Source organism: Mesoplodon densirostris, chromosome 2, assembly GCF_025265405.1.
Source record: "Mesoplodon densirostris isolate mMesDen1 chromosome 2, mMesDen1 primary haplotype, whole genome shotgun sequence".
Lineage (NCBI taxonomy): Eukaryota > Metazoa > Chordata > Mammalia > Artiodactyla > Ziphiidae > Mesoplodon > Mesoplodon densirostris.
The window spans coordinates 191,364,479-191,431,712 of NC_082662.1; the positions used below are offsets into that span (position 1 = coordinate 191,364,479).

The following is a 67,234-nucleotide window of genomic DNA, read 5'->3' on the forward strand; positions in this document are numbered from 1 at the left end:
GCACATCCCCGACTTCCCTCTACCTTCAGCATCTCTCTCATATGAAAAAGAAATTTTTTAAAGATGCCCCCAGCCCTCCTCTTGGAGGCCTCTGGCTGCGGTTCTATCTCTTCACGTCTAGGTTACCTAACGGGGGGTTGAGTAGGTGTTGGGCAGGGGGGATCCGCACATTGGGTTCATGTGATGGAGACCGCATTGGTCAGGGCTGCCACGAGCTTCAACACTGAACAGGGCTCTGCTCTGCAAAATAAGTGCAGACACATCATCACCAAGGTCACCAGCCTCACTGGCACCTCTAATAAAAGTCAACCTGCAGAGCACGTGCAACTTGAGCTCTGTGCAGTATTTAGATGACTGGTCACTGCTCCCCTTTAAACCACTCTTCTGCTGTTTTCTGAACTCTCTCTCCTCAGCTTCAGAGTCTCCTGCACCTCCCTCTCAGCCTCATTGCACTGCTCTTTCCTCTAGTGAAATGGGAAGCTAAAGAACAAAACAGAAGAACTGGTTTGGGGGTAGGAATCAGCGTATTTTCTGGGAAAGTTGAGATGAAGTGCCAATGTAGATGTCCAATTGGATAAATGCAAGTGATGGCTGGAGCTCTGGCAGCTATTTTGGACCACGAGGACAAAGGCCACACCCTAGGGATGGAGTAGGACTTTTTGGAAGGAGCCTGGATCCCTGATGACAGGGAGCTCTATGTCAAACCCTGGACTGCCTACTTCCTGACTTCTTTTACACAGACAGAAATAACCCTTTTGTTTTGAAAGCTACTTATTTGGGCTTCCTGTTTTTGCAGCCTCATCCTAACTAATGCAACTCCCATTACCTACAAAATAAAATTCAAACATAACTTTAAAAGCCCAATGATTTGGTCCCTGCTTAACCTTCTACTTCATCTCTTACCATCGCCCTTCACCCCTAATCACTTGTACTTTATTCTCAGCCATTCAAACCACACATCATTCTCTGAATACGACTCTGTGTCTTTGCATGAGCTTCTTAGTGTCGGGGAGCAGGTGCCCTCCCCGAATCTGAGCCTCTGCAGAGATTCCCATCCAGGAAAGATAGTTTTCTAGAGGTTCCACAACATGAACCAGGCTGACAACAGACAAACTCTTTTTTTTTTTTTCAGACAAACTCTTAACTTGAGCAAAACCTGTTCCAAAAAATCTATGGTTATTCTGAAAATGAAAGGAAGTATTTTTTAATCCACCAGAGGGAGACAAACCAAAAGAAAACATGTAGAAAGTGTTCAGAAGTAAAGCAAGCACATCTGAAACCTTCTATTATGTTAAGATTTAAAGAAAAATGATTAACTCATGCTAATTAATGGTCTCTTAGGATACAAATCTACTACAATTTACCCAATTTCATAATTTTTAAATTATTAAAATGAGGATTATTTTCTGGGTGTGTAGGTGTTTGTTGTATCTGGCTGCATTTTGGGGTCCATAACCAAACAGGACTATGGGGATTAATTCCAAAGCCCAGATGGGAAGTGGAGGAGAAGTGATCAGAGCTGAGATCCGTCGAGGCTCAGTGGGGGGAACTGAGGCGGGGTCTCCGTGTGTAGTTTCCTCACCTGTGAAACTCAATGACTGGATTAAATTATCCAATAAACCAGCAATTCCTGAGTCTCTTCTTTATGTAAGATGCATACCTTATCTCATTTAATATCCATAACCCTGTAAGGCAGGTACTATTACTGTGATTATTGCTGTTTTACAGATGAGGTAAACTGAGTTTCCAAGTTGTTACATAACTTGCCTGATCTTATTAGCCTATTAAGTCACAGAGCCAAGTTCAGAACTCAGGAAATGGGGCACCATTGCTGGTGTCCTGCATCACTACCCTGACCTGTTGTTTTTACTAAGATTGTTTCCAATTCTCACATTTCTGTGGCACTGTGATAAGCACAAGAGTTAAACAAACATAAGGGTAGTTTTAAATCTGTCATATTTTCTATTTTCTTTCTAAATTCTAGTGCATGTTAGACCAACAGTCTTGGAAGCAGGCATATAGCAGGCTTGTATGTTTTGATGAGGCTGATGAAAACCTTTATGATCAGTTTCATAAGCTAAATACATTTAGCAACACTGCCAGGAATTTTAAAAGAAACAATGACATTAAGTGAGTAATCCTTTTTTTTTTTTTTTTTTAATACAAAAAGAACTCAGGGATTAGTCCAGCCGCTCTTTTCTCTTTGAATCCTGCTGGTTTCATTCCAGAGAAGATTAGTAAGATTTAGAACCGTTGTCAACCCCAAAGTCTACCAGGTAACCTATTTCTACATAAAGGGAGCTCTGGGGCTCACTTAGGAGGAACATTTTTTTTTTTAAACAGGCCAAGTTTGACCTTCGATCAGGTGTCTTCTCCCCTCTGTGCTTTGCCAACATGGCCCAAGGTCATTTTTGACATCCTGTTAAAAATGGTGCTGACTCTTCCAAGTAGAATTGGAGCTATTTTTCCAAAGTGGAGAATGAAAGATTTTGTGTCACTTAACTTTCAACAAGTTTAAAAAGATGGCCTCAGGAAGGATGTTGAATGTGTATAAATCACTCAGTGGTCCATCTTAAGCCCCAAATAGTTTAGAATCACATAGCTTTTATTGTTAAATTGTAATCCTAGGAGTATCTAGAATTATCTAAACTGATACAAATTTAGCTGTTTTTATAACCCCTTTTCAGTGTGTGTTCATATAAATGAGTTTTCTCATTTAAAAAACAGCATAAAAAAGGTTGTGCTGAGTGACTGTTCCTCTTATCTGTGGTTTTCAAAGGGCAGCTGTCAAATAAGGGGCCACCTGGATGGCTAGAATTATACATCATGCCAGGCTTTTCAGTGGGAGAAAAGGCGGGCTTGTCAGTCTCACAGCTTCATGAATCATTCCATGCCCGTCCACATGCCTTTACCCGTTTGCAGAAGGCTTCATTTTTTTTTTTCTGGTTTTTTTTTTTTTTTTTTTTGGTTTAAACCACAGTCTGTTCTCTGACTCACTCAGGAAAAAAAGAGATCCGCCATCAGAAAGAGTTCTGCATTTTTTTCTTTTTTTCAGATCTAATGGTCTGGGGCTCCACAGAGACTGTAGTGTTCTGTTTGGATTAATGTCTCTCAGTTTCCTGCAGGACAGAGATGAATAATGATGGTATTTTCCATCCTCTGTGATAACAGTGTTTCCCCCAAGCCATGGTGAAGGTTTGTGTGTACTTTATGGGTTTCATTCCTATGAAATGATATGAAATAATGCTCACAGAATTAGTCTTCTCCACTGCGTCCTTTATTTCTCCCAGCTGCATGTCTTCAATATTATTAATTAAATTTCTGTACTGCAACTGTTCATTGGCCCCAAACGTCCACTCCAATTGACAACGGTCAGGCCTGAGCAGTTTGAGATCATTTTCCTGAAAAAATAAAGTGAAAACAAACGATCAGTTTGCACCCAGTCTCCTGAATTTAACAAGGGGGAGTGCAAACTGCCGCCCTAGGAATCTGTTCCACTATTTGAAAGTCTAAAGGAGGGCTGTCCAATATGTCAGCCACGTGAGAACTTTAAATCCTGTAGTAGCCATATTAAGAAAAGGAAAGGAAAAGGTTTATTCATTTTAATAATATATTTTATGTAACCCAACATATCAGAAATATCATTTCAATACATAATCAACATAAATTTATTAAACTGAGGTAGAGGTGGTTTACAATATTATATACATTTCAGGTGCACAACATAGTGATTCACAGTTTTTAAAGATCACTCTCCATTTATTGTTGCTATAAAATATTGGCTACATCCCCTGTGCTGTCCAATACATCCTGTAGCTTATTTATTTTATACATAGTAGTTTGACCTCTTAATCCCCTACCTCTATCTTGCCCCTGACCCTTCCCTCTTTCCACTGGTAATCACTCGTTTGTTCTCTATATCTGTGGGGTCTGTTTCTTTTTTGTTATATTCAGTAGTTTGTTGTATTTTTTAGATTCCACATATAAGTGATATTATACACTATTTGTCTTTCTCTGTCTGACTTAGCATAATGCCCTCCAAGTCCATCCATGTTGCTGCAAATGGCAAAATTTCATTCTTTTTTATGGTTGAGTAATATTCCATTGTGTATATATATGTGTATGTCCCACATCTTCCTTATCCATTCATCTGTCGATGGACAACATAAAAATTATTAATAAGAGATTTTATGTTCTTTATTCAGAACCCAAGTGTGTACCTTACACTTCCAGGACCAACCGCATTTTAAGTGCCTAAGAGCCATAATATTGGACAGTGCAGGTGTAGGGGATCTCCTTCCCTCCCTCCCTCCCTCTCTCTCTCTCTCTCTCTCTCTCTCTCTATCTCATTGCATATAGGAATAACAGAGCAGGGTCTTAGGATGTGGGTTCAAAATGTATTTCGTCAATCACAGGGTAATGGCATTCTAGCTGGACGAAGCGGACAGAGTTCCACAGCTCCGATCTCCGGCTGCACACTCCATGGTCTCTCACCTCATCTGTCTGGGCTTTTGTTGGTCCTGCTCCCGGCAGGTCTGTAGTTTGAGGCTGTTTCAGATTTCATGAATTTGTATCAATAACTTGCTCACAGCTCAAAGGTACCTGACTCTGCTCAATTAATGCTAATTTCAAAATCATTCCATTTCCTTTTTCTTGGTTCAAATCCCCAGCTCTCTCCCTGCAATTGATTTAGAAGCTCTGCTGCAAAAACACACAACAGAGAGAAGAACCAAGTCAGCAAAAGACTGAGGATAAAATCATGAAAAGAATTGGGGGAAACCCTCTCAGAAACTCGCGACACCTGAGCTAAGGGGTAAAGGTTCTGTGCTCAGCTCGGGAAGAGGGTGAAAATGCAGGTTCCTGAGCTGCAGGCCAGCCTTCCCTCTCATTTCTCCTGTTCCCCTTTGAACACAAGACTCCGCCTTGTGTTAAGCCCTTTTCTGAGTAGCTGCAAGCGCAGGGTTGCCCCCCAGATTCTAAATGAGGCGTGAGAGGTGCCTTTATGGAGAGCCCCCAGTGCTTTGGCTGCTCTGGAAGGAAATCCCGTTGGCAACTAGACTCTGGATGATATTATTATTATTATTATTATTTTTGCGGTACGTGGGCCTCTCACTGTTGTGGCCTCTCCCGATGCGGAGCACAGGCTCCGGACGCGCAGGCTCAGCGGCCATGGCTCACGGGTCCAGCCGCTCCGCGGCATGTGGGATCTTCCCGGACCGGGGCACGAACCCGTGTCCCCTGCATCGGCAGGCGGACTCTCAACCACTGCGCCACCAGGGAAGCCCCTGGATGATATTATTTTGCCCTCGGGCTCTTCCCTCATTATTTTCAGCAGTTCTCCCCGTTAAGGCTCCATTTAAATGTATTATGGATTCTGCTTGAATGGCTGACCTTCCAGCTTTGCGAGACTGAATTTCATTAGCCTCGTTTCTGCCCGTTTCCCTAAACTGTTTGAATCTTTAGTAATCTGGCCCATTCCTGGAATGTGGCAACTGATACTCCTTCCTCGCTGGCTCAGCTCTAAACTCACCTTCTTACCTGAGGACACCATGAACTCAATTCTCCCTTTGTGTGACAGGTACCCAGCACGGGGCCATCAGGATGGCACAGGGCCCTGCCTTGCCAGGGTGGTGGGCGCCAGTCTGAGTGTGGGCGCCTGGTCTGGACCCTCCGGGCTGTGCTTCTCTCTCTCCCCGCCCTGCACCTTGGAGGTGGAAGGAGGGGAGACGGATTCCACATTCATTCCACTCGGCTCCAGCTAAAGTTTCATTTCTGCTTCCATTTCCAGGAGGGGAGAGGTTTTTCCTTGAGAAATAAACTAGGCAGTGGAGGGGGGTTCCCCTTCTCTGCACTGTCCCCCCTAACTCCCTGCAGGTGCCTCCCTCTACCCTACCCCGGCTTTAATGATCCGTCAGCACAGATTCTGACCCAGTGGGGCTGCCTGCTGGTCTGGGGGCCCTGGGCTGATGCTCGGCCCCACTCAGTGCCCTGCACTCAGCTTTAACCAACTCCCGTCCCCCCCAAACCTGTTCCGTGTTTAACCACAGCAGCCAGGTCTGCTACTTACAAACACACAAACTCCACACTTCCGCTCCACCTCCAAATCTGAAAGAATTAAAAGGAAATTTAGTAACCATTTACCCATAAATAAATATGAAATCTGTGCATGATTTTATTTATTTTTTTGAACACTATTTTTTTTAATTCAAGTATAGTTAACTTACAACATCATATTATCAATAGTTTCAGGTGTACAACATAGTGATTCGATATTTTATAGATTATACTCCATATAAAGTTACTAGAGGGCTTCCCTGGTGGTGCAGTGGTTGAGAATCTGCCTGCCAATGCAGGGGACACGGGTTTGAGCCCTGGTCTGGGAAGATCCCACATGCCGCGGAGCAACTAGGCCCATGAGCCACAACTACTGAGTCTGCGTGTCTGGAGCTTGTGCTCCGCAACAAGAGAGGCCACGACAGTGAGAGGCCCCGACAGTGAGAGGCCCGTGCACCACGATGAAGACTGGCCCCTGCTTGCTGCAACTAGAGAAAGCCCACGCGCAGAAACAAAGACCCAAAACGGCCAAAAATAAATAAATAAAATAAATAAATAAATAAATAAATTTTAAAAGTTACTATAAAATATTGGTTATATTCCATTTGCTGTACATTACTTCCTTGTAACTTATTTTATAGTTTGTTTTCTTTTTAAAAAAATTTTTATTGGAGTATAGTTGATTTACAATGTTGTGTTACTTTCTGCTGTACAGCAAAGTGAAGCAGTTATACATATACATATATCCACTCTTTTTCAGATTCCTTTCCCATATTGTGCTTTTTTTTTTTTTTTTTTTTTTTTTTTTTTTTTTTTTTTGGCTGCACAGCGTGGCATGTGGGATCTTAGTTCCCCCACCAGGGACTGAACCAGCGCCCCCTGCAGTAGAATTGTGGAGTCTTAACCACCGGACCGCCAGGGAAGCCCTGCGCATTATATTAAAAGGACATATAGTGAAAATCTCCCAGCGCTCTCCTCATAGGCTACACATTTCCCTTCTTACTATTCTTCCAAAGGTACTTTCCGTGTGTGTGTGTGCGCGTGTGCATGCACACACACACGTATGTAAGATGCTACTTTCAATTACAAATTTTCTGCATCTTTTATATTTTTGCGTTCATAAAAGTCATAAACTACTCTAATTGTGCAAAACATCTCAGAAATCATAACAATTGTTTACAAACGTCTTAATTTCCTCCCCACAAAGCACCACATTCAATTAAATGCACTCAGTTGCCTAACTCAAATCATAGCAGCTTTGTCAGTTCTAAAATGCTGCCCTGGTTTCAGAATTCACTTTCTTATTATTTCCTGATTCCAAGCATTTACAGTTGTCTGTAATCCCAATGAAAATATCACCAGGATTCAAGGGAAAAAATGTGAAAACATTCCCTCCCTCATTAAGTTGCCCTTCCGTAGCAGATTCTTGGCTTTCCTTTGCTTGTGCTGGTAGACAGAGCAACGCCAGTGACACATCAGTTCCTGGCGGCCAGCGGCTAATTGTAGCTCCTGGGATGTGTCCCCGTTTCATCTCCAGGCTGTGATGTTCGGTGCTGTCCCAGTGCAGAACAGCTGATTTGGGCTGGGAGCAGTGGGGAGAATGCTGTACCGTGCCCTCAGGTGGAGGAGCGATCCGGACTCCGGCCAGAAGGACTCAGGTTCGCTGTCACTGTCAAAAGCGTGCCGAAGTTTTCTGAGCAAGGAAACATCAGAGAAGTAGTGAAATTATCCTCTAAAAATATTCTCCTGCTCTGGATTGGAGAGATCCTGAGTGACAGGGGTCCTAGAATTAACAAGCCAGTTTGGAAGCAGCTAGTAGAATTTGAGTTCAGGTGATGGAGTCCCGGGCTTCCGTAGCAGCGTAAGAATCTGGACATTTTGAACGAAAACCAGAAGGACTTGGTAACTAAGCTGATAACGTAGGCTAGGGAGAGAAATGGGCTGATAATGACTCCCTGATCTTTCTTTTTAATTGAAGTAGCATTGATTTACAATGTTGTGTTAATTTCTGCTGTACAGAAAAGTGACTCAGTTTTATATATATATATATATATATATATATATATATATATATATATATATATATATTCTTTTTTATATTCTTTTCCAATATGGTTTATCCCAGGATATTGAATATAGTTCCATATGCTATACAGTAGGACCTGTTGTCCATCCATTCTATACGTAATAGTTTGCATCTGCTAACCCCAAACTCCCAGTCCATCCCTCCCCCACCCCTGCCCCCTTGGCAACCACAAGTCTGTTCTCTGTGGATGGCTCCCTGTTCTTGAGCATAGGAAGCAGCTGCACCACAGGCAACAGGGAAATTGGAAAGGGGGAAACTGGCTTTTTGCAAGGAAGGTGGTCAGTTTGGCTCTAGACGGGTCCAATTTGAGCCAAAGGCTCAGTGGAGAATTGAAGATCTATACCTAGGGCACAAATAAAAGGATAGGATTGCAGATTATATATATATAATGTATGCTTTTGTATATATATGCTTTTATATATGTATGTATGCTTTTCTTATGGAATATAGTGTTTCAGACACATCAGATGTAGACCAAATAATAATGAATTTCCATGCCCTCAGCACTGGCTTCAATAATGATCAGTTCCTGGCCAAATGAGTTTCCTCCAGACTCCTCCACCCTGTGCGATTCTGAAGCATATTCCAGACAGGGAGAGACTTAAAAGCAGGAAGCACAGAACATGTAGATTTGGGAAGACCTCAGAGAAGTTTAAAGCAATCCTTTTCTCATCTTACAGATGAGAAAAGCTAAAGATTAGAGATAGAATTAATTTCCTCTAATGAAAAAAATTTGCAGAAGGCTTTGCCAAGTTTTCATCTTTCTGAGATGAAGTGAGAAAAAGAAGGATATGCAAACTTTTTGGAAAGCTAAAATTCAAAATTTTAAATCATTGCTTGTAAACATTTTACAAATGACTGTCAACACACCCAGAAAGTAAACATTTGTCTTATACTGACTTTATTTGTAATTCTGTCCAATGACACCACATGTGCCGTTATAAAATAGGTCCTCCCACCCACAGCAGAACAAGAGAAGTGTGTTTCCTTAATTATCATTGGTTGGTTTTCACACTGTGGCCCTAGTGCCTCTGGAGTCACTCTGAGTGTGCCTGGGAGACACCGAAAGAGTCCTATCTGTCTGGAGTCATTTTACATGTGGCTGCCAGGAAAGTCACCTTGAATGACCTGTCACCTCTGGATACCTACCTGGTTTATCGAGCGAAATTTGTGTTGACTGTGTTAAGCAGAAAATATAACAAGGCAATAAGGGCTGTGCTGATATTAATTCCAAAGAAGGGCACGACCCGAATAATACTCAGCCTGCCAACAGAAAATAGTATTGTTTTATCAGAAAATATGACAGTCCATGGAGCCAACTTAGATTTATTAAATTCATCAGTGTGAGTCACAGTTTTAGTATGTGGCAATGTTCTTCATAAAGACGTTATGAAACCACACACACACACAAACTTGGGCTTTTGGGAAAAAAATTCTGATTTGAAAAATGTGCTCGGTATTAGAAATATGAATAGAATGCCATTGAAAGTATCTTATAAAATGGCTCTGCATACTGTAGAGTCTAAAAGCCGCTTGTAATTTCATTAAAGTGTTTGACATACAAAAGACGTCTGCTTCCATCTGGCAATAATAAAGCAATTAAAAAGTGAATTCTGTACCTCTGTCATGTAACACAACTAGCAGAAGAGCAAAACAAATGTCTGAGAGCATACATGACTAGTTATTTCCGCTAATTAAAATTTCAAACTGTATAGTCATTCGTCACAAATATCTATTACTTAAAATTTTATCATATGGGTCATGGGTGTAAGGTTGCCATCTCTCCCTTCTTGGGAAGAAGTGGTTCTCATTCAGAGAGTAGGTCCTTCCTTCTTGTTCTAGATCTCACGTTCTTTCTTTCATGAAATGAGAGACGGTAGCTTTTTAAAAAAATAACATCTTTAATTGGGAAAAAAATATTAGCAACACTGGGACCAATGAAAACAAGTTTTAATTTCTGGTCTGTAAATTATTGATATATTAAGGGAGGAAACCACTGCCTTGCAGCCACCTGTCCCCAACAGGAGGGGAGATTGGAGAGGTGGAAGGTGTTGCCAAGATCTCAAGGAGTGAGAGGCTGAGATATGGAGAAGCAGGAAGGACCAGAAAGAGGAGATGGTGGGGGACGAGGAGGGAGGGCAGGGCACGGGTGCCTTCCCTCTTCCCTCTACCCACCGCCCGAGCTGCGCTCTGCACAGCACTGAGGTCTGGTCCGCATAACAAGCCTGTGAGTCAGGGCTCCCTCCCCACCGCTGTCTCCTCCACCTGCTGCCTTGAGAGGTGAGTCTCCAAGAGTGTGGTCCACATGCCCCATGCAATACAAAACCCAGAACAGAGGGCACGCATGGCTGGAAGAAGGTGAACACAGACACAGGATCGTGTGCCCAGCAGTGGGAGCAGAAGCCAGGGTGCCCGCGGGTTAAGCTGCCCAGGGAGGTGATGTTACAGCCCAACAGTACTTGTTTTTGCTTAAATACGTTCCTCTGCGAATGCTGATTTGCAAAGCTTTCTTGTTTTTCTGGTCATACTGCTTTTATCTATCAACACGTCTGAGTCTCCTGAAAAGCTGCCCTTTCTTTGGTGAGTATTACCAACACGTTGACACCGCCTGGTATGTGTGCAGCCTCGTGCTCACTGCTCCTCTGACAGCGCCCTGGGCCTTAAGGGTTGCCGCAGCCTGGTCCCTTGAAATACCGCTCAACAGTCGGCAGACAGAAATGGGGCGAGAGGGAGTCCTGAGGTTTCGTGCTCTCTGGGGAGACTCGGACCCCACTGTTCCCATTGGGTGGAGACCAAACACTAGGGTTTAGTTACCCACATTGGTCCCTCACCCCCGGGGAGGATGCTGAGGATATAATGCTTGTTTAAGTGTCAACATTTACGTAACATACCATCTAACTAACCCAGCTAAACCAATAGTAATGGTTTTTAAAGAAATGAAAGTATTGCTGCATCAAAGCGAAGTGCCCATCCTTCCTCCCAGCGTTTAAAATCATCAGCTGAGAGGTTTGGAAGCCTGAGCCCAGACGGGCCAGCACCTGCCTGTGTTTCTCAGGCCGACCCTGGAGGCCACATGTTTAAGACGGTGCCACCAAGAGATGGAAGAACTCAGACCCAGAGGAGAGCTGCCAGCCCTAAGTGAGAAATACATCTGGGTTTTGTTAAATTACCCAGACTTTAAAGTTGGTTTATTATGCAGTCTGTATGCTCTGAGGGCAGGCACGTCCATGTGTGTCCTGAGCGCTGAACAAATGTCCAGAACATAGTGTGAGCTCAGGAAAGATGTGTGGAGTACACCAATACATTTTTAAAATGTATTTTTTAATCAACTGAATTAACAAAGTGGCGTTAACATAAAACTATATATTGCCATGCAACATTCACATAACTTGACATTGATGAGCAGCCCACATCAGATGTAAAATAAATTTACGTTTATCCAGCCGAAAGGAAAATGGAGAGAGAAAATAGATATTTAACATTTCTTTCAAAAGGAGCACTGACCATTTCTTCCATTTTTTATCATTTACTTTTCTCCTAATATTCATTGATTCAACAATAATCCAGGTGCCAACGTGCATGCAGCACAGTGGATATAAAACAGAAGAATCGCCATCTGAGTCAGGATGTGTGGGTTTCTGGTTCTGATGATAGCTATGAGGAATATTTATTGAAAAAAAAAAAAAGGACTTTTTCCAGAGAGAAGAAATTTTTATTTCATTTAGTAATTCACTTTCTGTTGTTTTTAATTTATGAAAATTAAAAAGGAAAATAAATACAATATTGCTGTATAAATTTGATAGTCCATTAAAACTTTTTACATCATGTTAACTTTTTGTTTCATGTGCATGTCACATTCATCAAACCATACAGGAATAATGTACAGAAATTTCACTGACAATATGCAATAAAAATTATTCAACATGGTATCACAAATCATTTTTGAGAATTACTTTTATCATGTTTTCGAATAATGTCCATAAGATTAGCCCCCGTGACCAGATCATTCTGCGTCTGCTTATCCTTCTGCTGCTCCTTTCTCTTCTGGTCGTGAAGGTAAGGGGAATTTAACAACTGTGGGGGGAGAAGGGACCCTGTGGGTTTCACTCGTTTCGCAATATCCCAGAAGAGTCTTTTCGAGTTGTTATTGATGAAAGTAATCGCTGTTCCATTTTGACCTAATCTCCCCACTCTTCCAACCTGAAATGAAATGCAAAGGACGTTTTCAAAATGTTCACATAGAATCTTATCGTCTCTTGAAAGAAAACGAAGACTAGTATTTACGGAAGCTTCACTAAGATGAACATTTGTTCAGAGAGCATTGAGTTGTTCACCTCAATATACTTGTGAAATCAGTTTAGTGTGCTGCCACTAGCATAGTGTTAAGGAAACAACCCGAACAGAAAATAAGAAAATAAAAATAATAAAAGTGAGTAGTTTGTGAAACTTTTCAGTTATGCACGTGTGTGCGTGTGTGCATATGTGTGCGTGTGTGCATGTTTGTATGTATGTGTAGGGGGTAATGAGACAAAGATATTTCTTATTGTGGGTGGTTTAAAGTAGAAATTTTTTGAAAGCTATTGCATTAAGAGCATCTATCTCCTTTATAGTACTTAAGTGCCTTGAAATGTGAGACTGAAGCAAGTCCATTTTTGCATAGTTATTTCTCATTTTGACAGAGTTAAACAGACACAAATTTGTGGAGACCCGTGAGAAGGAACAAAACGTGTCTCCAAATATACTGAGAAACTCTTCAGAAGGGAGGGAAATACACAATCATGGTCAATTTCTGCTCCTTAATTGAAATGTAGAACTTAAAGTATACTCAGATTATCTAAATGAATAGATAGTTCCCGCCAATATACAGAACATTTTTAACGCTGTAAAAGAAAACTCTAAAAAGGCTGAAAGGGGTGGCCTGCAGAGAATTAGACTGGGGAGAAGTAAGGGGGAGATGCTGTTTTTCAGTATCAGCTTTTGTTTTTACCTGATTTATTTACCTTACTGAGTTGTTTCAATGAAACTAAAAATTAATACCTGCAACTCACAGAATGGGAGAAAATATCTGCAAATCATGTTTCTGATAAGGGTCTCTAGAACATATAAAGAACTTTTACAACTCAAAAGGGGCAACCCAATTTAAAAGCAAAGGATTTAAGCAGACATTCCTCCAAAGGTATACAAATGGCCAATGAGTACATGAAATGTGCAACATCACTGTCATTAGGGAAAGGCAAATCAAAAACACCTCCTATCTATGAACCTGGCTATAATAAAAAAAAGAGTGTCAATGTCGATGAGGATATGGAGAAAATGGAACACTTATACTTTGCTGGTGGGAATGTAAAACATGAAGGTACATGGGAAAACAGTCTGGTGGTTCCCCAAGATGTTCAACAGGGACCCAGCAATTCCATTCCTACGTTTATGTCCAACAGAAATGAAAACACATGTCCACACAAAAACATGGCCTTGGGCCTTCACAGCATTATTCGTAGTAGCCAGAAAGTGGAAACAACCTAAATGTCTAGCAACCAATGAATAGATGGACAAATACGGTGTATCCTTACAATGGGATATTATTTGTCAATAAAATACTACAACGTGTGGACCTTGAAAACATTATGCTAAGTGAAAGAAACAAGTCACAAAAGACCACATACTGTATGATTCCATTTACATGAAATGTCCAGAAGACATAAATCTACCATAGTTGCAGTTGCCTGAGAATGAGGGTGTGTGCATGTGTGATGAGGAACTTGGGATGACTGCTGAGGGGCAAGGGGTTTCTTTTGGGGGCGATGAAAATTTTCTAAAATCAATTATACTGATGGCTGCACCACTCTATGAATATACTAAAAACCAATGAACTGTACACTTTAAATTGGCAAATTGTATAGCAGGTGGATTACATCTGAGATGTAATTTATACTAGATATGTTATACTGAGATAAAAAGCAGTTAAAAATTAACTGCAATGGTCTCCAAATTCTAAAAGATAGCTAGGAAGTTCCCTGGCGGTCCAGTGGTTAGGACTGGGCGCTTTCACTGCTGTGGGCCTGGGTTCAATCCCTGGTTGGGGAACTAACATCCCACAAGCCACGCAGCCCGGCCAAAGACAGCTAATGTTAACAATACAAAATTATTTCTCCAGAAGCTTAGCATCCCTGAAATTAAAAATCAGACACGTGGGAATACTGACTATAATTTTAAATACCCATATCATTTAACCCAGCAGTTCTCCCACTAGGAATTTCTCTTACAGATGTACTTGCAGGAGAGGCCCAGGAAGCTGTGTATATAGGTTGTCACTGCAGCATTATTTAATAACACTGGAAACATCTGATTGTCCCGCAGTGAAGGATTTGTTAAATAACTTACAGGACATCCATATAATACATTCCCATGCAGCCACGAAAATAGAACAAGCCAGATTCAACAAGTAAAAACATTTAAAGAGCTTAGAACAGTGCCTGGCATTAGGCTAAGCACTCAATACATATTAACACTTATTAAATGGCACCTAGTGTGTGTGCTGATAAGGAAAAATGTCTAAGGTCTATTTAATAAAGAAAGAAGGCACAGACAGATGAATGCATAAAGAAGATGTGGTATAAATACACAATGGAACACTACTCAGCCATAAAAAAGAATAAAATCATGCCATTTGCAGCAACCTGGATGGACCTAGAGAGATTATCATACTAAGTGAAGTCAGTCAGAGAAAGACAACTGTCACATGATATCACTCATATGTGGAATCTAAAAAGAAAAAACAACAAAAAAAATGAATTTATTTCTGAAACAGAGAGACTCACAGACACAGAAAACAAACTTACGGTTACTAAAGGGGAAAGGGGGAGTGGGATGAGGGCTAAATTAGCAGTTTGGGATTAACAGATACACACGACTATATATAAAACAGATAAAAAACAAGGACCTACTATATAGCACACAGAACTCTAATCAATATTAGGTAATAACCTATAAGGGAAAAGAATCTGAAGAATATATTTATACACACACACACATAGAGCTGAATCACTGTGCTGTAGACCTAAACTAACACGATATTGTTAATCAACTATACTTCAATAAAATAAATATAGTTCCTCTTGAAAAAAAAAAAAGGAAAAAAGGCACAGAATAGTGGGTATAATAATATGGTCCCATTTATGTGGAAGGTGTGACAGGGCATGCACATCACATCTGTATATAGGCACACACGCATGCATTTACCGTTTCTGCAGTGTGAACTGGGGGAACCACTCAAAGGTAGGAGGGCTTCCTTGAAAAGACTTACCTTTCATTTTATACTTTCGTTATTTGCGTGATTTATTATCGTGTGTATGTGTACTCTGATGATTGAAACAAACAAAAAACACCCGAATACAGAACTAGAAAAGCAGAAGGATCTGTGGCCCCTCTGAGGAGAGGCACGCAGCTCTGCACCTGTCAGCATCCCCGAGGCACACTGCCTGTATTACAGTGGGTGCAGCGTGATAACCGCCAGCCACAGGGCTGACCTGGGGAGAGCAAGAGACAGGTACATAGGTATAAGCAGCATGCTCCATTTAACAAGCAAAGAAGCTTCTTAAGTATTTTAATACTCTAGACAGATTTCTAGCCGAAACTATTATTTTTTTTCTTTTTAATTAATTAATTTATTTTTGGCTGCATCGGGTCTTCGTTGCTGCACGCGGGCTTTCTCTAGCTGCAGCGAGGGGGGCTACTCTTCGTTGAGGTGTGCAGGCTTCTCATTGTGGTGGCTTCTCTTGTTGCGGAGCACGGGCTCTAGGCACACGGGCTCAGTCGTTGTGGCACGCGGGCTTAGTTGCTTCGCGGCACGTGGGATCTTCCCAGACCAGGGCTCGAACCCGAGTCCCCTGCACTGGCAGGCGGATTCTTAACCACTGCGCCACCAGGGAAGCCCCATCCAGCCAAAATCATTAAATTGAAAGGTTGGAGGAAAATAAAGTTCAGTTACGTGAACAATCAGTTCCTGTGGAAAAGTCAAATCCCTGAGGCACGGGTAAATGAGGTGGTACCAAAAAAAAAAAAAAAAAGAAAAGAAAGAAAGGAAAAAAGAGAGAGCGAGCAAGAAGGAGGGAGAGAGACGGCAGACTGCTAGATTATGAAGTCTTATGAAAAAGAAAGCAACAACTCAGTAAGGGCGCTACAGGCATTTCAGTGGGCGGCTCCAGTAAATGTGACATTCAGAGGTGATTCTAAGAACATCAGAGAAAGGCTTTACTTGAAGAGTCTGTAAGTGATGCCGGAGAAGGAAGACAGGTAGCAGTCAGTGAGATAACGTGGCGCTCAGAGAGGCTTTATTTCTGCGAGAAAGAAGAGCTGCTGTTATCTCTGGCAGCAAAGGAAAGGAACCAAACCCTGAAAGGTGAAAGTCTAGAGCGAATACGGGTATGAAGAGGAGACGAAGACATGATTCCTAAAAAAACAAACACTTCAGCAGATCGATTTTATTTTGGCCAGATGCAGCAACTTAAAACAACCTTTTTAAACAAAGCCCTCTTTTTCTGCTTATAAAAGCCATTTAATATGCTCACTGAAGGAAACAAAAAATATAAAGAAAATTAAACTACACCAAAAGCTAATCACTGACATTTTTTAAATAAGCGTTTTAGTTTTATTTCCAACGAATTTTTAATGCATTCTAGGCACCCATATAGTTTTGAAAAACGTAATTTAGTTTATATATTTTAAAAGCAAAAATACATGCAGTTTTATGTCCTGCTTTTTTTTAACTTACCATTGTAACGACAATGCCTTGCATAAGAAAATTCATGAGCAAAATGGTGGTAACATATAAAATCTCTTTACCTGATGCACGTATTCATCCATGCTGGAAGGCATGTCGAAATTGACAACCAGCTTGACGCTGACCAAGTCCAGGCCTCTTCCTAAGACCCCCGTGCTCACGACAACTTCATAGTCTCCTTCAAGTAAACCCTTTCCAAAACAGCAACAAAATTCATTATTGAGGATTTATCTTGAGTGGTTTTCTGTCATTCAGAGTATCCTTTCTTTTCTCAACACTTTCTTCAATACTGTTGTTGCAATACCTTCGCAGTAACTATAGGTCTTAGTACATCTGAGAGACATATGCAGCTTAAAGGCCTTCCGACCCCAACCCCAAATTTTTTCTAATAATTTATTCAGGCAAACCTTTTCCAAAGGTGAATTACTCTATGCCTCAGTCCAAAGTGACCTGATTTCAGAAATGGCAGATTCTGAATGATTAATCTATTTAGTAGACAATCCCTAGGGCACAGGCTTATTGCTCCCAAAACACAGAAGCCAGAGCAAGAGGAACAATTAACTTCACACCGCTGCGTGCCTGAAGCTCTCAGGGTCATTAATAAAAAAAAACGTCTGCTTTAAAAAGCAGCAGATAATATGGTATCTCTTGAAAATGAGGCAAAACAGATTTACAGGAAAGAGAAGAAAACAGAACGCTGGGTGTCACCTTCAGTATGTTTTTCCTTTCCGGCTGTGACTTTTCCGAATGCACAGAGGTGCTTTTCAGACCTGTGATTTTCTGAACGGCCTCGCTCAACAGATCTGCTCCTAGTTTGCAGTCCACAAATACTAACACTGGAGGCTTAAAGAGTTTCTTATCCTGAAACATTAAAAACACATATTTAAAATGATTGCCATAACATAATTTGCAATGGGACGTTTTTCTGAGAGCATTAGTATAAGCTAGTTATCAATAGGTTTACCAACACTGCTAAGAAGGAAAAAAGGCACATTCTGTTAAAATGAGTGTTTTCTTTAAAATATGCACAAACAGAAGGCAAACAGTGTACGTCCTTCACACTTCTGCATCACCTCACTAAAACTGCAGAAATGATTTTAAGTGCAATTTAAAATTTCCAAAATTGTTCGTAAGTCAAAATAAACCATATTTAACTTAATACTGTATTTTTAACAACTACGCTTGTACATACCACCCACTTAACAAATTTCTGCTTAAACCAGTTACTGTTAAAAAAATTCTATTTCTCAAGGACAGAACAGCCAAGAAAGAACTTGTCTTTACCTTATATTTAAAACTACTAAAAATTTTTGAAACAAAAAAATATTCTTTGGGATTAACCTTGATATTTAAATATCTTTCTATAATAATGGGAAAAAAACCAACCTTGCGTCTATACTGCATGTTTTCACAAATAAAAATTTATCTGAACCCTAAAGAATTCTGAAGTAAGCAAAGCAATTTATTATTAAACATCTACAGCAGGTTCCCCTGAAGCTGCATCTAAAAAGCACTCTCTCAAGAACTGTGGAGACGGCTTCTCTGGTGGCCCAGTGGTTAAGAATCCTCCTGCCAAGGCAGGGGACATGGGTTCGAGCCCTGGTCCGGGAAGATCCCACATGCCGCGGAGTAACTAGGCACATGCGCCACTACTACTGAGCCTGCGCTCTAGAGCCAGCGAGCCACAACTACTGAGCCCGCATGCCACAACTACTGAAGCCCACACACCTAGAGCCCGTGCTCCAACAAGAGAAGCCACTGCAATGAGAAGCTTGCGCACCGCAACAAAGAGTAGCCTCCGCTCGCTGCAACTAGAGAAAGCCTGCGCACAGCAATGAAGACGCAATGCAGCCAAAAATAAATAAATAAAATAATAAATAAATTTGTTAAAAAAAAAAAAAAGAACTGTGGAGACTTCCCTGGCGGTCCAGTGGTTAGGACTCCGTGCTTTCACTGCGGAAGGCCCGGGTTCAATTCCTGGTCGGGGAACTAAGATCCCACAAGCCGTGTGGCCAAAAAAACCAAAAAACTGTGAAAAATGCAAGTGCAATCTACAAAGCAGGGCTGACCGCTTTACCACTCACATTCAAGATTTCAAACAGTTTCTTCTTTTTGGCTGGTTCTTCCACCCATAACACAATCTGGCGCACGTTGGAGCAGGGCAGGTTCTTCTCCCCAGCGATGATTCTCACGGGGTCGCGCAGAAGCTGGCTTGCAAGCTGCTCTATGCTGGCTGGAATCGTGGCCGAAGCCAAAAGGGTCTGACAGTCATGAGGCACGTTTTCCAAAACGTCAAGCACTTGCTGTTGAAAGCCCATCTTTAACATGGTATCAGCCTAAACAAAATCATTGTAAAGTTAGTCCTACATGAAAACCCAGAGCCACCCTAGAAAAAAAATGGATACAATTAAGAACGTAAAAAATTTAAAACTCTTGACACGGAAAAATACACCACACTGTCAAAAGCCAAAGGATTAACTGGGGAAAAAAAATATATAAAACTACATATTGTGTAATTACGTTTATAATGATATACAAAGATTTTTATTATGGCATTAGTAATAGTGGCCAAAAAACCCCACCATATACAGCCTAAATATCCAACAGGATGAGACATGGTAAGTAAATTATGGTAGATCCATACCATACAACACAGTGCTAGCATGAAAAATGACCAGAAAGCTCTTTATCCCTGCTAGGAGGAAAGAAGCAAAATAGAGAACACTATGTATAACATGAGGCCATTTGTATATATACTCAGGGAAGTTAATTGCTAACTCTGGAGAGGAGACTTGTGAGCTGGGGGGAACAATTTTATTCTTCATTTTATAGCTTTTTGCAAAGTTTGATCTTTTTTTTTGGCCACACCGTGCAGCATGTGGGATCCCAGTTCCCCAACCAGGGATTGAACCTGCGCCCCCTGCATTTGAAGTGTAGAGTCTTAACCACTGGACCGCCTGGGAAGTTCTTGAATTTTTTTTTTTTACCATGAACATGTATCTATAATAAAATATGATTTCAAATAAAAAAATTTAATTTGGGGGTTTTCACTTCTGTATATACCTCTGTATTGCTGGTTTTTAAAAACAATGAGGGACTTCCCTGGTGGTCCAGTGGTTAAGAATCCGCCTTCCAATGCAGGGAATGAGGGTTCAATCCCTGGTCTGGGAACTAAGATCCCAAATGCCGCAGGGGCTCGCATGCCGCAACTACTGAGCCCGTGAACCCCAAGTGCAGAGCCCACGTGCTCTGGAGCTCGCACACCGCAACTATGGAGCCCACACGCTCTGGAGCCTGTGTGCCACAACTAGAGAGAAGCCTGTGCGCTACAACGGAAGACCCCGCGTGCCGCAACTAAGACCCAACGCAGCCAAAAATAAATAAACATTAAAAAAAATAAAAACAATGAATGTATTGCTGAAAAAAAGAGAAAAAAATTTTTTAAGTTTTTAATTTTAAAATAAAGTTAAGGCTATCTTGATTTTCAAATATAATCTGGGTGCCTACAATTTTGGAAAATAAGACATTGAATTGTTTTAGTGTCCACTAATGTGCTGTCCATTAGACTGAAGCTTGATCACTTGTTTTAATATTCATTCTATGACATTTAAAAAATATGAAATTATCATGATGGTCTGGGTTTGATCCTGGCTCTACCTATGACCTCAAGCAAGTTAATGAAGAGCTTTAAGCCTTACTTTTTCCCTTTATAAATGGAAATGATAATAGTAACTACCTCCTGGGGCTGTGATGAGGATTAATGAGATAAAGTATATGAAGTACCAGCAAGGTCCTTCTCAGTGTTTCAACAAACTAGCAGACAGAGAGAACACACACCCACTGTGTGCCTGCAAACATCTCCACGTTCCTCAGTAATCCCACGAAGCCCCATTCATCTCAGTAGATGGCCTTGCTTCTCCTGGTTCAGGAGAAATAAATTCCTTCAGTTTCTCTTCTCACCCAAACTTCCTGGAAGAGTCCTCCAGCCCTGCGTGCGGTCTCCCTCCCCCACCTCCCCGCCCTCCCCCGACTGTCTGGTCCAGGGCTCACCTCCCGCCCCTCACCGGCTCCTTCGGGTCTTCAATCACTCTCCAGGTGCCACATTCAACAGCCATTTTTTTTTTTTTTTTTTTTTTTTTGCGGTATGCGGGCCTCTCACTGTTGTGGCCTCCCCCGTTGCGGAGCACAGGCTCCGGACGCGCAGGCTCCGGACGCGCAGGCTCAGCGGCCATGGCTCACGGGCCCAGCCGCTCCGCGGCATATGGGATCCTCCCAGACCGGGGCACGAACCCGTATCCCCTGCATCGGCAGGCGGACTCTCAACCACTTGCGCCACCAGGGAGGCCCTCAACAGCCATTTTTAAGTCTTTGTCTAACTCTTTTTAAGATGCAATTATTATTTGAAGAGTATACTTTTTAAAAAATTATTTATTATTTATTTATTTTTGGCTGTGTTGGGTCTTCATTTCTGTGCGAGGGCTTTCTCTAGTTGCGGCGAGCGGGGGCCACTCTTCATCGCGGTGCACGGTCCTCTCACTATGGCGGCCTCTCTTGTCGCGGAGCACAGGCTCCAGACGTGCAGGCTCAGTCGTTGTGGCTCACGGGCCCAGTTGCTCCACCGCATGTGGGATCTTCCCGGACCAGGGCTCGAACCCGCGTCGCCTGCATTGGCAGGCGGATTCTTAACCACTGCGCCACCAGGGAAGCCCTATTATTATTTTTAAATACTAGAAATAATAACGTGCTTGCTGTAGAAAACTTGGTAAACAAAACCAAGTAGAGAAAGCCACACTCGCCCATCGTCCCACTACCCGGACACCAGCACTGCTTCACTTACTTTCCATTTCCTAACTGTGTCTGGAAACCCTCCCCCGCCTCCCTACAGCCACCACCCTGGCTCAAGCCCTCCCCTCCCTCCTGGGAGCCAGCCTTCTTGCTCAAAGGCTATTCTCCACGTGGAGAATATGAGTCTGATTATAATACACTCAGGCTTAAAATCCTTTAAAGTTTCCCAGTGTCTACAGAATAATGTCTGAATTCTCAAGGCCAGGAGAAAATGAAAATGAACTACAATGACTATGGTTATTTATGGTTATTTCAATGGGAATATGGGTGTTTTTCCTCCTGTTTCTAATTTCTTTTTTTTTTTTTTTTTTGGCTGCGTTGGGTCCTTGCAGGCGGACTCCCTCCAGCTGCGGCGAGCGGGGGCCACTCTTTGTCGCGGTGTGCGTGCCTCTCATTGCGGTGGCTTCTCTTGTTGTGGAGCATGGGCTCTAGGCGCACGGACTCAGCAGTTGCGGCTCGCGGGCTCCAGAGCGCAGGCTCAACAGTTGTGGCGCACAGGCTTAGTTGGTCCGCGGCATGTGGGATCCTCCTGGACCAGGGCTCGAACCCATGTCCCTCGCATTGGCAAGCGGATTCTTAACCACTGCGCCACCAGGGAAGTCCCTCTAACTTCTCTTTAATGTACGTGGATTACTCATAGAATACAGTTGTTATTCAAACTGCAGAATGGGCCATGAATAGCATTTTTTAAAACCACAAAATAGGATAGAATAAAACATATGAGAATAGAGAAATCACATGTCACAAGGTTAAGTATTGTTTCATGAAAGTTCTGTTTCATTTACACACACACACACGCCCCCACCTAAACAATATTCATGACTGGTTCCCATCTAAACTATATTTTTTGAAAGCCATTATCAATCACATCTTGGGAAAATCTTACTCTTTCTACACCTCAGTTTCCACTTATAAATCTATTTCCTACCTACCTTAGAGGGATGTTAACAGATTAAAATGTGGGGGAACATGTACTTTAAAAAACCTCTTAGAGGGCTTCCCTGGTGGCACAGTGGTTGAGAGTCCGCCTGCCGCCTGCCGCCACCCCAGACCCACAGAACCAGAGCATCCAAGCACGAGCTCTGGTTCTCCATCTCAGCCACTGGGGAAACGGCAAACGGTGCGCCTGGTCACCGGGTGGAGCAGGGAACACACTGCAGGAGAAGGACGGTCTGCGCACGGGCCCCCGGAGCAGAGACGAGGGGGCCTGAGGTCTGCAGGGCGGCTCCAGACGGAAGGTTCTGAGTCACGGACACGGAACAAAGGAAGAGCAGGCGGAGGGGGTGGGAGAGAATCCTCGGGACACGGGGGACGCGGAGGGTGACAGCAAATTTTCCTAATTCTAAAGGATTGCCTTAGACTTCCGGCCTGACCATTCCTGTGTCTGGCCCCCTCCCCCCGCCCCCGGAACAGTGGCCTCTCTCCCCAGGGACATCATTTGTTCCCAGTTCCCTCTGGGCTCTCAGACCACCTCTCCGTTCACTGACTTGTCTTCAGCTGCACAAGGCAGAGCCTCAGCCCACTGCTTGTCCCTCTCAGCTTCCCCCTTAGAGAAGCCAGCGCATCCCGCGGACTCTCACGCATGGGTCTGGTACCTGCCCCTCCATCCAGCACCCACGTGAAATTCCACTCTCCAAAACCAACTCGAGTGTGACCACCAGGCCCCAGCCCGTCCCCGTGGGCCCTAAATCAAGGCGCACCCCACCCACCTTCGTCCTCCCGTGTGTCCGGTCATCACACGACCCGTAAGTGATTCACTGTGACCCTCAGGCGAACCCCGATGCCTGCCTCCAGCCCGTCCCCGACCTTCCCCCCTCGTCGCTGGCTGGCTTTCTTCTTCCTCCTCTAATTCCCCCGCATGGGCAGCAGACCCGGTAAACCACCACTTCCCACGTGGCACACCCAGTAATCTAAGCCTCACCGCCCCCAGGTCACGGCCACACTCCCCTGCATCCTCCCTTCCGGGTCCTCTGCAACCCGACCCGCCAGCCACCGGCTTCACCTCCCGTTACTTCTCACGCAGGACCCTCAGGCCGGCCCGTCTCCGACCCGACCGAGTCTGCTTGCCTGTCTCTTCACCTGGGGCACTGGATGCATCCTCTAGTCTTCTAAATCCTCCTCCCTCTTCCGAGGCTCAGGTCAAGTCCCGTGACCTCTGAGAAGCCAACGTACTGACCCTCTCGTTTCTCCTGAAACCCTGAGCACGTACACGGTCCTACTGACAGCTTGCATCGGGAGAGGGCAAACCTCGGCTCTCGGGACGAATTCAGACCTTCACCTGCTTTTGTGAACAGGGCACCTTGCGGGCTTGGAGGGTGTTTAAAGCTTCTTTGTGACGCCACCCATCTCACCCAGAGCTCGTCCCCTGCACCCAAGGAGCACCTCTGTGCTGACTTCAGCTTCAGTATGTGACCGATTCTGCTGTTGAGCAGCGCCTCTCCCCTGACCACACAGGAGCCATGTCCCCAGTTGCCGAGGAGCTGGGCATCGGTGCACTTCTGCCGGACAGCACTCCTCGGGCACCATCACCTTGAGCGCAGCCCTGGTGTGCCAGGGAAACCTTGTTAACATAAGAAAACGAAAATGCTCTGAAGAGAGCGGGGCATGAATAAATTCTCTACGAGGAGGATCATCCTCAGGCTCATAAGACGGGGAGGGGAAACCTAAGGACATGGGCTTATCCACAGGGGAAACCCAGCCACACGTTCAGGGTGGCAGGAAGAATGACAATCCAACACAACAGATCAGGTCCCCCGAAGGCCAGGCCAGGAAAACGCGGGCTTGGCAGTGCTTTCTAAAGGACTGGATATTATTTTACATTTATACGGGACTTTTCAGTGGGAGACGTTTTCACAACCACTGCTCTTCCTTGCCACGACTCTGGAAAATGAAATGACCCGCCCAAGGTCTCACAGCAGGCGCAGTAAAGGCTCAAGCCCCCGTCTTCTGGGTCTTGGCTGTGTTGCAGCCACACCCTCTGCTGTCCCAAGGCTACTCCCTGGCGCCACAGACGCAGGCCAGGTTGCTGTCACTGGTCAGCACTGATCACTGCTGGGTAACCCCAAGCCTCTGCCCCGTCACAGCCAGCGGGACGAGCGTGCAGGCAGCACAGCCATGCCCCGTCCGGTTGGTACATGGATTATCATCAAATAATAACACATTTACTTCTTATTAAGCAAGGCCAAAGTATAAAAATGCCTATGTGCTCTATGCAACACAGAAAATCACAACCACAGACACCTGTGTCCACATAGACAAAAATAAAGAAGCTCCTCCAACTAAGCATCATTAGCTACTTCCAAAATTCCTGCTGAGTTATTTGCCACTGATTTCTTTCTCTTTTTTTGTAGACAAATGACACCCAGCATATTTTAAAGAACTTCACCCTTGAGAATACAGTATACCTGTTAAGTTTACATTTTCCATCAATTGGGACAAGACAGTGCTGGTTTCCTTTTAGTTTAGCGGCAGTGCCACACAGGCACCAGCTTAAGAACCACTATCGCCGATTAAAAAAAAATCCCCGGGCCTCCCTGGTGGCGCAGTGGTTGGGAGTCCGCCTGCCGATGCAGGGGATACGGGTTCGTGCCCCGGTCTGGGAGGATCCCACATGCCGCAGAGCGGCTGGGCCCGTGAGCCATGGCCGCTGAGCCTGCGCGTCCGGAGCCTGTGCTCCGCAACGGGAGAGGCCACAACAGTGAGAGGGCCCGCGTACCGCAAAAAGAAAAAAAAAAAAAAAAAAAAAAAAAAAATCCCTGAATTGTTTTCCTTTGGGAGAGAAAATGCCTGATTATACAATGCAATTATATAACTATAACGCGCTTTTCACAGATTATATAAAACACTGTTTTTAAACACCACTACTTACTTCATCCACTACTACAATTTTTATACCGCCAAGTTCTACAGCGCTCTGCTTTATTATATCCAGAAGTCGCCCAGGAGTTGCTATGATAACCTGAACGAAAGAGAAAAGGCAAATTAGAAAGTTCGATCAGGTTCATTCACTCACGTATTCCTTCATTGTACAGTTCCTGAGTGGCCAATGCATGCCAGACTCTGGTGTAAGTGCTCGGAGCTCGATGATGAGTAAGTCAGACTTGGTCTCTGTTCTCCTGAAAGTCACGACACTAAGGAAGACACAGAGCAAACACGTGCTCACGAGGATGAGGACAGGACGTGATAAATGGAGGGACGCACTCAGTGCTGCTAAAGCACAAGCCAACACCCACAGGGGTAGCGGGAGTTAGCATGACGGGCAGGTCCAGGGAGAGGGAAGGGCATCCTGACCAGTGAGGCTCGGAGGCAGGGAGGCTGGCGTGGGTGGAGGGGGGCCTGAGAACCTGGCAGGGGCCACACCGGAGGGCCTTACGAGCACGCTCACCGCTATCTGGCTCCGTGAACAAGTGCAAACCCCTTGCCCTCTCCGGGCCTGCTATTTCACTTTTAAATTACGAGGCTGGGTACAATGAACTCTAAGGTCACTCAAGGGCCTTAAGAGTTTTATAATATATTAGCTGAAGTTGTGGTTAAAAGTAGGGGCTCTTTAGTCAAAACTTGAGCAGGAATCGTGGCTCCAGCATTTAATAATGGTGTGAGTCTCTCTTCTCCCGTCCTAAGATGGAAATGCTAAAAACTATGGTGAGGATTAAATGAGACAGTGCCGGGATCACTCTGGTGCAGTTACAAATGGCCTCCTATGTTCAGCTGTACCCACTTTTCCAGTCCACACCCGCACAGCGGTAACATAGCCACGGATGATAATAGGTCTGTATCCCCAGAACACAGGGTTTGGCGTGGGTACTTCAGACATCCACAAATACCAAGTCAATTTTAATTACTTTGACTTGACTTCACTCCTTCTCTTCCATTTTCCCCTCTGATGGTTTGGAAGCTATCAACTTCTTTTTCAATCTTTGAGTGCTTCTCCTTGAATGTCAACAAATCTGTAACTTAATATAAAGTTAATCAACACTTTTAGCTTGTTCTTGAAAGATCCAGGGCGATGTTTTACCGCGACTGCATCTCGCCTGCCCTTACACGCTGTGGGATGGTATTCACCCCATTATTTTGAAACCATGGCTTGTTCCTGGTCACTGTTCGCTCGGCCTGTGTTTGTTTAGCTTCGCCCACACACTTAACTGCCGACTTCGCACTAGCTTCCTTCCACCCCCTCAACCTTCCTCTCTGGAATCTTCTTGATCTGCAGAAGGCTTCCTCCAGAAGTTCCTTTAGATGGTCCACTGGCAATACACTCTCTTGGTTTTGTTTATCTGAGTAGGTCTTTGTCTTGTCCTTACTCTTGAAAGATAGCTCTGCCGAGAACACAGACGCTTCAGTTGCTTTTCCTCCCAGAGGGTAGGTGTCTGTGAGTCCTGGCCTGGGTGGCAGGGGGAGCGGCAGCCGGGCGAGGAGGGGTGAGGCCATGCAGGGCAGAGTCCAGGGAGGAACACCGGTGACATGCCGGGAGATGGGGCAGAGAAATAACTACATAAAGGATAAGGGATGGCAGGTTTCTCATCGTCAGAGTCACCAACATGGGAACAGAAAACGTAAAAGGAACCTTGTGATGAATGAGAACTGGAAGTTACCAACATGAACTCATGGTCTCGGATAGTCTGAGGTCCCAGAAGCAATGACAGTTCAACAGCAAGGAGCCCAGGGAGAGCCCAGGTCTCGGTTTCTGAATACTATTCTCCACACCGAAGGAGCCAGGGCTCCGTGGAGAGAGCTCCCGGGCTGAGGCCAGGAAAGAACGAAGTACATACAGAACATCTTCTTCAGATGGAAAGTAAGAAGGTAGTCAGAGGATGACAGGGATATAATAAAAGGGCACAGACACCAGCCGGAAGGTGCTCCCGCGGGTCAAACAGGTTATAACCCTGTAAAAAAAATAGGGAACCACGAGTCCGCACTGATATAAAAAACTAAGTAAGTAGGAAGTGTGGGGAAGCTCCATAAATTTACAACCTGAAAGTGCTCCCCTTAAAATACTTACTCAACACAAAAGGTACACACTCTACAGTTTTAACTTGACAAGATAAAAGCACCAGTAAAAGGACAAATTGAAACTGTGCGCCATCTAAAAGGATACAATGAAAAGAAAAGCATCTCCTCTGTGGTGTTCTGTTAAAGAACTAAATTCAAGACCCGTAACTTGAATCTAATCAGTTGAAGGCTGTTCTTCCAAGTAAGCGGCTTATAATCCTTAAAAAGTCCCAAGATCCTGAGAAAAAAGGAAAGACCGGCTCCAAACTGAAGACACCGAGAGAGACATGACAGCTACAAGCAACGGAAGACTCTGAACTCGACGGAAAAAAGCTGATGGGACAACTAGCAAAACCGGAGCGGGGTCGGAGGCGGTGGTACCGACGTTCATGCATCCCAACGGACCCGCGTGAAGTTCCTGGGTCTGTAACTGGATTGTGATGATGAAGGACAATGTCCTTGTTTGTAGGAATCACACTCTAAAGTGTATCAGCCACGATCCCGAGAGAAGGCCCGCCTTTCGGAGATTCATCTTCTCAACCGTGAAAGAGGGGATACGCCACCCCACCTCCCAGAGCAAACGCAATGATTAAAGGTGGTAATGGCTGTGAGAACATCCGACCGCGTTGGGAAAACAAAAGGCACCTCCCTGACCGGTGCTCCTGTCCTTCCCCACAGAAAACGAACTTTAAAATTAAGGCTCACGTGGCAAGACTTCAAAGGCCACCTAAAATCACACTCTGAAGTTCCTCAGGGGGCGAAAACCCTTAGTTCCTGCATTGTTTAGGTCCTCTGCAAAGGCGTTCGGTCCAGGGAGCCCACCTGAACGCGCTGGCGCAAGCGATGGAGCTGCGGGGGGGCGGGCAGGCCCCCCACCAGGAGCGCGGTCCTCATGCGGGGCAGGCCGCTCATCAGTTCCTTGGCCTGGCGCTCGATCTGGATGGCCAGCTCCCGCGTGGGCGTGAGGACGAGCGCGGATGGCATCCTGCTCTGCAAAGATGTGAAACACACCAGCAATGAGCTCTGCAGCTGTGGACACAAGCCTCAAGGCAGCCCCAGGAGCACTTTTCTTTGAAAGTGGTCCCATCAGCCCACCGGCCTTCTGCTCAACTGCAGAATTCTCCTCCAAAACGAGCATAAATTGCACCCATTTCTCACATAACACGGACAGACAATGAAAGACCACCATCAGGACCAGGGAGAGGCATCTGCCTCAATCAAGGGGGGAAAACTGAAGCCTGGCTTCCCATCGACTGGACCGTGCGACCTCCAGCCGGCCTCCTCGGAAGAGAAACCTGCCGGTTGCCCTGAAGATCTGGGTGAAGCCTGGCATCCTACCCTCGATTTCCCCTCAGCGCTCTTGTAGACTCACTTCTTTGTCAGGTGACCTTACTTATACAAACATTCTATTTTGGTCTTCCAGTGAGTTTCGTCTATATTTTGAAAATCTAGTCTTTTATTTTTTTCTCACATTATCTTCTACTACACTTTAGTGTTCCAAAATTTCCTCTATCTCTTCTCCCTTCGCCTACATTTCTCACTCCTTTCCCCCCTTGCCATCCTCCAAACCTCACAAACTCTAGTACTTGGCAAATAATTACTTAAAACGTCTGTTAAACTAATTACGTGCAGGAGTGCTTATAAGCCAACGAGTAAGGCAAGGTGGTATCATTTTAAGACGAAACGCAGGTCACGCTTAGTGGTATATTTTGAAACTCTACAATAGTGTTCTGACTTTGGTATCAGGTTTTTCGAAACACAAAATCGAAGCAGGCTAGACTGACACAAAAATCACAGCTCACCTGGTCAGCAGGATTTTCGCCCCAAACCCAAAGCCTGTTCCTTGAATAGAAAATTTGTTAAAAAGACAACACTTTGTGAGGAAAGCAATTTTTTAGACCTTCAATGAAGAGACTGGTTCAGTATAATAAAATTTAGTCCCAGTGACTAAAGGTCTAAGTACTTGGTTTCAGTTTGCAATTTTAACGTAGTTGAGGATGACACTTGGTAAACACCTTGACTGTTCCTGAGGCTCATACAGGTGAGCTCTACCTTACCTGAAAGAGAGCTCGCATGATGACGGGAAGCAGGAAGGCGGCCGTCTTCCCAGAGCCGGTGTCCGCGCTGGCCAGCACGTCTCGGCCCAGAAGCCCCAGGGGGACCATCTGCATCTGGATGGGGGTGGGGACCTCGTAGCCCGAGGTCTTCAGGTTGAGGTTTAAGGCCTCAGGGAAGCCGCAATGCTCAAAGTCAATGATGGGCCTGGGGACGCCTGGCCCTTGAACCACGATTCCCAGCTGCCGTCTGAGGTTTTCAATCTGGTCCTCCCGAAGGTTCGAGATGAAGGCGTGCTCGGTGTAGACATACGAAGCAGGACGTGGAGCCGCTGGCCCAGAACCCGCTTTCTGTGGACCGCCCGGCGCTAACTGCTCCTCCGTTCCGCTCACCTGCAGAAGGTGTTTTGCTTTACACTCCAGGCTACACACGTCTTCATCCGTCTCATTGCAGATGTACTCTCCGTACCGCCCGCATACCACGCACACCGGCTCCCCGGGCTCGGCCTGGCGCTGCGTTTTGGAGAAGGACTTCACCGGCTCTTCGAGGAGATCGCTGTCCTGCGCCCGCTGCCCGGGTCCAGCCAGACCCCCCTCAGGCACCTGGCTGGCAGGCCCGGGGAGAGGGCACGGCTGGGCACCGTGATGCGCCGCTAGTGCAGCTTCTTTGGTACCTGAGGCATCATCGGCTGGACCATCCCCGCCTGCACCCAGCTGGGGGTCTTCTGCTTCTGGTTTGACTTTCTTGGCTGCACAACTTCCACCATCATCGTTAGCATTCCGCCTGACTTTCAGGGATCTTGGAACGAACATCCTTCAATATTCTGTGGAAGAAATTATACACTGAGATTTATTTTACCCTCAATAAAGTCACAGATAAAGAACCCTAATTTCATCATGTCCCCAGGTTTTGCCTCAAAAGAACAAAGAAGGCGATGCTCCCATCAAGCTTCCCTTCCGCCCCCACCCAAGTCCGCCGGGTGAAGACAGTTCTGTCTGCATACACTGCACACGGCTTCACACCACTGACCTCCGTCTGTGGACTGACGTGCACTTTGACATACCAGACATCACAGAAATTCTGGGGTAAACCCTTCTGTTACACGTTCACAAACGAAAACACAAAAAGAAAAAGGTCTACTTCACAACTGGAGTCTTTAAAACGAAGCCACAAGCATCACTAGTAACACGTGTGCAGCAGTTACTAGGTTCCAAGGTCAGAGCTGAGCGCGAAGTACGCACGCGCGTTCTGTTACGTTGCACCCTGCGTGGGTTCAGTTCTCACGGGGGACTCAGCACCTGGAGGCTGAGGGACTTGAAGCTCACACCGTCTCAGCGTGTGCAAGCCTCCAACCACAGCGCTTCCCATTTACAACAAAACAGGTTTCTGCAAAATGACAGCGTTTGGTAAACAGACTTTTAACCTAATTTGGGGGCTGCCAAATATGCTAAGAAACATTTTTCTCAAAACAAAAATTCTTAGGATATATTGCCAGATTCCATTTTTCCAGAAAAATTCCAACGAAATTACAAGTTAAGGTCTAGGGTTACCACCTCAAGTCTCCGAAAAGGTCAAGGGAGGGGAAGGGCGGCTGCACTCGAGAGGGAGGAGCTCGGAACGCAGGTCCTCGCGACGGAACAGAGCCGGAGCGGGCGGGGCTGAATACGCGCTGCTCCTGTTCGCGCCAACGCCCCTCCCCTCCCCTGCCCCCGGCCGTCGTCCCTCCCCCCGACGTCAACCCCCTCGTGCGTCGTCCCCCCACCGCAGTTCCGCACGCAGAGGCGCGTGACGTCACGGCGCTGCCATGGCCCGGGCTTGGGGGGTAACAGGGAGGGGGAGGGGACTGCGCAGGGCCCGTCCCGCCGCCGCGGCTCGGCGCCCGGGTCCCGCACGAGAGGAGTAGGACGGGAGGCAAGCCCGAGCCTTGGGGCCGGGGGCACGCTCACCCGACTGCGGCCGCGTCCGCTCCCTCTCGGGGCGGCTCCCCCTTGAGGCGCTGGGCCGGGCTTCCGGCCGCTGAGCCCGGGCCACGCGGCCACCCTGCAGCTGGGAGACCGTGCGGAGCGCATAATCCACTTCTCCGGCTTTTGGGATGCGCCGCGGCGCACGGGGAAGGCGGAGCCCGACGGAGAGGCCGGAAGGGAGGGGGCGGGGCGGGCAGTTCCGCGCGTTTTCCACGCCCCTTTCCCGGCTTCCGGCTGGTTGTAAATCCCGGAGACTGGTTTGAGCGGGCGGGTTCCGTGGGGAGGGGCAGGCGTGGGGATCCTCTTGGAAAATTTGCGTAATCGAGTGGGCGGGGCTGGAGGAAAAGAGTCAAGGTGCCGGGAAAGGGGCGGGGCGGGGCGGGGACGAGGGTGGGAGTGGGGGGGTTGGCAAGCTTGGAGGCGGGTGTGGGGGGGGGGGGTGTTGCGGGGAGTGGGTGAGGCCCTGTGGGCCTCGAACCCTGATCTGCTTCTAGCTGGCGAATAACTGGAATTAACGGAGCAGGTTTAGTGGGCACGTGAGATACTCTGGACCTTTCCACCCGCCCCACCCGACGGCGGGGATAGTCACACAGTCACGTGCCGGGTGGGTCCCGGGGGGGGGGTCGCACTTCGCTGGAACTGGTCCCCGAGCCGCTGGCAGTGAAGTGATGGGGAAAGCGCGGGACCGGAAGGAGGGACTCGGGGCTCCAGGACTTCAGCACTTTCAGGCTAATACTGGATGCCCTCGAAATCACATGTTGAGCAAATATGTAAGATTTAAAGCACACTGAGAAAACGGAAGTCTGTGACTCCACACTATCCACGTGGAGCATATATACGGGTGCTTCCGCCTGGGTTCTACCCCTTGCTTCCTTCGACCACCTCTGTCCTGAACTTTGTCTCTCCTTGACATTCTTAGTCGTTTTATTATAGGTAGAGGTATTCCCAAAGGATATATTGTTTGACTTTTCTCTTTTTGAGCTTTATACAAATGATACACAGTCTTGTGGGATTTGCTTTTATCGTTGAACGTTTCTTTGATTCACCCAAGCTGTTAAGTGTAAGCAAGCTGTAGAACATTTATCTTTACTTCTGTAGCATTGCGTTTCTGTGAAGTCGTTTATGTCTAGTTGTTTATCCATTTTTCTGTGGACACTTGTCTCCAGTATTTTGTTATTGTTGGAGGCAAACTGACCATGAAGCTAATGAAATTGGAGTTTCAGGGCCCCTCCCATGGGTCTGTCCCATCGACCGGAAAGAGGAGCCTTGGCAATGTGTTCCCATGGTCATATGTTTTTGTAAAATCTACAGAAGGAAGACATTTAAACCACGATGGAAGAGGACCACTTTCTCTTTACATTCCTGCGCCCCCTCCTTCAGCCCTTTTCAGCTTGGGTGATACATGGCTGCAGGCATTTGGGCTTGAGCCAAGGTGCGTTTTATCAGGGATGCGTTTGAGTTCAGTGGAGAGTGTGGGTGAGGTTTGCAGTCTTTAATGTCAGGCTCTTGCTTTTCGCCCCAGGGTAGGAGGGTGCATGAACAGATAGTCATATCAGAATAGGAATGTCCCATAGCCTCCAGCACCTGACGTATGTGTGTGTTGGGGCAGAAACCTAGTTTGAAATGTAGGGAGCTGGAAGCTAATCTGAAAAAACTCAGATGTGTAAAATTGTAAGTGGAGGATCCAGTTCTGACCTGGAAGTTCTCTCCTGTCAGGAATGTAGTCGTGCTTATATGTTTATAAATGCATTTTACATGTTTTCTTTAATGATGAGAATCACACAAAGTAAAATTTGTCAGATTCCCTGAGTTTGTAGGTCACAACCCTATAACAGAACTACGGTGAGTCTGTCTGGATGTGAAGACACATGTTTTCTACATCCCAAATATTAATAATAAAAAATGTTCAGTAAACTATGTTAGAAGAAGGGCAATCTTCTCATTTTCTCTATGGAAAACGATATTATGGAAATCATTGTCATATAAAGAGGGGATTAAGCATGTGCAGCCAAAAGAATGAAGGAAAAGGGTATAGAGGTGTGTGAGACAGTTGATTTAAAAACGAATATGGTACTTTCCTGGGTTTTGTCACATTTGCAATTTGTTGTGATTTTTCTCCAATTACATAAGCTCATGCCCAACAAAACCTGAGCCTGCCTGGGTGATACTCACAAGGCTGGCAAGGGCCTTCCTGTGCACACCTCTTGCACTTGTCTCATTTGAACCTAGGAGTAGCAGAACTGGGTCAGAGGAATGGGGTATACAGCTTTACACGATGACGCCAAAATGTTTTCAAAGTGCTGGTACCAATCTATACTGCCACCAGCACGGATCAGCCCTTTCCTGTTATTCCACATTCTTTCCAATCATTGTTTTGGTCAAACTTCTTAATTTTTGCTAGTCTACTGAGAGTAAATTGGTACAAGATTATGGTCTTAATTTGCATTCTCTAATTACTGATAATGTCGAACATTTTTTCATGTGCTGATTGTTCATTTATGTTTCTTTTCCTCTTCTAAGCATTTTTATTTTAAAAAACATTCTGGATACCGATCTTCTGTCAATTGTATGTGTTGCAAATATTTTCTCCCTGTTTATAGCATGTGTTTTCAAATATTTTTTAAAATTTTGACTTCTTATTTTGAAAACAAAATATCAAACTTACAGAAAAGTTTCAGGACTAATACAATGAACTCCTGTATACCCTTCACATAGATTCACAGTTTGCTGTATTTGTATGTAAGAGAGACAATATATAAATTATTTTTGCTGAACCATTTGAGAGTAAGTTGCCGCCTGCACCTCTGAAAACAATGATGTTTCCCTTATGTTGGCACAGAACAATTTTCAAATATAGTTAATTTAGCACTGATATGATACGTCTAATATACAGTCCACATTGAAATTTCATCAGTTGTTCCAATAATGTCATTTAGACCAGGGGTCCCCAACCCCCAGGCCACACAGCAGGAGGTGAGCGGCGGGTGAGCGAGCGAAGTGGCATCTGCTATCCCCATGGCTGACGTTACCCCCCACCCTAACCCCCATCCGTGGAAAAATTGTCTTGCACGAAACCGGTCCCTGGTGCCAAAAAGGTTGGGGAGCAATGATTTAGAGCAATCCCCCACACCCCCAGGCCAGGGTCCAGTCCAAGATCTTTTCACTTTCTTTGTTTCTATACTATCTTTATCTATACTATCTTTAGATAAATATTAAGTTTAGCATAGTTAAATATGTCTGTCCTTTCCTTTCCTTTGTAATTAGCAAGCTTTGATGTCTTAAAAAAACTCCTGGTCTTGCCAGGGGTTGAGGGGAGGGAGGGATGAATGGGCAAAGCGCAGGGAATATTTAGGGCAGTGAAACTATTCTGTGTGACACTGTCATGGGGAACATGTGTCATTATACCTTTGTCCAAACCCGTGGAATGTACAAGTGGAGTGATCCCTAATGTGAACCATGGACTCTGGGTGATGGTGATGCATGTCTGTAGGTTCGTTGAAGCAAACATGCCATCTGGTGGGGGCGGGCGTTGATAATGGGGGGGCTGGGCCTGTGTAGCGGCAGCAGGTAGACGGGGCATCTCTGTACCTTCTCAGTTTTGCTGTGAACCTAAAGCTGCTGTAGAAAATAAAGTCTATCAAAGAGAAAAAAATATCCTTGTCTACCCTGCTATCTGAAAGGTATTTCTTAGAATTGGGGGAAAATTTTAAAGTTTTGCCTTCTACATTTAAATCATTAATCCGTAGGGAATTGGGTTTTGTCTCGTATGAAGTAGGGATCCATTTCCTTTCCTTTCCTGTTTTCCAGATAGCCAGCCAATTGTCCAAACACCATGTGTTGACTAGAACCCTTTCTCCAGTGACCTGCGGTACCATCTCTGGTCATATATCAAGGCCCCAAAGTGTGAACGTCTGTTTCTGGATCCACTATTCTCTTCCTAGTTTTCTGTCCCTGTGCCAGTACCCTTCTGCCTTACTTACTATATAGCTTTACACATTTTGCTGTCCGGTTGAGCAAGTTTGCTTCAGGCTTGTCTTGGCTATTCTTGGCCCTTTTTTCTTGCATATACGTTTTAGGATCAACTTGTCAATTTCCACAAAAAAATCCTGATGTGATTATGATTGGAAATGCATTAATTCTGTACGTCTATTTGGGGGGAGAATTGAAATTCCTATAGTAATATTTTGCTATATATCTCTAGTTATTTAGGTTTTCTTTAATGATTTCTATAGAATTTCTAATTTTCTCTAGAGATACTTGCTCATCTTTGGTCAGATTTATTCTAGATTCATTACAGTTTATGTTATTATCATAAATGGTTTCTTAAACTTATGTTTTTGGGTTTTTTTAATAAGACTTTTTGGTGACTATTTGTTTATTTTTAATTTTTTTGGCTGTGTTGGGTCTTTGTTGCTGCATACCGGCTTTCTCTAGTTGTGACAAGTGGAGTCTACTCTTAGTTCTCATTGCAGTGGCTTCTCGTTGCAGAGCATGGGCTCTAGGCATGTGGGCTTCAGTAGTTGTGGCACGTGGACTCAGTAGTTGTGGCACGCAGGCCCTAGAGTGCAGGCTCAGTAGTTGTGACACATGGCCTTAGTTGCTCTGCGGCATGTGGGATCTTCCCGGACCAGGGATCAAACCCTTGTCCCCTGCATTGGCAGGCGGATTCTCAACCACTGCGCCACCAGGGAAGTCCTTAAACTTATGTTTTTGAATTATTTGCTGGTTTATAAAAATGAAATTGATTTTCACATATTGATATTTTAGCCACCTTGCTAAATGCTCTTCATATTTCCAATAATATGTAGATTATTTTTAGTTTTCTATTTAGAGGGTCACATCTTAAGTAATGACAGTTTTGTTTTTCCTTTCCTTTTCTTTCTCTTACCTTATCATGCTGGCTACCATCTCCAGCATGGGGTTGAATACATGTGATGATAGCAGACATTCTTGTCTAGTTCCTGGTTTTAAAATACTTTAATTCACACGTTTCCTCATTAGGAATGACGTGTGTTGCAGGTTTTTCAAATACCCTTTATTGAGTTAAGGAAGTTATGTTTCATTCTGAATTTGCTAAAAATTTCACCATGAAAGAGTACTGGATTTTATCAAATGCTTTTTTCCTCTCTTTTTTAATCTGTTGAGATCAGCAAAAGCATTTCCCCCTTATCTAGCAATATGAAGAATTATATTTATAATTTAAAGGTTTTTCAAATGTTTAAACACCTTTGCATTCCTGAAATAAGCCTAATTTGGCCATAATGTATTTTATATATCTGATATTTTATGTTAACATTTTGTTTAGGATTTTTAAGTTTATGTTTATAAGTAAAATTGATCTGTAATTTTCCTTTCTCACACTATCCATGGTTTTACAGGCATCAGAGAATGAATTGGGGAATATTTCTTTTTTTTCCTCCATTATTCTCTGGAATAAATTATATAATATTGAAATGACCTGTCTGCTGACAGTTTGGCAGAACTCCCTATAAATTATCTGGGTGTCGAGTTTTTTGTGTGTGGGTAGAAAGATTTTTACCTTTAGATTTTTTTTTTTTTTCGGTACGCGGGCCTCTCACTGCCATGGCCTCTCCTGTTGCAGAGCACAGGCTCCGGACGCACAGGCTCAGCTGCCATGGCTCACGGGCCCAGCCACTCCGCAGCACATGAGATCCTCCCAGACCGGGGCACGAACCCGCGTCCCCTGCATCAGCAGGTGGACTCCCAACCGCTGCACCACCAGGGAAGCCCTACCTTTAGATTCATTGTTTTTCACAGTCACAGAACTATTCAGCCTTTCGTAAGGAATTCTTGGGTCAGTGTTGCTAAGTTATATGTTTTAATGTTCTTTTCAACTGTTTCATATTTACTTTCAGAAAGTTCTTCATTTTATCTTTTTAAAATGTCTTTTATATATAATATTATGTCTCTTTTTCATTAATACTGACTTGATCTTTCTCTCTTGTTTTTCTTAATCCATCTCACCAGAAAGTTTGTCTCACTGTACATTTTCCAAGAATCAACTTTTGACCTTGTTGATCCTCTTTATTGCAAGTTTGTTTTCCATTTCACTGATTTATGTTTTTTTCTCTCTGCTACTGTCTTCAGATTATTCTATTTTTCAGTTAATGACTTTAACATATTCCTCTTTAATCTTTCTATTTTTCTAATATAAGCATCTAAGGCTATAAGTTTTCCTCAAATTACTGCTTTTTCTGCATCCCACAAGTTTTGATACATAGTATTTTTATTCAGCTCTGGTATATTAAAATGTCCATTCTTATTTCTTTCTTAAACCATGAGTTATTTAAGGACTTTTCAATTCAAAATATATTTATGTTTTGTACATATATATTTGTTGCATTGTGGCGAGAGAATCAAACATCCTTGAGGCTTGCTGTATGAGCTGGTCCATTTTTAGAAATAGTCTAAACCAAAGAAGAATGTTGATTTCACCAGCAGGTAGATAGGTGCAGGGATGTGTATCAAATAAATCAAACTTGGTAGTTCAGACTGTTTACATCTTTACTAACGCTCATGTTCAGATTTGCCTATCAGTATGCCTATCTATCACCCATTAATAGATAAAATAGGTCAGTCAATCTCTTATTAAAATGGTGGATCTGTCCATTTTTCCCTGTAGTTCCAGCAATTTTAGTTTTGTGTATTTGGGGGCCATTTTATTTTAGAATCCGTGTGTACAAAGAAATTTAAGCATCGATATGTCTTGGAATCTTAGATTTGAATGCATTTACCAGAGTCCAGTCATAGTCCCTGCCACTCTCCGTACCCAGACAGGAGGAATTGTTTTACCGCACATAACCAATTGACTTATTAAGTACTTTTAGAGGCAGTGAACTTCTTACCTTACAGGGAAGCCCAGTTCTGCATTGGAGATCTCTGCTTGATTATAATTACCATTTAATTAGCCAGCATTGTGCAAAGCATTTTACAAACATTATCATGTTTAATTCTCAGTACAGTCTTATAAAGTAGGTGTTTTATCCGAATTGCACTAATGAAGAAACAGGTAATTAAGCAAGTTGCCCAGGGTCACACAGGTAGTAGTGGAAGAGCAGGAACTGAAGCTCAGGTCTGTCTCCTAAATCCATTAGACTCCATTCACAAGTGCTTCTTTACGTTGGGCCTAAAACCATGTCCTCTTAACTTTCAACCAAGGGACCTGGTTCTAACCATCCTTTCTAGCATTCCCAGCATTTTCTAATCCGTTGGAAACCTCAGAAATAGTTCAAGCTAATACGTGTTACATAACCCTGCCCTGCCTGACGCTCATCAGTTTTCTCATAGAAGATTTGGACCCTTGTTGTATACATGCCTATGCTTACTATGACTTTCAGAAAACTAGTCAGTCTTTCTCTTCTGTTTTTTCTTTTTCAAAAACTAGGCAATTTTTACATGTGGGATGTTTCATTCTTAATGTATAGCCTAGTGAGTTAAACTCATTTCTGCACGTGAGTTAGGCATGCTACATGAAGCCTACTATTAAACATCAATCCCTTCATCGTTTGGGGTATTATAATAAGTCAACCTCAGAACCACTCAGGCCTCACATGTGGCTCTACCCCACCGTATGCTCCTTAGTCGTGAGCTCAGAGTCAGATTTCCTCTTAGGTCTCACCAGAGCACAGTCTAATTAGCCTAAGCTGCGACTCCTGCTTTCTGCACAAAAAGTCTTCACCGACATGGTTTTCAGGTGGTCTTTTTTTTTTTTTTTTTTTTTTTTGCGGTATGCGGGCCTCTCACTGTTGTGGCCTCCCCCGTTGCGGAGCACAGGCTCCGGACGCGCAGGCTCCGGACGCGCAGGCTCAGCAGCCATGGCTCACGGGCCCAGCCGCTCCGCGGCATATGGGATCCTCCCAGACCGGGGCACGAACCCGTATCCCCTGCATCGGCAGGCGGACTCTCAACCACTTGCGCCACCAGGGAGGCCCTCAGGTGGTCTTTTAATTGTGGGACCACAGAAAGCCTTACCTATGGTAGTTCACATGGGAATCACAGATGGCATGATGAATGCATTGTTCTTGTGCATTATGCTTTATGGCAGGGAGGGACAGGAAGCTATCCAGGGTAACTCAGTTAGACAAGAGTTGTGGAATGCGTACATCCTGCATGACCATGCTAAGAGTTTGCCTTAGGCTGTGTCTTAGAACCGGAAATTCCGCAAGAATGTGAGCTGACCTGTATGTTATCCTCATGTGCTGTTCAGACATGTACAGAAATAATAATGCCTATCATTCTTTGATTCCGGGGACCTTCAGTCTCACACCTATTCATTTATAGCTACTCCTTTTTTTTTTAAATTGGGGTATAGTTGATTTACAATGTGTTAGTTTCAGGTGTACAGCGAAGTGATTCAGTTATAAGTATATGTATTACTCCTTATTCTTTTAGTAAGGGAGGCTTGGAAACCTGTATAATTTACATCGAGGGGAAGACAGGGAAGCAGAGGTTGATAGCATTTGGCTGCCATGGATATTTTTTTCACTTGTATCATCACAATGAATCAGACCACAACTTGGACTCAACTACTTTCTGCCGTCGGTGACTTTTCCCGACAAACACTAGGACAAAATCTTCAAGTTCTAAAAATTGACTTACTCATTCAAGGGATTTCTGGCATCTACCACATGGCAAGCATAGGAATACAATGATGAACAAGAAAGACATAGTCTCTGTCTTACAGTAGAGGTGGGGCGATAATTACACAGTAAGTGCTGTGATGGGATGTACAGAATGTCAGAGGAGTGTGTAGGATGGGGACACAAACCAGACATGGGGAAAAAGAGAAGCCCTTCCAGAGGAAGTGACATCTAAGCTGAGATCTGAAAGGCCAAAGATAAATTGGGACAATTGAAACAGGAAAAAGAGGAAGGAAAGGCCCAAAGTGAGAGTATGGCACATCCAAGGAACTGGAAGAGGTTAGGTATCATCTGCTTAGGCCAAGTTATGCTGCAGTAACAAGTGACCCCAAGTCTCAGTGGCACACAACAGCAACAGTGGTTTATTTCTCATTCATGCTGCAATGTGGAGAAAAGATTGTTGGGGGTAAAACTGAGGGAGGAAGCTGAGGTAGTCATTCAGGCTGGAGCAGACGGTGGCCTGAACGCAGGTAGAGGCCATGGGGATACAGAGGAGTGGACGGAATCAAGAGATGCATAAGAAGTAGAGTTACTAGCTCTCCCTGGTTGACTGGATGTGGAGGGCGAAAGAAAGGAACCATGGTTGACACTCGAGTTGCTTTATTCTAACCACAGAGCAGAGCAGGAAGATTAAAGCTTTTATAGAGATGAATTTAATACACACAATAGCATGATAAATATTTTATTGTTAATCATTTTAGAAACGTCTTCCTACTAATCTTGAACACATCATAGAGTTAATGATCTTGGTAATCATATTATTCCTTCTGCCCAAACTCCTGGCACAGATGTATTCACAGAACTACATAATTCTTGGCAGTGAGGCTTCTGGGATGCCAAATTAGGAGGTGTCTAGTTAAAACTAGGTGTGTGTTACAAATCTAAAACTTCATCCTAAAACTTGAACTTATGGGACTTCCTGGCAGTCCAGTGGTTAAGACTTTGCCTTCCAATGCAGGGGGTGCGGGTTCAATCCCTGGTCAGGGAGCTAAGATCCCACATGCCCAGTGGCCAAAAAACCAAAACATAAAACAGAAGCAATATTGTAACAAATTCAATAAAGACTTAAAAAATGGTCCACATCAAAAAAAAAAAATTAAAAAAAAAAAAACCCTTGAGCTTACAAAGTCATTGTATGGTTAGAAAAAATAGACCAGTACTGAGCAATTGTCAGGGAGGAAGAAATTTCCCTCTACCCTTCTAGGTTCTTCTGGCTGGTCTAAGAATTAAATTGACATGAAACATTAACAGGAGAAAATCACGCAAAGTTTCATAACATGTCTTCATGGGAGAGATCCACAAAAACTGAGTAACTCCCCCAAATGGCCAAAACCCTCACCTTAAATACTGTCTTCAACTAAAGACAAAAGAGGAAGTTGGGCGTAGTGGTTTGGGACCTCAAAGGGGAGAAAGGCAATTTACATGGAGATGGAAAAGCAAATGCTTGGTGAGCAAGTGTTTGCTGAGCCAGCAGACACAATGGGACAGAGTGGACTCTGGTCTCCCGGCCCTGCCAACTTCCCCACCACACCTGGCCCGTATTCTTTGCAGAGATCTCTGGCAGATAGCTCTATTTGGGAACAGGCCCTCTATCGAAATTCTTTTAGGCAGCTGGGGGAAGGTCAGAGTTTCTCCCTGCGTCTTTTGTCCTTGATTGTTTTCAGCTCAAAATAATCCATATCCCAAAGAGACATTTTGGGGTGGAAATTTTGCTCCCCTACACTATAAAGTCCGCATATGTAGACCTTAGCGAAGGGAGGTACATACAGTTTTCATTAGATTAAACACTGCAAAGCTGGTATACTCTGAAGACGTCATACACGAGCCATGCCCGTTGGAACACTTAGAAACCTGCTGCCGGTGTGCGTCCATTTTCCAGAGGGAAAGATGCTGCGTGGACTGTCCCTTTCAAGATTAGGCCTGTTTCTGGGACATTATATTCTCAAGAGATCTTTTTTTTTCTTTTTTAAATATTTATTTATTTTTTTGGCTGTGTTGAGTCTTCATTGCTGCACACGGGCTTTCTCTAGTTGCAGCAAGCAGGGCCTACTCTTCGTCGCGGTGCGCGGGCTTCTCGTTCTGGCTTCTCTTGTTGAGGAGCATGAGCTCTAGGCGCGCGAGCTTCAGTAGTTTCAGCACGCAGTCTCAGTAGTTGTGGCACACGGGCTCTAGGGCGCACGGACTTCAGTACTTGGGGCATGTGGGCTCAGTAGTTGTGGCGCACATGCTTGGTGGCTCCGCGGCATGTCGGATCTTCCCGGACCAGAGATCGAACCTGCGTCCCCTGCATTGGCAGGCAGGTTCTTAACCACCGGACCACCAGCTAAGTCCCCTCGAGATCTTAAGTTTTTCCAAGGCAACTCTAAATTTCTCAGCAGTGGACAAATTGAGAGCGGCAATTCAGATATTCTTTTATCTGGCAATAATCTTCCTTCCTCCCAGCTTTCCCTGCCCTACTTTTCCTGCTGTGATCATTTTTCAACCACACTGGGACCACTAGTCTATTAATTTCTCTATTTTCTCCCAACATGTGTGCCATCTTCTGTCTTCCTTTCCCATCGTATCCAACTTAGATTATGTACTGTGGGGTTAACTTCAGCACACCTGCCACAAACCTTGGTGGTTTCGTTCAGTTGCTTCATTTGAAACGTTCACTTTCAGTGACAGTTTACCTAGTGCAGCAAAACAAATTAGTACTTCATATAGGAGAAGAAAATAACATTAAACTGAGATTTTTAAGACAGGGGGAAGAGTTGGTTATTTGACTTTAAGTCAAGCTATCAAAAACTGTTAGTTTTGAGATGTCCCTCTTTGTGTACGTCTATGATAAAATGTGAATTCAGAATTAGTCAAGATTTCACAACAGTAATCTCCGTCTATACTGAGGGACGCTTAAGCTCTTGTATGTATCAAGGACTTAAAAATATTCCCACTCTAGGTTTTTTCCTTATAAACTAATTACTGATACACATAAGGTATATTTTGGGCGTATTTTTTTATTACATCATTTGATGATAATGTTGTTGTGGGAACAGCCTAAATATTCACCAAAAGGGAATTAAATTAATATTGTATATCTGTACAATGGAGTAAAAGGCAGCCATTAAAAGTTATGTTGAAAAAAAAAAGTTATGTTGAATATTTAATGATGAGAGGATGTTAGTGATTTCTTAAAAAAATAGGTTAAAAACTGTATTTAGTATGATCAAATTATTTTTAAAAGTATTAATAAATACCCAGAAAAAAAGAGGGAGGAGTCGTGGCAAATATTAATGGTAGACATTTAGATCAGTGGAATAAAATTGAAAGTCCAGAAATAAATCCTTACATTTATGGTCAACTGTTTTTCAATAAGAGTGCCAAGAAAATTCAATAGGGGAAAGAATAGTCTTTTCAGCAAACGGTGGTGGGACCAGATAGCCACATGCAAAAAATGAAAGTGGGTCCCTGCCTCACACTATACACAAAAATTCACTCAAAATGGATAGACTCAAATGTAAGAGCTAAGATTTTAAAACTCCTAGAAGAAAACATAGGAGTGATCTTCATGACCTTGGGTTAGGCAAAACCTTCTTAGATATGACACCAAAAGCACAAGGGAAAAAAGAAAAAAATAGATCAGTTTAAAGCTTTTGTGCTAGAAATGATGTCAAGAAAGTGAAAAGACAGCTCACAGATTGGGAGAAATGATTTGTAATTCATATATCTGATAAGAGCCTTATATCCAGAGTACATAAAGAAGTCTGACAACCCAACAATAAAAAGAAAAGTAACCCAGTTTTTAAAGGGGCAAACAGTTTGAATAGACATTTCTCCATAGAAGATATACAAATAGCCAATAAACATAAGAAAAAAACGCTCAATACTATTATTAGGGAAATACAAATCAAAACCACAAGGAGATACCACTTCACACCAACTAGGATTGCTATTTAAAAGAGAAAAATGACAGACAATAAAAAGTGTTATATGGAGAAACTGGAACCTTCTTACATTGCTGATGGGAGTGTAAAGTGGTACACAACCATTCTGGAAAACAGTCTGGCAGTTGCTCAAAATGTTAAGCATAGAGTCACCATGTAACCCAGAAATTCTACTCCTGCACTCCAAGAAACTCAAAAACAGGTGTTCAAACAAAAACTTGTACAGGAATATTCATAGCAGCATTATTCCCGACAATCAGAACCTGGAAACAATCCAATGTGTGTTATAAATGGATCTTTAAAAAGTGGCATATCCATACATTGGAATATTATTCAGCAATAAAAAATTAAGTACTGATACATGCTACAATTTGGATGAATCTTGGAAACATTAAGTTAAGTGAAAGAGGTCAGTCACAAAAGACCACATATTGTGATTCCACTTACATGAAAGGTCCAGAATAAGCAAATTTACAGAGACAGGAAGCAGATCAGTGGTTGTCTAGGGCTGAGTAGGGAGGGCTGTGTGGTAGGGAAAAATGGGAAGTGATGGCTAATGGGTTTCTTTTTGGGGTAATGGAATGTTCTAAAATTGTATTGTGGTGATGGTTGTACAACCCAGTACATTTTAAAATATTTAATTATACACTTAAAATGGGTGAATTGTACGGTATGTGAATCTCAAGAAAGCTTTCTAAAGTATTAATAGTAGCTCTTCCTGGAAGGTGAGCTTATGCTGGTTTTTATCTTTTTGTTCATCTGTATCCTCTGCAGTGAACAAACGTTTCTAGTCATAAGAAAAAAGAAAGTTATTCGTTTAAATGGTTTGTCTAAGCAAGGTAACTTCTTAGAATTAAGTATAGAAGTTCTTGGGTTTAAGACCATTCTTAAGTTAAATAACTGTCTTCAGAAGAAAACTGCTCCGTTCTCCCAAGCCATTCCTACATCTTCTAATTGTCCTCTACTGTAAAATAGAGGAACATTTTTGGTTTTTTTTTTCCATCAAATAATGATATCTGGTGGGTGTTTCTACTTTTCTCATCTTGTGTGGTGATTCATTCCAGGCTGAATGCCTTTCCATTTTTGACTTTTCATTGTTTGCGACATCCCAAGAACCTCTGCACTTTAAAAATCTTAATTTGCAATGGTAATACATTCAGTGTGGTTTCACAAATTGGGTTTAATACTTTAATCCACTTTAGCACATCCTTCCCTTACCCCTTGACCAGTTAGCATTTGGTGGTAATCCCTTCACAGTGATAAATACAAGCAACAGTGTTTTGCAAAAAAAAAAAAAAGAAAAAATCTTAAATTTCAATTTGACAGTATAATAATATACTGTGGGAATTAAAATGACTGTGTTAAAATAGATTATAAATAGTCTGAAAGATTATATAAAAGTATTTTAAAGAATTGGAGATTTTCTCTTTATTATAGCATATGTTCATATGTTGATTAATTCTTTTTTGCAGGTGGGTGGATCAATCAGTATCAGATGATAACTGGGCTTAAGGAAAATAACTTTCGAGTCATACTTGCTTAAAAGAGATCTACTTAGTCAAAAGGCTACATTGCTTAAACAGTGAGAAAAATCCATGAATAGGTAATAATATCAAATTTTCTTCTTAGACATAGGCCATGAGATTAAAAACAACTACATTAAAAGGGGGGGGGACCAGACCACAAAATCTGGTATAATTCATAGAAAAACACTTCCGAAAGTTAAAAGCACTATAAAATAGAAATTATTATTATTATTATGTGAAGCAAGAAGATATATGGTCTTAAAGAACATGAACATAAGCCTTTGCGAGAAATTTCAAGTTCAAGGTTTTTGCTTATGTTTTTGAATTTTATCCTTGAAGTCAGTGTTCTGAAAAACAGCCAGAGTTCTGCAGAGGCGCCTGGAAATTGGGAATGTGGGTAGCAGCCTTCAGTTTTCTACTAAGGGGTGATTTCATTTAAATACTGGGTCTGGAGCTTAAAAAAAAATGGAAAAAAGCTTGGAAACCAACGCTGGTTTTCAGTGACCACGTACGTAAACGTTTACATCTTTGCAGTTGTGACCTGCCCCTGAATTCTAAGGTGGAAAAGGGAAAGCCCTTATATGGTGATGCAGACAGACCCACAGCTGGGCTAGAACCCGCTGTCAGAAGTGTTTGCTACATAACAGCCCAGATTTGTGTCACAGAGCCGAGGATGCAGTTGTGTGTGTACCCCTTGGAGACTTTGCTTAAGCAAAAGACCAGCAGGTGGGGCGTCGGAGAAATGCTGTCAGGTACAAGATACACGTTTCCACTCAGGATTATCATGTAATACTTATTTTGGAGGAAAAAGAATCACACTGAGGCTTTATCAGAGCCCTTTGCTAAGATTGCCTGCCTGTCTCTGGTCTGCCTCACCTGCTGTAATTCCTTGAGGGCAGAGACCCTGAATTTTCCCCTTTTTGTCACCAACGTCTTTGTAGGCCTTGGCACATCAAAAATATTTGAATGATTTACAAGGATGTAATAATCTACCAAGTTACCAACTAAACGATAAGAATTTATTCTCCAGTTTAAGGTAATTGCTGGCTCTCAGAGTAGAGAGAGCTGCTAGCAGGAGCTGATTGTAGATTCTCATTGGGTAAGATAACAACCAAAGGGAGTTCCTGGCCCCTAATATGCTCCACCTTAAACATTCTTGTTCCTACACCTGGAGTATCTCCTTTTTATTTTTAAAATTTTATTTATTTATTTATTTTTGGCTGCATTGGGTCTTCGTTGCTGTGCACGGGCTTTCTCTAGTTGTGGCGAGTGGGGGCTACTCTTTGTTGCCTCATTGGGGCTTCTCACTGTGGTGGCTTCTCGTTGCGGAGCACGGGCTCTAGGCATGTGGGCTTCAGTAGTTGTGGCACGAGGGCTCAGTAGTTGTGGCTCGCAGGCTCTAGAGCACAGGCTCAGTAGTTGTGGCACACGGGCTTAGTTGCTCCGCGGCACGTGGGGTCTTCCCGGAGCAGAGATTGAACCCGTGTCCCCTGCATTGGCAGGCAGATTCTTATCCACTGCACCACTAGGGAAGTCCCAGTATCTCCTTTTTATAAGAGTGGGTCGTACAAAAGCTTGCACCACAAGCTTGGTTAGCTTGTTTCTCTGAAAGGTAATAGATTTAGATAAGTGTGCCACTTGGATTATTCCTAAAAAGCATTACAAATATTTCTGGATTAGGATTCAACTTTGAGAAATGTGAAGATGCTACATTTCCTAAGTCAAATAAAATTTCACTATGAATATGGCTGATGTAACTTTACCTCACTCGCTTTCTATAAATAGCCAAGTATCAATTTGTATGTCTATAATTATAATTTTCATCTTGTGAGTAAAAAAATCAGTATTTAGTTTACCTTTCAATTACTTAAAAAAAAAAACCTATGCTATAATCTGAATGTTTGTGTCATCCCAAAATTCGTCTGTTGAAATCTTAACTCCCAACATGACAGTCTTAGGAGGTGAGACTTTGGGGAGATGCTTAGGGCATAAAGGTGGAGCCCTCATGAATGGGATTAGTGTTCTCATAAAAGAGACCCCACAGAACTTCCTTGCTCCTTCCATTGTGTGAGGACACGGTGAGAAGGCACCGTCTATGAATGAGGAACTGGACCCTCGCCAGACACCGAATTGCTGGCACGGTGTTGATCTTGGACTTCCCAGCCTCCAGAATTATGAGAAATAAATTTCTTTTGTTTACAGAACAACAGTCTATGGTATTTTGTTAGAGCATCTGGAACAGATTAAGACACCGTAGTAGCTTAAATATGTTATACAGTAGGATGTGGAATCGATTTCCTTTTACAACGTAAGAAATTGGAAAATGAATGTAATAAATCATTTTACTTAGCCTTTCTTATGTTTATCTTTTATGTAGATAGATTTCATAATGACAAAAAAAAAAAAAGAAGAAGAAAAGAAAAAAAGGAATCATGAGTCACCCACGGAGGATGCCAGGGAACTGTGACATAATAAGAAATATGTATTTGGTGTCTACACTGGCTTCCTGGCACAGAGCTCCTGAAACACTTGGAATTTCTTGAGTGATCGGGTAAAATGAGACCTCTTTGCTTATTTATAACTAGCCTCTTTCAACCACACCTGAATTTATGTTAATGAGGTGACTTAGAAAAGACCCTAAGGATGGGACTGAGGGGAGGCTCAGGTGATTAGAGGGTCAGACCTTTCAGCCCCACCCAATGACCTCGGGGGAGGGGCAAGGGGCTGGAGATGGACTTAATCACCAATGGCCAATGATATAATTGATCGCGCCTAAGAAATGAAGCCTCCGTAAAAACTCTAAACAACAGGTTTTGGAGAGTGTCTGGGTTGGTGAACACGTCAAAGTGCTGGGAGTGGTGGGCATGGATGCTCCACCCCTCCCCCCATACCTGTGCATCTTGTCCCTTTGGCTGTTCCTGAGTTGTATCCTTTATAATAAATGGGTGATAGTAAGTGCTTTCCTAACTTCTGTGAGCAAATGATCAAGCTAAGGAGAGGGTTGTGGGGATCTCCGATTTATAGCTGGTTGGTCAGAAGTACAGGTACCTGGGATTTGCAACTAGCATCCCAAGTTGGGGATGGTCTTTTGGGACTGTGCCTCTTGGGTAGTTAAATGGGGCAGAAAATCCCACACATCTGGCCTCAGAAGTTTCATGAGTAGAAGAAATAGTCATATTTTTATTTTAGGAACCAACCTATCATTCTAACAACTTATAAATAAAAAGAGAATCAAACAGTTGTCTGGCCTTCCTGTACAAACTGTACCTGAGGGTAACCATTAGTTGATGAAATGGTTTCCCTTTGTAGAGAGCTTCCAGCTAAGAAGCGAAGCAGGCCTCATAGATCCAGAAAAACCACAGGGCTGCAGCCTCCAATGAAATAACGGGTGTAAGCAGAGATCACCAACGGCTGCTAAAAGCATTAGGTGAAAAATGGACAGACCTTCATAGTGTTATGAGTCAGCCTGGCAGGGCCTGAGCCCTCTGAACAGTCCCAGCGTCACAGAAACAGACAGATACTCCGTGCTTCCCGTTGGAAGTACGCAAAACCACTTACACCGTATTCACGCCAAAAAAATTGAACCTAAACCTGATTGAGCCTCTAGATGTATGAATTTACAGAAAATAAAAGAAGAGGAGGCTTTTAAACAACATCAGTAGCATGCAATTAGCAAGATTCAGACTGTGGAAAAACTTACAGGAAAAAATGACAAATACATTTCAAGGAAAAGAAAGAAAGTGAGCCTGACCGAAACAGGAGGAACCCATGGCTTAGAAGAGACATAGAAACTGAATGTAACACGTGACCCTTATTTGGCTCTTAACTTAAACAAACTGGTCGTTAAAAAAAAAAAATTCAAGAGCTACCAAGAAGGCTTTCTCTACTAAAGGCAAAGACAGGGTCACAAACCCCACCCACTGTCTTTGACTTTTCTTGGCGTAAGTCCTGTAATTAAAGAGGTGTGCCTTTTAGTTCAGCCTTCTTGTCCAGAGCTCACACCCTTTACAAGTCAGCACATTAAACCTCATCAGTCACAGATTCTCAGACTTTGCTGAGTTCCTGAGCTTGTTTCCCAAGGGCGGGCGTCAGTGAAACATCTACAGCTCGAAGGTGATGATTTTTCTAAAAGTCCCTGGAAATGGGGTGATCATACAGAAAAAAGGGAAAACTCAGAAATCAAATATCACTGACTTCATGAGTGTACTGAGCTCCCTGGTCTTTACACATTTGATTCTTCAGAGTCGATTGCAAGTGATACGCTGGTCAAGGGGGATGGAGCAGGCCTGGCGAAGATGGTGATGTTCTGATTTCTTGTTTTGTCTTTGGAATTTTTTTTTTCTGTATGTCTTAATAGGAATGAACAAGAGTTTAGAAGACTAAATATTTCAAACCAACCAGTGAAGCCCTTTGGTGCAGTTTTGACTCCAAAGCAGCAAGACTGTCTCCTGGTCTCCCAGGGCCATACGCCACGGGGTCACTTTTCAAATTAAGGTGAAATCCAAGTGAAGGTGGAAAGGCAAGGTGTGAGGTCCTTCGGCAGCGTCCCTGGTAGGTAACCAACCACTCTCTATAAACACCTCCAATGGCAGGAAATCTCAGCCACATTTTATGACGCTTCACGGTTGTCTCACCAGGAACCAATCTGCCCCATTTCCCAGGACAGCACTTCGAGTCTTAGAGACAGTGTTCTCATCCCCACCCCGAGTCAGTGATTCCTACCTGGAGTCTAGGGAATGTGAGGGGACAGCCATCCTATTGGACAATATCAGCTCCTTGGAGCAGCCAAGGCTAGCAGTTGGGGGCCTTTCCTTAGATGCCATGATGCTCTGTTGAGGTTAAAAATTTATTTCAGTGGTTAGAAAGCAAGAACATATGCTAAAGTCTTTAAAAATGGTTTTATTTTATTTTTTTAAAGATTTTTTGGTTTTGACGTGGACCATTTTTAAAGTCTTTATTGAATTTGTTACAATATTGCTTCTGTTTTATGTTTTGGTTTTTTGGCTACAAGGCATGTGGGAGCTTAGCTCCCCCAGTGCAGGGGGTGTGGGATCGAACCCACAGCCCCTGTGTTGGAAGGTGAAGTCTTAACCACTGGACCACCAGGGAAGTCCCTAAAAGTGGTTTTAAAACCACTCTCAAGTTTTCTCTTCCCCAGGGTAAACATTGCTTGCTCTTTGAACTATTGGTAATACAGGTTTATATATTTTTTAAAATATAATAAATAATGAAGTATAAATTATATATAATAAATTACATGTATATTATATTAAAATATATATGTATATTATTAGAAAAGGGTAGCCTAACCCACACTCACTTTTAGGACAAGACCTAGCAACTGTACACATCACTTGTACTCACATCTCATTGGCTGGAGTGTTGCCACGTGGCTGCCCCTGCCTTCAGGGAGCTGGGAGAGGTAGTGTGTGTCTGGGGACCGAGGTGCCGGGGTACTTTTCCTCATCTGGAAGGAGGGAAGAAGGCAGCTTGGGGAGGCTCTTGGCATCTCTGCCACGATAACTCTAAATAGAAGCTATGCGACCACATAGCATAATGACAGTGTGTCCTGGTTTTGTCACCAGGCCCAGCGGTGAGGCTGCGTAAGGGTCACGGGAGTGGAGACACACAGAACGGAGCCAGTATTCAGTTCAGGAATCATAGAATTTAGTGCACATGATGAGCACACTGCACAGCTTAGTAAGAGGAGGGAAAACAGGGACGGGGTACCGACCTCCCCAAGGAGAAGTCCGGGAGGAGGCAGCTCAGCGCCAGCAGGGTCCCTGGTTGGTGATGGTTTCGGGACACCTGTGAGCGGGACTCGCCCTCGGCTGGGACAGGGCCTCGGGCAGCGCCTGGACATCCAGCAGGGTCAGGTCGGGTCCTCCAGCCGAGAGCCTTCAGTGTCTGACTCGGGGGGTCTGCCTGGAGGTGGGTAGGTGCTGTCCCAGGGCCTCTCATCTCCAGCAGTTACTCTGTGCCAGCGAAGGTTTCCGTGACCTTACAAGGCAAGTCCTTAAATTCATTCTCTAAGTCTGTGAGTCTGTTCCTGTTTTGTAAATAAGTTCATTTGTAGCATTTTTCTTTTTAGATTCCGCATATCGATATCGTATATTTGTCTTACTAACACAACATTGTTAATCACCTATGCTTCGATCTACAATACAAATAAAAATGAAACAAGCAAAAAACAAAGTCCTCATCTAAAGGAACGCTCTTAGCTCACCATACGGACGCACTCACAGTCCGGCACCCGACGCTTTAGAACAACTAGCCTGCCGGTTGACACTGGCCGTTGGGACTCCACTTTGCTGAACAAAGCTTGAATCCGAGGAGTTTCACACCAGATGAGCAGGAAGCACAAACTGCAGCGTAACCGTCCTAAACGGAGAGTTTCACTGAAATATTCAAATACAGGGAACGTGTGTGAAAGACGTTTGTTCTGGGCTGACGAACACCCGTTCAGTCCACCTCCAGTCACAATTCCGGGTTTTGTTTGGGAATCTAGTCTTCCTCTCGGTCCGTCTGGTTGAGGGGGAGTCTGGGGGCGACTTGTGACGTAGCCAGACCTCTCAGAGCCCCGCAGTCCCTGGACAAACGGGACTGGGTCAGGATTGGCACGTGACTCATTCCAGCGACTAGAAAAGCAGGTTCCTTTCATTCTGCTGCCATCTTGCCGTGTGGAGCATACGACAATAAAAGAACTTTTTTTTTAGCCCAGGATCCAGCCACGTTGCACGTCTGCTCTCCACTGGGGCTTCTTAGCCACGAGATCCAGGAAATCCTTCTCCATCCCTGTTTTGTTTTTCTCCTTACACCAGTTTGTAGTGGGTTTTCTGTAACTTGCAAAAGAAAAAAACAACCTAACTGATACATTTGAGATTATTCCTAACTCTCCTAAATGGAAACGTACACAATAAACAATTAAATTAATTAATTAAATAAGATCATTAAAAACCAAGTAAAATATCTGACTAGTTCATCTGTTTGCATGAATGAGCTGTTATATAGCAGAGACATACAAAGCGTCGCTGTTCTACACCGTCCTGCCAGAATCTGAAGCCCTAGCCTGATCACAGGCTGCAAGGATTCTTTGTCACACATTGCTCAGTAACGAATATTACTGTAGATTTAAGAGCTTGAAAATTCCATCATTATCAAGAATTCAGCCTTAAATCTTCCTGGAACGACGTGGGAATATAAATAAGTTTAAAAGGCATCAAGCCATTCCTTCTTCTTTCTAACAGCTTCTTTTCTAGGAAGTCCAACTCTCCTTTTACACAGACCTCTTGTTCTCACCCTGTGGTTCTTAAAAAATGCCAACAATACTTCTTCTTACCACTTACAGTGAATAAATAATTCAGGGTAAAATAATACCCAATGGAACTTAGAACTGATAGACTTCTTCCAAGTCCTTTAAGATGTGTCTTCAAAAGAAAACACTGAAGGACACTATTATGGATTCCTCTATTCTTCTTAATAAGGTCAACATAATAACAACACTCATACTTCACATTGTCTGTTTGGCAAAGGCCCGTTTGACCGACAGGGTGGTGCTGGTAGCAGGCACGCGAACCCTGCAAGGCTCCTGCCTTGTGCGAGATCAAGGTACGCGGGCAGAGGGGAACGGAAAGGTGTTCTATCACGTCTTCTCTAACGAACGACCGCATCAGAGTTACCTTAGAAACAAAGGGCTTATCTCATCTTAAATATGGGCAGGGACTTCCCTGGTGGTACAGCCGTTAAGAATCTACCTGCCAGTGCAGGGGACACGGGTTCGACCCCTGGTCCAGGAAGATCCCACATGCCGTGGAGCAACTAAGCCCGGGCGCTACAACTACTGAGCCTGCGCTCTAGAGCCCGCGAGCCACATCTACTGAATCCCTCGCGCCTAGAGCCTGTGCTCACCAACAAGAGAAGCCACTGCAAAGAGAAGCCCTTGTACTGCAACGAAGAGTGGCCCCCGCTCACCGCAACTAGAGAGAGCCCGCGCGCAGCAACTAAAACCCAACGCAGCCAAAATAAGTAAATAAATTAATTAATTTTAAAAAAAGATGGGCAGAGGTTGGAGTTCTGGTCCTTTTTATTTTATTTTGCGGTACGCGGGCCTCTCACTGCTGCGGCCTCTCCCGTTGCAGAGCACAGGTTCCGGACGCGCAGGCCCAGCGGCCATGGCTCACGGGCCCAGCCGCTCCGCGGCATGTGGGATCTTCCCGGACCGGGGCGCGAACCCGTGTCCCCTGCATCGGCAGGCGGACTCTCAACCACTGCGCCACCAGGGAAGCCCCCAGTCCTTTTTAGTAACTCATGTAGTTACTAGTTACGTAACAAGCCTCACAAGAAGTTAGTCAACTATGTTTTATCCAAATCCGTTGGGTTGAAATTCCTCTGTCCTCAGTGGAATTAGAAAGCTACTGACTATCATCAGCGTGAGGCCCCTTCATGTAGCTGAACCCTGTATTAAAAGCTCTGTTTTGTGCTGAGTATCTTTTTTATGATTTCTTTTTTAAAAACCATCTTTAAATGGAAGGAGAGTTAATTTACAATGTTATATTGGTTTCAGGTATACAGCAAAGTGATTCCGTTTTATATATAGATGTATATATATATTCAATTGTAAATATATTCAACTGTATATATACATAATAGTCTTTTTCAGATTCTTTTCCATTATAGGTTATTATAAGATTTTGTGTGTGTGTGTGTGTTACGCGGGCCTCTCACTGTTGTGGCCTCGCCCGTTGCGGAGCACAGGCTCCGGACGCGCAGGCCCAGCGGCCATGGCTCATGGGCTTAGTTGCTCCGCGGCATGTGGGATCCTCCTGGACCGGGGCACGAACCCGTGTCCCCTGTATCAGCAGGTGGACTCTCAACCACTGTGCCGCCAGGGAAGCCCTATTATAAGATATTGAATATAGCTCCCTGTGCTCTACGGTAGGTCCTTGTTGTTTATCTATTCTATATATACATGTTAATCCCAAACTCCTAATTTATCTCTGCCCCTGTGCTGAATATCTTAACTCCTTTAACCCAGTCACTCTCAACTGGGCTGATTTTATCCCCAGGGGACATTTGGCAATGTGCTTTTTTGGTTGTCACAACTGGAGGGCAAATGCTACTGGCGTCTAGTGGGTAGAGGGCAGGGATGCTCTAAACACCCTACAATGCGCACGATGGTTCTACACACAAACACACACACACACGGACACACATGGACACACATGCACACAGCCCTCCAAAGAATTATCCTCCAGTGTTAATAGTACCAAGGTTGATAAACTATTTATCTTCTTAGTATATTCTAATTTTCCAGACCTTTAGTAATCATTTGAATTTTCTTTCTGATTTTTTAAAATATTTATTTTATTTTTGGCTGCATTGGGTCTTCATTGCTGTGCCTGGGCTTTCTCTAGTTGTGGCGAGCAGGGGCTACTCTTTGTTGTGGTGGCTTCTCATTGCGGAGCATGGGCTCTAGGTGTGTGGGCTTTGGTAGTTGTGGCACATGGGCTTCAGTAGTTGTGGCACGCAGGCTCAGCAGTTGTGGCTCGCGGGCTCTAGAGCGCAGGCTCTGTAGTAGTGGCTCATGGGCTTAGTTGCTCCACGGCATGTGGGATCTTCCTGGACCAGGGCTCGAACCTGTGTCCCCTATATTGGCAGATGGATTCTTAACCACTGCACCACCAGGGAAGTCCTTAATCATTTGAATTTGCTTTGAACCTCTTCTCTAACTTACATTACCCTACTTGGATTTGTGACTTACACGTGAGCCTGTTTGTTACTGAAAACTAAGGACACTGACTTCATAATTGCTTTATAATTCCCTCCATCTGTGATACTTGTTAAAGAATAATTTAGTGACATGTCCTGTATGAAGGTTATAGACACAGAACTGCTCTGGGGATATAAATGACCCACGTCAAATGCCTGTAGGCATTTGGTTGAATTACTAGGGCACCCAAAGTTCTACTCCAATAAGATCATCAGAATATCCGAACCTGATAGAAAAGGAGAGGGGCTCAGGGTGGGGGCCTGGGAGAGGAAGTCTCCCTGAGCTGTAGTCAGAGGAGTAAGAGTGATAGAAACAGAAGGGGGAAGCCCCACAAGGCTGGCGCTTACAACTCTCTATGTGAGCAACCAAAGAAAGACGTTGGATGAGGCATCCCAGCCTCAGCTACATTTTACTGCGGCCTAAGGACACATATTTAAGATAACTTTTGCTAAGTTCTTAAACTTCTGTGACTTTTCCAACATTTGTTTACTTTTAATTCCCTATTTCTCAATAACGTGGAGCAGTGAAAACCCTTCAAATGAAAAGGCTTGTGTCTGGCTTCAAAAATGGCAGGAGTAGCCCTGTTTGAGGCTAACCTTGGAGAATGGGATTTCTGGAAGAGAAACCAGACTGTTCATAGCCAAGAAGGGGAGCCATCTGGGGAAATCCTGGGATCAGCAAGAAGAAATTTGGGACAGTGAGGGGCTGATGCTGGGGTCGGAAAAAGTGCTTCGAGTCCTCAGAAACGGGTGCTGGGTTCAGCTTTACATAGCGCCTCACTCATGCGAGGGTTTAATGTATGGTTTTCTGATTTTGATTAGCATTTTGCTTCTAACGACTGCTCTTAAATTCAAATTATAGCTTTCCAGAGGATAAAAAAAAAAGAGAGAGAGAAGAAATATGCTGAGGTTTGCACGGAGATCAAGTAACCGTTCCTTCTAAAACCATAGACTGCCGTTTGTTCCATTTTTATGCCAGGTCTGACATTTCTCATGCTTGATGTCTACATATAAACATTCACATTGGAGAGTCTGAACAAAAGTCATTTGGTTGGCTGGAGTTCTGTAAGGAGTCTATAAAATGTTCTTGGAATTTTAGTTCCAAGCATGTTTTTATATTTAGATGACTCACAAAAACTTTATTTGCACACTGTCTACTTAGCATGAAAGATGATCTGAATGAATGTGAAAAAATAATTAATTTCAAATTTACGCCAGGGAAAGATTGCATCTTACTGTCGCTCACGTTCCCTCTGCTTCTAACTCCAACTGCATTCCAACTCCTTCTGCTGGGGCCACTCAGTAGGCAAGAGGGGTGGGAATCACAGACCTGTGTGATGCCTTCTTCACTCTGCGCAGGACGGGGGTTGGGGGGCAGGGTAGGATAGAACTGATGTGAAGAACTAAAACCGGTGATGTCTAGTAGACAGACCCCCTGATTGTGCCATAATAGTTGGCCTGCCAGCAGGTTGATTTCTGCCCCTTGTACATGGGTATATTTTTGTTGATCCCAAAGAGCTGGAGAAGAACCAAACCAAGGCCGGGAGAATTAAAGGAGATCAGGGAGCAAAAGGGTTTCCTTCCTGAGGACCTGTCTGCTGCTGTGCCATCAGACAATCAGAGACCATTGTCCTTCCATCCTCCCTCTACCACTGATACTTAAGCTTCTCCCAGGAATTCCACAACCAGAAAGAGAAGGAGCAAATCAAACTATCAGATTAAGTCCCTTAGGAAATAGAGCCGCTGGAAGAGACAGACAACAACTTGTAAGAAAAACAGTAAGAAAAAACTAATAACACGAAGGAGATCTATGTGCAGCATAAAAGAGGCTCTCTAGATAAATCAAACCTTTCTTTTCTGACTAAAATTGTAGTAAAATGAAGGCCATTGCTGAGACTCAAATTAGAGGCCTGGAAAATTCAATGGAATAAAATCTCAAATGACAGAGCAAAAGCACAAAGGGAGAAATTGCATAGACAAACAAAAACATAAAGATAAGAGATTTGGAAGATAGACCTTGGAGGATAGATTCTAGAAGGAGGGCAAGGAGCAGGTGGAGAAGAGATAAAAATAGAAGAAAATATTTTTGCGTTGAAGAAAGACCAGAGTCTGCAACTTCAAACGGCTGACTAAGTTCCAGGCATAATTAACGAGAACCATTTCTAGGCATATATGAGTAAAATTTTTGAACTTCAACATAAAGATAAAATCTTATGAGTTTCCAGGAAAATACATGAGCAAACTATAAAGAAAGAGAATCAGACAGGCATGTGACTTATCTTCAGTTCTGGAGGTTAAAAGACAGTGGAGCAAACTTTGCAAAGTACTAAGAGAAAAGGATTGAAATCCAAGAATTCTATACCCAGGTGAATTATCACTTACTCATCAGTTTGAATGAAAGATACTTGTAAATATACAAGGATTCAGAGAACATATCATAGACAAACCACCAGTTGAGGAAAAAACTTGAGAAAGTGAGCTAAAATAACAAATTAATCTGAACAGAGCTTATATTGTATTAATTATCCATGATAGATAACAAATTACCCCAGAACTTAGGGGCTTGAAGCAATACTAATCTCTCACAGTTTTTGTGGATCAAGAGAGGCTTAGTGAGGGGCCTCCCTGGCGGCGCAGTGGTTGAGAGTCCGCCTGCCGATGCAGGGGATACGGGTTCGTGCCCCGGTCTGGGAGGATCCCATATGCCGCGGAGCGGCTGGGCCCGTGAGCCGTGGCCGCTGGGCCTGCGCATCCAGAGCCTGTGCTCCGCAACGGGGGAGGCCACAACAGTGAGAGGCCCGCATACCACAAAAAAAAAAAAAAAAAAAAAAAGAGTGGCTTAGCGGGACTTCCCTGGTGGTCCAGTGGTTAAGACTCCACACTCCTAATGCAGGGGGCCCGCGTTCGATCCCTGGTCAGGGAACTAGATCCCACATGTCACAACTAAAAAAGATCCTGCAGGCCGCAATGAAGATCCTGCGTGCTGCAAATGAGACCCAGCACAGCTAAATAAATTTTTAAAATGTACATTCTTTAAAAAAAAAAAAAAAGAGTGGCTTAGCTAGGAGGCTACAAAGATGAACTCACAGTGTGGGCCAGGGCTACAGTCACTTAAAGACTTACCTGGGGCTGCAGAATCTGCACCCAAGATGGGTCACTCATACGACCAGCAAGTTGGATGGCTGTTGACCAGAGGTCTTAGTTCTTCTGCACATGGGGAAATCAAGCAACATAATTCTAAAGAACCCATGGGTCAAAGAGAAAGTCTCAATGGAAATTTTTTAAAAATATAAATAATGGACAGTAAAAATACAACATATCAAAATATATGTGATGCAGCTAAAGCAGTGCTGAGAGGGAAATTTATAGTATCAAACACTTACATTAGAAGCAAGTAAAGGTCTTAAACCAGTCATCTAAGTGCCTACCTCAAGAAACTAAAAGGAGAGAAACAAAATAAGGCCCCAGCAAGTAGAAGGAGAGTTTAAAAAAAAGAACAAAAATTAATGGAATTGGAAATAGAAAAACATAGAAAATCAATGGTAAAAAAAAGCTGGTTCTTAAAAAAAAATTCACTAAAATTGATCATCTCTAGCAAGACTGACAAAAGTAAAGAGAGCTGACACAAAACAGAACATCAGGGATGCTACTCTAAATCCTTCAAGGAATCCCATGAACAGCTTTATGTTCATAAGTTTGACAACTTAAATGGACAAATTTCTTAAAAACCACCAACTACCAAAATTCAATCAAGATGAAATAGAGAGGGCTTCCCTGGTGGCACAGTGGTTGAGAGTCCGCCTGCCGATGCAGGGGACACGGGTTTGTGCCCCGGTCTGGGAAGATCCCACATGCCACGGAGCGGCTGGGCCCGTGAGCCATGACTGCTGAGCCTGCGCATCCGGAGCCTGTGCTCTGCAACGGGAGAGGCCACAAGAGTGAGAGGCCACACACACACAAAAAAAAGAGTGAGCAGTCCTGCCTGGGACGCAGGCAAAGAGCAACGGGGGCCAGAGGCCAGAGACTGATGAAGGGGTCCCGGGAAGAAGGGATGGAGAGCAAGGCAGGATCAATACACGTGTGATGACAAGTATTTAATTTTCCCAGTGAAAGAGTTCTTTGTAAAATTGGAGCGTGTCTTATATTTCCAAATATGGTGGTTTGGAAAAAGAAACCATCATATCCCTCAAACTTGCTTTTAATCTCATGAAACTCCAGCAATAAACCAACTCGAAAATTAATAGTTTCCTTCCTGAGTTTGGTGAATGAAAATAAGAATTCTAAACTTTTTAGATAATTGTTGAAAAAATCACTTTACTCCTGAACCTTGAGCCTAGTTGTTAGATATGACTACCTGAAATTAGAGAGTCCTTTCATACATTTTCAGGTTTCTGTTATGATTATACTTGAGAGCCAATGGGGGCAAATGTTTGACTATGAGCACAGGGAAAGAGGTCTGCAGAGAGAAAGAGAGAAATGTGATGAACACAGGAAGCCACAGAGTCCCCAAGTAAGAATGCAGAGGCTTAGTTTTCTAATTTAGTTTTCTTGTTTAGTTGTCTAATTCTTCACATTGCCCCATTCTTGACGTTCCTTGTGATAACCTAATTACTTATAATAAACCCTTTATATAGTATATTTTCAAGATGGCTTGAGTAGATTTCTATTGCCCAAAACCAAAACAGTTCTGATTAAGAAACCCTGCCATGTCATTGCAGCTGAGTATTTAGAAGTTGATTTCACCCAAGCACCACTTAAAGACTTATGACAGTTTTTGTTGCTAGTGTAGATGTACGTCGGCTCTTTCAAGGTTTTTGGTAGGCAAAGTTGCACCTAAATGCAAGGACTGGAAATTGATTATTGAAAAAATGATTATCATTTCAAGTTATCTTATTTAAAACACTTTCTATAAAATATTTAAAGCAATATGTTATTGATTTGTCATCAAAATTTCCCTCTCTGAATATTGAATAAGAGTAGTAATTCCAGGACTTCCCTGGTGGCGCAGTGGTTAAGAATCCTCCTGCCAATGCAGGGGACATGGGTTCGAGCCCTGGTCCAGGAAGATCCCACATGCCGCGCGCGGAACAACTAAGCTGGCGAGCCACAACTACTGAAGCCCTCACTCTGCAACAAAGAGAAGCCACCGCAATGAGAGGCCTGTGCACCACAGTGAAGAGTAGCCCCCACTCACCGCAACTAGAGAAAGCCCAAGCACAGCAACGAAGACCCAATGCAGCCAAAAATAAATAAATAAATAAACTTATTTTTTTAAAAAGAGTAGTAATTCCAAATTTCCTTTAAGAGACACTTTAGAATTTAGGCAAAACAATTATAATTGATATTTAATTTTAAGGAATGAGTTACAGAATGCATTAAGATGATCTCCTCATCTACTTTGCTGTATATTATAGATGTTATGCAAGATGAAACCCTTCTTGGCTAACATTAGAGTAATAACAGAATGATTAATGCTTCATGTGATAGTTGACTTAGCGCGTGCTCAGATTTTCATACCAAATTTATTAGGAGATATTTGACTAAATGTTTCTGATAAATTCTGTAAATTTAAATAAATATAAAAATAACCTTACATCATTTACCTTACCTCTCACTGCTTATACTGGAGTTTTTCTCAAGCCTTTTGTATGGCTGTATTTGGAGGTGGGGTCTTTAAGGAAGAATTAAGGTTAAACGACGTCATAAGGGTGGGGCCCTGATCTGATAGAATTAGTGTTCTTATAAGAAGAGACATCGGGGAGCTTGGTGTGTGTGTGTGTGTGTGTGTGTGCGTGGTGCACATGTGCACACCAAGGAAAGGCCATGTGAAGACACAGCAAAAAAACATCTGTCTGCAAGCCAGGAAGAGAGCTCTCACCACAAACTGAGTCATCTGGAGGCTTGATCATGGACTTTCAGCCTCCAAAACTAGGAGAAAATTAATTTCTGTTGTTTATGCCACCCAGTCTATGGTGTTTGTCCTGGCAGCCTGAGCAGACTAATATATACCACTAGGTACATGTGATGGAAAATTAAAGTGCTGTTTGTTGAGAGAACTTAGAGGCTGAGAACAACAGAGGGCACACGATCTTCCCATCTCTCATTATCCCCCAGAGAAATGTGCTCAAGTGGGGACTTTGTGATGTGTCACAGGATCCAAAAAGAGGCCCCCCCTTTATTGTTCTACATATTTCTCAGGATGTTGGAAGGAGAGGCAAGGAACATCTATTTTACAGCAAAACAGTGGGACCTTCTTGATGGAAGAAATGGACTTATTAGGAAGAGGAAGCTGGCACTACTAGGATGTGGTATCAGCCTGTCCTTCCATCGAGTTAATCTGCTGAGCTACTTTCTCCTTAAGCTACCAAATGTAGGAGGGAATGAGCCTCCAGGACGACCTGTTTGTCTCTCATCAATAAGCAGGAAACTTAAAATGTAAGGACACCAAAAGGCTGAAAAGGTAAGATGGGAAAAGCTATGTTAGGTAAATTCTAACAAAAGAAAGCTCCATGATTAAGCCGAAAAGCATTATCAGGGACAAAGAGGGTAACTATCCAATGATAAGATGAAACAATTTTCCAGAAAAATATAACTCTAAACTTGCAGGCACCTAATAACATAGCTTCAGAGTATACAAAGCCAAAATTGTCCAAAGTACAAGGAGAAACTGAAACATGAACAAGCATATTGTTGAGGTATGACTATTCCTCTCTCAGTAACTGGCACAGAAAGCAGACAAAAATTGGAAAAGATACAGATGTTTGAAAAACACATATATCAACCTTAATCAAATGCACGTATAAAGAACCTTGCAACAAATAATTAGATAAAATCCAATCTGAGGGGCTTCCCTGGTGGCGCAGTGGTTGAGAGTCCGCCTGCCGATGCAGGGGATGCGGGTTCGTGCCCCGGTCTGGGAAGATCCCACATGCCGCGGAGCGGCTGGGCCCGTGAGCCATGGCCACTGAGCCTGCGCTTCCGGAGCCTGTGCTCCGCAACGGGAGAGGCCACAACAGTGAGAGGCCCCCGTAACGCAAAAAAAAAAAAAAAAAAAATCCCATCTGTCCAAGCATGCATGGAACATATATAAAATACATCACACAGGAGCACAATAAAAATCCTAACACATATCAAATAATCAATATCATACATAGAATGTGCTCTCTGAACATCATGCTTTGAAATTTTTCTTAATAAAAACGCATAATTATCATGTCAAGAAAGAAGTAATGATATAAACTAGACAATTCTTATAACTGAAAAATAATATACATCAACATTTGTGGGTCAAAGACTAAGGAGTTCTTAGAGAGAAATTTATGGCCTTAAACAGTCACATTAAAAAAGGAAAAAAAGTAAAGATTAGTGAGCTAGAATCAACTTTAGAAGTAATAAAGAGAACAGCACTGTAAACCCAAAGAAAATAGAATGAAGGAAATAAAGGTAGGAGCAGAGATTAACAAGATAGGAAACAAAGGGAGACTAGATCAATAAAAGCAAAAGTTAGTTTTTATTTTATTTTTATTTATTTACTTATTTTTTTGGCTGCGCTGAATGGCTTGTGGGGTCTTTGTTTCCTGACCAGGAATCAAACCCAGGCCCTGGCAGTGAAAGTGCTGAATCCTAACTACTGGACCACCAGGAATTCCCCAAAAGTTACTTTTTAAAACTATTAATGATGGCTTCCCTGGTGGCGCAGTGGTTGAGAGTCCGCCTGCCGATGCAGGGGACGCGGGTTTGTGCCCTGGTCTGGGAAGATCCCACATGCCGTGGAGTGGCAGGGCCCGTGAGCCATGGCCGCTGAGCCTGCGCGTCTGGAGCCTGTGCTCCGCAACGGGAGAGACCACAAGAGTGAGAGGCCTGCGTTCCACAGAAAAAAAAAAAAAAGGAACTTCCTTAATCTGGTAAAGGTTATCTACCAAAACCCTATGCAAACATGGTACTTAGTTGTGAATTGTTAGAAGCATGACTTTTATTTTTTATTTATTTATTTATTTATTTATTTTGCGGTGCGCGGGCCTCTCACTGTTGTGGCCTCTCCCGTTGCGGAGCACAGGCTCCGGACGTGCAGGCTCAGCGGCCATGGCTCACGGGCCCAGCCGCTCCGCGGCATGTGGGATCCTCCCAGACCGGGGCACGAACCCGCGTCCCCTGCATCGGCAGGCAGACTCTCAACCACTGCACCACCAGGGAAGCCCAGAAGCATGACTTTTAAAGTCAAGAACAAATCAAAGGTACCTGTTATCACAATTTACATTCATCATTGTATTAGAAGTTTAAGCCTCAGCCATAAGAGATGAAAAAAGAAAAGTGTAAAAGTTGGAAAAAAAGAAACTAAACTATAATTCCCAAATGACCAATTATCACAGTTATCATAGAAAATCCAGAGAATCAATAAATTACTAGAACTAAAAATAGAGTTTTAGAAAACCAAATTGCATTTCTACATATCATCAATATAATAGTACCCAAACCCATAAGATTCTTAGGAGTAAATCTAACAAAACATGTTGGGAACCTTTAAAAAAAAAGTCTGAGACTAATCAAAATAAATAAAAGGAGACATATAAATGTAGAGCTATATCTTGTTTATTGGAAGATTCAATATTGTAAAAATGTCCATTCTCTTCCAGTGAATCTCTGAACTCACAGTATTTCCAACCAAAATCTCTACAGGGTTTTCACAAATGAATTCTAAAATTTATATGAAGAGATGCTTTCAGAGAAAAAGAACAAGGTAAAAGAATTTTCCCTGCCATGTAAGAAAGCTTATTAGAAGTTATGACTGTGCCTATTATAATTAATATTGGTTCAGAGATGGGAAAGTAGATCAAAAACACCAAACAAAAATTTGCAAAATGAAACCATTCCTACATGGAAACTGCATATGACATTACAAATTTGCGGGGAAAGGACAAACACTTCAATAATTGATGGTGGCAAAACTGATCAATCATGTGGGAAAAAATAAAATAACATACCTATCGCACACAATGCACAAAGGAAAAATCTAAATAAAATAAAGACAACTCAAATGCAAAATGAGTAAAGGATGAAAATAGGCAAGTCACAGAAGAAATTCAATTAACATGAAACAAAAATGATCCAACTCACTTGCAATCAGAGAAATGCAAATTCTAATGAAAATGATCTTGCATTTCCATACATCGGATCAGAAAAAATGTAAACATCTGATGATGTCAAGACCTGGTATGGATGTGGACCAGGAGAAACACACACACTTTTTTACAACCGAGGAGACATCTTTTTTTTTTTTAATTAATTAATTAATTAATTAATTTTTGGCTGCGTTGGGTCTGTTGCTGCGCGCAGGCTTTTCTCTAGTTGCGGCGAGCGGTGATTACTCTTCGTTGCAGTGCGTGGGCTTCTCATTGCAGTGGCTTGTCTTGTTGCAGAGCACGGGCTCTAGGCACATAGGATTCAGTAGTCGTGGCACACAGGCTCAGTAGCTGTGGCTCATGGGCTCTAGAGTGCAGGCTCAGTAGTTGTGACACATGGGCTTAGTTGCTCCGAGGCATGTGGGATCTTCCTGGACCAGGGCTCGAACCCGTGTCCCCTGCATTGGCAAGCAGATTCCTAACCACTGCACCCGCCACCAGGGAAGTCCCCTGAAACTCACACACTTTTGAGAGCCATTGAGAAATACATATTTAGGTTGAAAAGGTGCATCTTTGTAACCCCAGCAACTCTCATGCCCAAGAAAACAGGTACAAGAATATTTACTGTAACACTGTTTGCAATAGCAAATAACTAGAAACCACCTAAATATCCACCAATAGTAAAGTGGATCAATAAACCGTAGTATATTCATGTAAAAGGATGCTATACAACAATCAAAATGAATGAACTTGAGTTAAGTGGGTCAACATGGGTAAATGTTAACATTGAAAGATGGTCTGATATCATTAATATAAAATTTAAAAGCATATGTCAGTAATGTGTTTTATTTGTTACACATTCATATGTAATAAAATTATAAAAAGAAGGGAAAAAACGTTCAGTGTATAATGTATACATGGGAAGCAGAGGGTGAGGAATGAGATGGGGAAAACATATAGAAGGTTTTAACTGTACCTGTAACATTTTATTTTTAAAACTTGAAGCAAATATAGCAAAATATTCAGATTTGACAAAGATCAATGGTCAGTACTTTATGCTATTTTCTGTAACTTTCTGTAATGTTCTTGAAATATTCTAAGCAAGTTTCCTGAAATATTTTAAAACAAAGCAAAGCCAGTCCTGCCTGATTTATACCTTCAAATAGTTGCAGTAGTTGCTGAATACAAGTCCTATTATTCTAACATTTTGAACTTGAGTAGGAATGTCTTATGATACATTGATTTAATACTAGCATTTTCTACGTATAACACAGCAAATGAATAAATCATTTAAAATCAAGCAGTGTTTTCCAAAATTACTTTACTAGGGTGAAAGAGTGAAGACGCAGTCGTATTTAATAAAATTGGGAGAATAATGAAGGAAAAAGTGAACCAGGCTTGGCGGGGAACATAGGGATAGAGAGGAATACAACTGAGCAACCAGGAGAAGGGAACCAGAGGAAAGGAAAATCATTTTTAAAGACGGAGGCCCAAGACCAAAAATAAAGGGAGCAGATTGAAAATAATACGTGTGGGTAAATTTTTTTTTAAAGTTCAGAACCTTAAAATTTTTAAAAATTTTTTCAATTTTAATTTTTTTTTTTTTTTGCGGTACGCGGGCCTCTCACTGCTGTGGCCTCTGCTGTTGCAGAGCACAGGCTCCAGACGCGCAGGCTCAGCGGCCATAGCTCACGGGCCCAGCCACTCCGTGGCATGTGGGATCTTCCCGGACCGGGGCACGAACCCGTGTCCCCTGCATCGGCAGGCGGACTCTCAACCACTGTGCCACCAGGGAAGCCCCTATTTTAATATTTTTTATTGAAGTAGAGTTGATTTACAGTGTTGTGTTAATTTCTGCTGTACAGCAAAGTGATTCAGTTATATGTACATATACTTTTAAAAAATATTCTTGTCCATTATGGTTTATCATAGAATATTGAATATAGTTTCCTGTGCTCTACAGTAGGACCTTGTTGGTTATCCATTCTATATGTAATAGTTTGCATCTGCTAATCACAAACTCCCAGTCCATGCCTCCCCAATCCCCTCCCACTTGGCAACCACAAGTCTGTTCTCTATGTCTGTGCATCTGCTTCTGCTTTGTAGATAAGTTCGTTTGTGTCATATTTTAAATTCCACATGTAAGTGATCTCATATAACATTTGTCTCTCTCTCTGATTTACTTCACTTAGTATGATAATCTCTAGGTTCATCCATGTTGCTGCAAATGGCATTATTTCATTCTTTTTTGTGGCTGAGTAGTATTTCACTGTATATATGTATAGAGTGGGTAATTCTTTACGTAATTATAGAAACTATTTTAAAGGGCAGACTTAGATGCCAAATGTGATTTAACTTAACTTAGGCCATTCCTAACGCCTTCTTCAACACCCTACTTCGAAATGGGAAAACTGAGTCCCAGTGAGGTAAGTCACCCTGTGGTCAAGTGCAGAGCTGGAAGAACTCA

At 43.2% G+C, this 67,234-nt stretch overlaps 1 protein-coding gene across 4 annotated transcripts; it reads right to left on the reverse strand.

Moving 5' to 3' along the window:
* Positions 1-11,885: 11,885 nt before the first annotated feature.
* Positions 11,886-31,898, reverse strand: DDX59 (DEAD-box helicase 59). 4 transcript variants are annotated; one of them, XM_060091481.1, is made up of 8 exons: positions 31,754-31,898; positions 29,810-30,630; positions 28,575-28,742; positions 25,633-25,722; positions 19,004-19,255; positions 17,628-17,780; positions 16,982-17,110; positions 11,886-12,340 (listed from the first exon to the last, which is right to left on the reverse strand). In XM_060091481.1, the coding sequence occupies exons 2-8, from the start codon at positions 30,617-30,619 to the stop codon at positions 12,077-12,079; spliced, it is 1,866 nt and encodes a 621-aa protein (XP_059947464.1). In that variant the 5' UTR covers positions 30,620-30,630; positions 31,754-31,898; the 3' UTR covers positions 11,886-12,076. The 4 variants fall into 4 exon arrangements, with proteins under 4 accessions (XP_059947464.1, XP_059947466.1, XP_059947465.1 ...); XM_060091483.1 differs by lacking the exon at positions 31,754-31,898 and adding an exon at positions 31,361-31,468; XM_060091482.1 differs by lacking the exon at positions 31,754-31,898 and adding an exon at positions 30,837-31,173.
* Between the last annotated feature and the right edge of the window lie 35,336 nt (positions 31,899-67,234).

Bases quoted from the DNA above. Each gene is read 5' to 3' on its own strand.
- DDX59 (XM_060091481.1), bottom strand. From the start codon at position 30,619: ATGTTCGTTCCAAGATCCCTGAAAGTCAGGCGGAATGCTAACGATGAT. The intron at 25,723-28,574 runs GTGGGCTCCCTG...TCTTTCGTTCAG, and splicing joins GCTTGCGCCAGCGCGTTCAG to GTTATCATAGCAACTCCTGG. The intron at 17,781-19,003 runs GTGAGTGGTAAA...TTAATGTTTCAG, and splicing joins AACTGTTTGAAATCTTGAAT to GATAAGAAACTCTTTAAGCC.